Source organism: Aplidium turbinatum, chromosome 13 (assembly GCF_918807975.1).
Source record: "Aplidium turbinatum chromosome 13, kaAplTurb1.1, whole genome shotgun sequence".
NCBI lineage: Eukaryota > Metazoa > Chordata > Ascidiacea > Aplousobranchia > Polyclinidae > Aplidium > Aplidium turbinatum.
Genome location: NC_137484.1, coordinates 13,336,602 through 13,405,071, shown reverse-complemented (window position 1 = coordinate 13,405,071; position 68,470 = coordinate 13,336,602). Strand labels below are relative to the sequence as shown.

General features: G+C 38.3%; 3 protein-coding genes across 3 annotated transcripts; 2 read left to right on the top strand and 1 right to left on the bottom strand.

Annotated features, from left to right (window-relative positions):
* Window positions 1-17,718: 17,718 nt before the first annotated feature.
* On the top strand, window positions 17,719-31,526 carry LOC145781879 (uncharacterized). The gene is made up of 10 exons (XM_082593562.1): window positions 17,719-17,896; window positions 18,181-18,305; window positions 18,594-18,683; window positions 19,529-19,756; window positions 19,978-20,106; window positions 20,637-20,738; window positions 21,513-24,077; window positions 25,836-25,965; window positions 28,492-29,198; window positions 30,164-31,526. Exons 1-10 carry the CDS (start codon window positions 17,812-17,814, stop codon window positions 30,197-30,199), a joined length of 4,197 nt encoding a protein of 1,398 aa, XP_082449688.1. The 5' UTR covers window positions 17,719-17,811; the 3' UTR covers window positions 30,200-31,526.
* Window positions 31,527-34,168: 2,642 nt separating this feature from the next.
* Window positions 34,169-46,670, bottom strand: LOC145782487 (uncharacterized). The gene is made up of 8 exons (XM_082594286.1): window positions 46,563-46,670; window positions 45,817-46,017; window positions 45,507-45,577; window positions 44,311-44,403; window positions 43,714-43,903; window positions 36,185-36,328; window positions 35,524-35,706; window positions 34,169-35,167 (listed from the first exon to the last, which is right to left on the bottom strand). The coding sequence occupies exons 2-8, from the start codon at window positions 45,926-45,928 to the stop codon at window positions 35,040-35,042; spliced, it is 921 nt and encodes a 306-aa protein (XP_082450412.1). The 5' UTR covers window positions 45,929-46,017; window positions 46,563-46,670; the 3' UTR covers window positions 34,169-35,039.
* Window positions 46,671-50,642: 3,972 nt separating this feature from the next.
* LOC145781661 (uncharacterized) lies at window positions 50,643-57,671 on the top strand. Its single transcript, XM_082593336.1, has 6 exons — window positions 50,643-50,870; window positions 52,950-53,064; window positions 54,634-54,812; window positions 56,195-56,299; window positions 56,873-57,032; window positions 57,364-57,671. Exons 1-6 carry the CDS (start codon window positions 50,643-50,645, stop codon window positions 57,669-57,671), a joined length of 1,095 nt encoding a protein of 364 aa, XP_082449462.1.
* Window positions 57,672-68,470: the final 10,799 nt, after the last annotated feature.

The following is a 68,470-nucleotide window of genomic DNA, read 5'->3' as shown; positions in this document are numbered from 1 at the left end:
AAATGAGTGTTCCAAGCAGTAAGAAAAAATGTGTGCCAAGAGATGAGGCTTCTATCGCAAGTGAGGAAAGAAACGAAGATGATGAAAAGATAATGAGTGATGCAAGTCTATCCAAGTGCGATGAAAATGACTTGGAAGTTGGAGCAAGCTCCAACCCTAGCGTTTCTGATGAATAAAACGACAATGTAAAGGAGAACACTGCCGTTGGCACATTCGTCATCATTCAATAGGAAGGTGAAAAGTTTCCAGGAAAAATTATTTCGTTTAATGACGAAGGCGCTTTTGTATCCACACTAAGGGAAGGCAAAAACGTAGGATAGAATTAGCTTAGGCTACGTTCAAAGATGAAATCGATTGTGAATGGAAAGGCGTTTTAAAACGTAACATAGAGGCTATTCCTGTTAGTCCGATTCCGTGACCTTGAAAAAGAATGGGGACAATAAACCTTTAACACTATTGAGGGAATTCCCCTCTAGTCTCAAATAACCCCCAAGATAGGGTTAAATGTCATAAACTGACTGTTGTGTGTACACATTCGTTGACTTGTGTGTTTAAAATACCATTTTCTGTTCAAAGCAGTGTGATACGCAAAACAATATTGAACACAGAAAGGAATTTAGTGCCCGTTCAAAGTAACCCCAAAATCTCGTGAAACTTTGAACACCACATAATTTCAAAAAAGGTAATTTGTGCAAAAATTTTAACATTTCTTGCACATGTCAATAGGGGTATATGTAGCCCCTTCAAGTTTTTATTTTTAACAAATTTGATTCATTGCTTAGCACAAGTTTTCTCAAAAAAATCACACTTTCCAATAGACGGTAAAATTACTTTTCGTTGGAGTCCGAAATTAAATGATTGATTGAATCTTTATCCTCGGACTGGGAAAGCTTCCAGCATAGCAGCAAAAAATACATTTAACATTATATTTAACTTGTTTAACTTTGTAGGCAATAACTGACAGAAACCCTAAATTATCCACTTGTAGCTCATCGTCATCATCGGCCATGCCTGAATAAGGCGTCGGCTACCGTGAGTCTCCACAACGTTCGATTGTCCATAGCCTACTTCTAATTAGGTTTTCAAAATTTTGGTTTGTCCATGTTGAAAGATTTTTGAAGATTTCCAAACGTGGACGCCCCTGGTGTCTCTGACCAGGAAATCGCCCAATCATTGCCGAGTGTTCAATTCCGCGTTTGCGGTAGACATGCCCGATAAATGTCATTTGCCTTTTCTTGATAGTTGCGATGAGGACGCCAGGAGTGCACCCAGAGCGTCTCCACACTTCTTCGTTAGTGATTTTATCCATCCAGTTAATTCCCATCATTCTACGAATGAACCAAGTTTCAGCACTGTTGATCTTCTTCTCTATTTTCGTCATACAGTCCAGGATTCACAGCCATATAGCAGAACTGACCAAATGTAGCCTACACATGTAAAATTCTTATTCTAGTGTTTAGAGAGATTGAATTAGATTTCAGTATTTTGTCCATTTTGATGAAAGCTTGTTTGGATTGTGCAATTCTTGATTTTACGTCGCTCCAGCATCGACCATTCGAAGTGACCATAGAACCCAGATAGTTGAAACTATTTACTTGTGAGACTGTTGTATTTTGTATTTTGATAGTGCATACTGGAGTTATTTCTTTTGATAAGATGGTCATGCAGAAGGTTTTTGTTGCATTCAAATTAAGTCCAAGGTTATCACTTTGCTTAATGACTATGTCGAGTAAATTTTGTAAACTGGAGTTTGATGTGGCGATTAGTAGGTGTCGTCGTCTGCGTATCTGCCTACTGTGTCGTCTGCGTATCTTATGTTGTTGAAGTAATGTCCGCCTACAGAGACGCCTTCTTCGTCATCTAGATGTCGCAAGATCATTTCGCCGTAGAGTGAGAAAAGATCAGGTGAAACTACGCACCCCTGTCTAACACCTCTCTGAATTTGTGTCCACTTGCTCAGCTCGCCATCTATCCGGATTGCTGCTGATTGATCCCAGTAGAGATTTCTGAGAAGTCGGAGGTCTTCACCATCTGTGTCTAAGCTGTCAAGCATCTCCATGAGTGGCTCATGTCTAACGCGGTCGAAAGCTTTGCTGTAGTCCATAAAGCAGAGGTACAGGTCTTCCCTGTGTTCTATCGACCTCTCAGCAAGTGTTTTGATTAGGAATGTGGCGTTTCTAGTTCCTTTGTCTTTCACAAATCCGCATTGCACATCTGAGATTTCGGGATTGATGCATCTGCGTAGTCGATGGAGTAAAACGGTCAGAAAAATTGTAGCTAGAGACTCAGATTTTCTCAATAAGCGAAATCCTGCACTAAAGACAGCTCAACATCAAAAAAACATGGTCACCTCATAATGAACTACTACAGTAGATTTCAATGTGCAGATGCTGCTTGCCGAAAATCTTGAGAACATTTGGCAACGCTGGTAACAGGGAATGGTTTTGCCAATCTCCAATCGTGAAAACTTGGCTTCTGCTCTTGCTGTGATATGAGTTTTGAGAATTGAGATACAGCGTTCATACTTTGCAGTTCGGTTTCACTTTAGTGTTATTTAAAAAAGGTGTCAAGAAGTTAGCCTAGAGTTCAAAATTACATCCGCCTCCAGTCAATATAATAGATTGACAGGATCTGTGTATTAACTGCAAATGCTTCTTCATGAGCTTAACTCTTGCAGTTTTGAATACTTGTAATGTAGAGGCTTTGAACTACTGACGCAGGCCCACTAGCCGAGATTTACAAAGTAAAGTTTTTGGTTGTTGAAGTGTCGTCAGTAATTTTTTTAGAAGTGGCTGCATTTACGGCGCCATAAATACAGCCGTTCCATGCCTTTTTTTTAATCTTTACGTCGCTTTTACTGCGCATGCGAGCTGTTGCTGGAAAAAAAGTGAGTATATAACTTCTAAATTCACCTGTTTTTGCCAAGTGAATCAGAGGCGCGTGCGATCTTTGTCTGGCTCGTATTCGCAAGGATATAAGTTCGATTCCACCGAAAGGTTTTTTTTTTTTTGAACTCAATTCTAACCCGAAGTGACTCAATCGTTAGGCTACGGTACAACAGTGCGCATGTGCAGTAAAAGCGACGTAAAAATTAAACAAAAGGCATGGAATGGCTGTATTTACTGTGCCGTAAATGCAGCCACTTCCAATTTTTTTACGTGCTGTTGCAAGCCTTAAAGCAGCCGGCGGCCATGGCCGCTAAGTAGTGCTTGAATGACCACCGGTGCTACCTCCGCAGTCGGCCAAGTTTGGCCGCCGGTTTCTTCTAGCCAATTGTTTAATTTCGCAATAGAATGATCGTGGATTAAATGTTGAAAATATGTAGTATTAAAGAGTGACGAAGAATTAGGTCAGCGCGTCATAATCACCACTTTTGTATTGCGTGGGAACATTTGCTATTGTATATATATATGGAATATATCCAGCTACGATCACCAGCGCTGTAAGTCTTGTTTGCAATTCCCGACATTTATTTTAACAAAGTGTTTATCCGAAGTGCTAATTTACATTGGCTGGCAATATTGTCTTTTTTATATCGATTCAATGTTGTCGGACATTAAATCGTTGTTAAAAAGGAGAACTAGGTTAGTTGACATCCGAGGGGAAAACACGTGCCTTCATAGTTGAGATTTGAGAAATGTCCCCGCTGTGGGTTAGCAGGGTAGTGGTAGTTCGCTAGCCATAGGCGTCATTTCAGGGGTGCAAACGGTGCTTGAGCACCCCAAAATGAAAGTCTGAGGTAACAACATAAATGCGAGAGCACCCCTGGGCTCTGGTTTGCATACAAAATACACCGATTCAAATTAAAATTTGCATTGCTAAATAACGTTTCTTTTTTCTTTCTTGAAAGTCGTTTCACCAAAGCGCAATATTTTCAGTGTTTTACATTTGTGTGTGGCACACATATCAAGGGCAGACATGATTGTACTATTGCATAACAATTAAGTACAAACACGCTCACTGTGTCAAGAAGTGCCGTTCGAGAGAAAACAATTTGTCTGGCTCGAAGAAAATTGCTGTTTTCTACTCAAACGTCTACAAAAACATTCTGCAAACGGCGTCAGATGCAATCGTTAGCCGTTTCCCTTCTTCATCATACCAAATGGCAGACTTGCTACGAGAGCTGCTAGAGAATCTCACAATAAAAGACGATGAAATTGCTGTTTTCTACTGAAACGTCTACAAAAACATTCTGCAAACAGCGTCAGATGCAATCGTTAGCCGTTTCCCTTCTTCGTCATACCGAATGGCAGACTTGCTACGGGAGCTGCTAGAGAATCCCACAATGAAAGAAGCCGATGTTACGAAAGTAAGCAAATTTTATGATGGTGACTGGGAACGCAAGGATTTGCTGCGTGAACGCAAACAGTGGTTCGCTTGTTGCAAACGTGACGGTGATGTTGTGACAGTGAATACGCTACATCAGAAATTCATTGCACAGCCGTCAATGGTCGATATAATGCCAAATATATATGCAGCTTTGGTAACTTACATTGTTTACATAGCCGAACGTTTCTTTTCGTTATTACGACGCTTGAAGGCCTACCTTCGCAGCACTCAAACGCAATAACGACTGAACAATTTGGCCGTTATAGGTAGTCATCGCGAATTGGCGGAGAAATTAAACATGGAAGAACTTGTCACGGAGTTTGTTTCGCAGACAACGACCCGCAGAAACAAATTTGGATGTGATTAATTTATAGCAAGCCGCATTATAAGGCAGACGTGAACAAATTAAAGTCGAATATATTTCAATATACAATGAAAGATCACTTTCGCCTCACATGTAATACTTGTTTTCATTTCTATCTGATCGTTTGACATACCGCTGCAGTCTATTCGATTACACATACGACAAAATTATCTTCTTTTATGTTGATTTGATGTTTCATGACGTAGGCTAAACATGGTTGAATTTACTATTAGATTGAGTCATTTGTTTTAACATTTTCCATCGGTCAGGTTTTCAATTGATTAGCCTATATTGACAATTTTCATAAGATAACTTAGAGCACCCCTAATTTCGACAAATTTAAAAAAAAAATTACGCCAATGCCGCTAGCCAATGGCTAGTGAAAATTTGCGCGGACTAGTAGAAATGTTGCAGTACTAGTCCGATTGGCTAGTGAAAATATTCGCCGGTGAAAAGTTTTGGTTTACAAAATGGCGAACGGCGACGTCACTCTGAAATACTGCAAAAATTTGCTTGCCAGAGACGAAATTGCACGAAGAAAGCGGCGGCAAAGTCGGTCAACTGAGCACGTGACTACTTTTTTCTCGCATTTTTGCTAGACACGACACGTAGTAGTGAGCACGCCAGCACGGAGAAGTCAGCATCCCAACAAGCAGCAGTTAGCGAAATTAACGTTTTTTTGTTGATATATTGTGATCAAATGCTGATACAACGTTACTGTGTAATATTAATACGTCCCCAAGCTTGAACATTTTTACAAACAATAATTTATTTAAATTTTATTTCGTTTTTTTCCCTCTTTGGATTGCTACCTTGTCGTAGTTAAAGAGCTCGTGTGCCTCCGTGACCTAGAAGGTGTTTTTGTGCGTATTGTTGCTCTCTTGTGCGTACTGAAATCTGAAAGCCTTTAGTTAGTTTCAGTCTAAGCCAAAACACTTATCTTAAAACGTCATCAGACAAGTGAAAAATCAGTAAACTGGTCGGACTAGTGAAAAATCGTGCGGGCTAGTGAAAACGGGGAGCAACTAGTCCGGTGGGCTAGTGAAAAAAAAAGTTAAGATCGACCCCTGGTTAGTAACTTCACACCCTGAATGGTGACATCATAACGGTATAAATGGTCAGGTTTTATGAAAGGCGGCAGTGGCGTAGCCAGGGGTTTTGGGGGTTACAACCCCCCCCCCTTTGGCACGCGTGTGATGTCACGATATCGAGAATGATGCTTTCAGTCTAAAAAAAATTGCTTAGTTTTAAACAAAATTGCATTAAAAGAGCAAGTTTTGCCAATACCAAACATCTCAGCCAGGAATTAGCAACAAGAAAACATAGAGACTTAGCTTTATTTCCGAAAAATGCCGAAGAAAACATGATCTTATCCTTTTGCTATGCCACCAGACGCCACCATTTTACAGGAATATTCATAACTACATTTTTGTTGAAAATGCTCTCAGAATGCACCAAATTCAAAGTAATTTTTCAAAATTTTCTGGGGTAGGCCCCCCAGACCCCCCCGCCGTTGGGTCGTCAAAACCCCCCCTTTCAAAATTCCTGGCTACGCTACTGAAAGGCGGTATGCAGTTGAAACAATTTACTGAGCTGCAAGCAGTTGAAACAATTTAGTGTCGTTAGATGGTCCGTAATACCGGATTTCAATCCCGATAAAGCAGTTATTGCGTGGTACAACGATTCTATTGCAGGACATCGCCCAGACTTCAACAGTGCTAAGTGATCATTTTAGCATTGTTGCAAGTTTAATTTTATTTATGTGTGCTATCGTTATTTGTATTTTGGCCTCCAAGCGCGCAGATTTGGCCGCCGAGAAGGAGCTCTCGGTAGGTCACGATGGCTGCCAGAAAAAAACACGAGTTTTAAGGCCTGTGTTGATCGGGGAGCTGTCCTTAAAACACATGGGGAATTGGGGATCACTAAAAGGCAGAAAATGGCGAATTGTCTGCAGAAATAAGGAATTAATACTGATGTAGAAAAAGCAGAAATCAGATGTAGCCACTGTAGAAAAGGCAGAAATCCGGTCTAAGTGTTTATATTGTGCAAATGTACAACACAGCAATGAAGTCATGTTGAAAAAAAATTAAACATTGTTTTATGGTTGCATAGATTCATTCAGGTTGTACTTTTCTACAGTTGTAAATCACAAGCAAAACGAGGATTTTATTTCCAATACAACAAAAACTGTACCTTCAATTAGGGGTAGGCAGTAGTACTGTGTGAATTTTGGGTCATATTTTCAAAACAAGCTTGCCTGTCTTTTTTTGGGTGTATTTTAGTCCAATTAAGCCAAATGTGAAAAAAAAATTGAAAATTTTTCATTTTTGGCGGTTTGCACCCCAAAAAACTGAAACGAGCCATAATTTCCCCTAAAAATGCACCGCATCACTATATTCCTTAATAAAATCGGCTTTTAGACTTCTTAGAAAGTTGTTTGATGACTCTATTTCTACTAATTACAACCCAAGGATTCCAAATCTAGCATTAGTTTTGTTCTATCTCTGGTAGATTTAGAAATATTTGAGAAAATGTTCAACAGCAACCCATTTTCTCACTAATTACCGGCTAGTTTTTGATCTTTTTGAGAAAATAATCATCCTTCAGCTTAAAAATTCATTACTTGTATGACTGGTGTAAGCTAGTTGCACCTCTAAACATGTTTTTTAGCATTTATACAAGCACAAATTGCAAGTATTACTGGTCATTAGGCATAGCTCTTGGGAAAATAACATACGGATCAGTGTTACTATGTTGTATATAATATCTAATATATACAAAATAATGTTCATAATACTTGTAGAAAAATTGAGTTCATCAAAAACTTTTACTCAACCATTTGAAATGATGCCTTCTCGTTCTCAACTAGGGATGGGCAACATAGAATTTCGAATAGTTGCAATCCGAATATCTAATTATTCGAATTGAAATGACATTTCGAATCGAATTTTCCAAACCGAAATTAATAAATCCCCTTTTCCGACTACCAAAATTTTTTATCGATTTTTCGCTGATCAATTACATTCGGCTCAGCGATAGCTCTTCGCTCTAGCGAAAACGGCTAGCCAGCTCTCTACCAGTGCGGTTTGTGGACGTCGGAAGACCCTTGTGCTGTGGATTTGCATTTATTTTTATCGTACGAAGCATGGAGCACAATTCAACTCTGGATGAGGCTACCGCTACACCTAGTGTCGGAAGTTCCACAACAATGCAGCAATGAAATGGATGATAGCTCCTGCGTTGAAGCGACAAATACTTTAGCATCTAGTAACGACGACAATGAACAGCTTTCAGCTGCCGAGGAAATCCGATCATACCTTAAGGCAAAAGTGCCAAACAGCGATGCAAGACTGCAAGTGAATGATGGAACAAAAATAAAGAAAAGTTCCTGCTGTGGTTTGATCTTGCCAGAAAGTATTTACTATTCAGCCACTCCTGCATCGCAACAAAGACTTACTCTCCTAGGCAGTTACTGTTGTTTTTCGTTTCGTTGCCACTTTTCAATTATGCGTCTTCAATAAATCCACGATAAAAACAAAGCTTTTTGACATTTTCTGAAATTAAAAAAGATTATTCTAGAATAGGTATTCGAAATTTTAAAAATTATTCTAGAACAATTCTAGAATAGTTTATTCTTCTATTTTGCCCATCCCTATTCTCAACCATAGAATTGATGGCATTATGATTTCTTAGGAAAAATGTCATAAATCTGTTGTTTGAAACATCCCATTTACAATCTACATCACAGTCTAGAATAAAAGCTGAGTGCAAATCTAGAGTGTCTGGTTTTCTAGGATGTTTCCATGTCAAATTGTTACCCTTTTTCACTCTTACAAGATGATCCATATGGAATGTGCCCATCATTCCTGTTCTCACAAGAAGCAATATACCTAGTGTTGCATTCACTCTCAGTGATTAGAGTAACATAATAGCCTACTTTCCAATTTCAATATCATCTTCAGTTCCAACTTCTGCCACATTGGATTCAAGAGCTACCTCAGCCCCTCTGTTTGTTGGTAATAGGGCATTCCAGCCAAAAGTGTACAAAGGTTGACTATTGACTAATCTCTCTTCATGCAAGTTCTTGTTGACCTTGAACATAGTTGGATTGTCCAACTCCAAAACGTCAGATTTGTGCGTATCGCGATAGTACAGCAATTCATTTCGTATAATCTTATCCTTCATGTCAGGATATGAGCGGAAAATGTGGTGCAGCTCCTCAACGCTAGTTGCAGGGCCACCCCATCCTTTGCAAGGCTGGAGACCCTTTTGTGTGTACTGACTCTTTTTCTTGCCCTTCTCGATTTTTTCAGATATCCTGATACTAAGAAGCAAGCTGCTTCTGTTCATTGCACCATTTGTTTTCTATATAATATCATTTAGTAGTGTACTTTGACAACATCATTAAAGCCTTTGCCTGTATCTTTACGGAGAGAATTCGATAAGAGAAGAGTACAGTCATTTCTAATTCCTTTGGCAGAGAAATTTTTATTTCTGTATTTGGCAACTGCTGCTCGCTTGCCAAACCCAGCCAAGTTTTCAGCTTCAAGATTATTAGTTGGTAACCCACTTAGTCGTTCTGTAGTCAATAAATTGAGTTCTGCTGCACGAGGTTATTTCTCAAGACGATACTTTCTGAAGCCATATTCTCTACCAGCCTGTCTATCAAATACCTCAGCAGCTTCAGTGTACATCTTTTGCAATACAGTATCTTCTTTGACAAAGCTGATTTTGGTTGACGAGTGGGATATAAGGATAATGAATGACAGTTTTCCTGCAAGAGATGTGTAGGCTATATACTAGTTGAGGGAATGTTTTCAGAAGTTCTTGTTGTGAATTTACTTAAACAAAATAAAGGAATGGCAGCGTTATTTTGTGTGTAAAGTATGCAAGAACTTCCAACTCAGTAAAAATGCTTTCAACATGCTGATTGCTGATCACTCAAATGCTTTTCATTAAGGAGCATTCTCAAATAAAGCAAGCTTTAAATGATAGATCCAGCACAGTACGCAAGTTTAGTGAATCTCCATTCATGATAGGCTACATGGCGATGTGCTTGATCTGATTTTGTCTTTGTAGAATGAAATCAAAGAGATCAGCTTGGTTAGAGCTTTCCGCTGATTTTTCATGACTAACTAGATTCAAAATGGATAAGATGGCACACTCAACGACAGTTGTTTTACCACAAAGAAATGATTTCACAGCTGGGTTGATGCCTTCAAGTTTTACTCTAAACTCAAGATTGTTCTCTATTGCAGCTAGGACAGCTAGATTAGAATCTTAGATCGATCAAATGCTTCAACAGGATGGGATTTGCACAGTAGATGGTTGGGTGAAGAAAGAGTTGATCCCAGAAGTTGTGTAACTTCCTATTCAATATTTAAATTTTTCTCACAGAATCAGTCATGATAGTCAGTTTTCTGCCACAGATCTTTAGGAGAGATGTCCTCAGTTGTAGGTATTGCAGATGGCAATCTTTTGTATGTTTCAATAAATAGTCTGATGATGTTTTCCCAGCCCTCATATGCAAAAAACAACGGTCTTAGAGAAAATCGACGCTTATCTGAGTAAATATCTTTTCAAAATATTGTCAAAAATCGACTCGCCATCGGAACATTTTGCAAATATTTCAAAATCTATAAGAGGTAGGACAAAACTAATGCTAGATTTGGAATCCTTGGGTAGTAATTAGTAGGAATAGAGCCCTCAAGTTACTTTCTAGAAGGTCTACAGCCGATTTTATTAAGGAATAAACTGATGCGGTAAATTTTTAGGTGAAATTATGGCTCGTTTCAGTTTTTTGGGGTGCAAACCGCCAAAAATAAAAAAATTTCAATTTTTTTTTCACATTTGGCTTAATTGGACTAAAATACACCCAAAAAAAGACAGGCAAGCTGGTTTTGAAAATATGACCTAGTACTGCCTACCCCTACTTCAATGTATTTTCTGATTAATTTATTTTTGTTCTGATAAATCATCTTGAATTGCCTAGACGCCAAGATCACATTTACTGCCTTTTGTATATCGGCATTAATTTTTTACTTTTGCAAACAATGTGCCAATTTACACTGGGAAAATTTCCACGCTTTCATTTTTTAGATGTGCTCAAATACCTTGCTCAACCACATGCACCATGAAAGTCGGATTAATGATGCTTGATTTTAAAGCTTTTTCATGCAGAAAGACAAGCACTTATAGAATGAAAAAAATCGAACAATTGCAATGAACTATTCATAACAAAGTTGTTAACAACTGTTTTAATGAGTACTCAGTCTTTTGCTGACATTCAGTAAGAACACTGTTTTTTACACAAAAATATGCCTTATTGGTTAGCCTAATGGTCATGATAATACCAAATGGTTAAGCCATCAGCAAGCTTCAATATTTTATACATGTATGATTGTATGTATGTTAAGAATGCATTTTTTTCTCTTGTTTTAAATCAAATCTTTACTTATTTTTAGAGTTAAATTGGTTTTTATCAACATAAAGAAGGACATATTTTTATCAAATTCATTAACAGCTACCTTAGTTGTACTATAACTTATATACTGTTTGTAGGCTACTTCAAAGACTAGCCTCTAAACAAAAGTACTGAGAACAATGAACACTGTAACTAAATTTTTATGCATTGAAAATTAGTAAAACTGAAGTTTCAACACCAAAAACTCACAAAATTTTTTGGCTGATTTAGTTCATAAATTTTTGGCCATTTTCTTGACAATTTAAAAAAAAATTCTTCAATATCAGGCCTCGAAATTCATGGCGGACACCGCGGACATGTCTGCCGTCACAGCATGTGATGTCCGCGGGAAGTACCATCTAGATCGGTCATATTTGTCCGCCGAAAAATAACACAGGAACGATACAAATCGTCACTGCATAGCCCGAACAGCGAACAATTGTTACGAGAATATAATTTCTCGCGCATTCTAGCGCGCATCTACAAAATGTGAATACTGTATCCCTTAGCTTCCATTGAAGCAGGAAAACTTTCGATTTTTATGTTGCTTTAACAATTGATGACATCGAATCAGCGTAACAAAGGTGAATTCTTCGCTAAGAATTGATGGGAGTACCGGTACTTCTACACCAATCACGCGCAACTTAGTTCAAGTCTTACGTCACACTGTCTGGCTTTGATCTCGAGTAACATTGATAAAGCAAGGTTGGTTACAAAATTAGATTTATGAGTAGGCTATTACAGCAAGATGCAGCCAAATTTGATAAGTTTTGGTATTACATTAAGAAAGAAAAGGCCCAGGGAAAATTTACTTTCGCTCACATGACACGCAAAAATAAACCTAAAGAAAAAAGCCAAGTGAAACTTTACACAGCAGAAAATAGTGGCATAAGTGTAGAAGTTTTCCGACTCCTGCCCAGAGTATTGTGACGTAAGAAGCCACCCGACCTCGTTCGGTGGAAGTTAATCAGTTATGCGGTGTATTAAGCAGCTACACGGTGCTTTGGCTCTTCAAGCGAACGTCGTTGTGCTGATGATAGCCTTTCAGAGTGACTTTGCTGAAATTTCAAAAAGCCTTCTAAACCGTAGCTATAGTTCTCAAATGGCAAAGAATTATCAGGATAGTCTAAAGTGATCAAGCATGACAATCGACGCTAAAATTGGTGTGTCCGCCGTGAGACTTAATTTGTCCACGGAGATAGCTGCTCAGACCGGACACGTTTGTCTGCCGTCAGCAAAAACGAATTTCGAGGCCTGAATATCATAAAAGTGGTTTCACTTAAGTTATCACTAACACTCTGTTCTTTAACCACTGTGATTATCTAGCTGAAAGGCTAAAACAAATATGTGATGAAAAACATCCTCTATATGGAAAAACTGCTGCACAAACCCGGTTGAAATCAAGAAAAAGCTTCCTAACAGACGTTCAGCCACTAACCTCAACAAAAGAAGAAACAAGACTTAAGCAATGGAAACAACAATTCGAAAACGACCCATCATACACTGAAATGAAGATCCCACCATCAGAGTCCCTCCCCCCAAGAGCAAACGCTCCTTGGGCAAAGTGGAAAACATTAAATCGACTCCGAACCGGTGTTGGACGTACTAAGTCTGCAATGGTGGAGTGGGGCTACGACACGGGCCCTGCTGTATGTATCTGTGGCACCGAGCCCCAAACAGCGGACCACCTTCTTGTTTGCCCTCGGCTTGCCACCCGGTGCAGTAGGTGGGACATGTCAGTGTACAACTCCGTTGCGGAAGAATGTGTCAATCTGTGGTGTATCAACAAACTTTAGAAGACTCGATAGAAGAAGAAATCTATATGATTTATCGTTTCTTGTTCATGTATTGAGAGGGTTGGACCCCCACGGATGTCTACTTTGTCTGATCACATTTCTTCATACCAACTGGTCTTAAGGTTCGACTGAGACAAAATTTTCCAATTGTAAAACTATTCAAATGTTGTCGAGCCAACGCTTTTATGACGTTGTCAAGCGTTATTCCCATGGATATCAAAGGACTAGATTTTCTTTGGCTTGCCACTTCTTCCATGTGTTGCACATGCCCGTACCAACAGCCTTCTCCATCTCATGACATCTTCAAGCTGATGGATGCCAAGCCCAGATCTCAGCTCTTTTGTCGTTATCTGACCAGAAAGACACTTAGAACAAATCCATTGTATCATGACATTAAGAAAAATGTTCCCTATTATTTTTAAACTTATTTTTAAACTTTTTAATCTAAATGATTGTGCTAAAATACTACTGCACAACTTTTAAGAGTTTAAAGATTTGGTGACATGAAATATTTAGCTGTTTCTATTTTACCATCTTTCATATTCAATCATTTTGCAATGCACTATGGTACTGCATTTGTTTCAAATTGCTTTTACATATTAACATTGGTTTATTCAAAAATACAAAGTGTCTAGCTGCAATTTTGTTACAAATCAATGTCTCAGAAAAAGAAAAACGTCCCTGTACTGCTTTTAGCTCGCCGCTCCTTCATTGTTAATGGTTTTTTGTCAAATTAATTACGTTAGTGTAAAAATAGCCGTATTAGTGTAAAAATCAGTTCACTCATTCAAGCTATTTTTGCCCAATCTAGGTGGTGCAGATATGCACATGGAAAACATATGTTGCTCTGACTCCTTTTCTCAGTTGAGCGTCTTGGGTTGTTGAATGTTGATGAAGAGCCGGTCAAATTAATTGTGAAAAGTCAGGCTTACACCTAGAGTATGATAGCAGCTTGCTAAACTTAAAACGTGTCTAGAGGTGAGAAATGAAAACTCGGTACCTGTTCAAATTCTGCAATACCTTGAAACAATTTAGCCTTAAGATTGCATATTAATAAAATCAGAAGTCGTGTCATTCTAGTTGAATTCATTACCACGTCTTGTCATTTGGGGTGAATTTATTTGAAACACATCATAAAGACTTACCGTATTGCAAATCTTAATGCATGTTATTGAAACAAAGTTACTGAATATCATTTTACTATGCAAACTGATAAAAAGAAATTTTGTTTTCATAATATTTAGTGGTTATTTTGCAAAAAAATGCTCAACGAGGCAGCATTGTACAATGTACATATGGTTAGTGTTACCACTAATTTTGAAGTCTCTTGTGTATTCTAGAGATGCCTCTCAGAGTGTTATTGATTGTATCATTCGCGATTTTCTTGGTTTCAAAAAGATATGTTTTGTCCTACAGACTTGTTAGTAATAACACTATGTTGCATTCACTAATAATTGTCACATGTTCACAAGCCTTAAAGCAGCCGGCGGCCATCGCGGCCATGGCTGCTAAGTAGTGCTTGAATGACCGCCAGTGCTACCTCCTCCGTCGGCCAAATTTGGCCGCCGGTTTCTTCTAGCCAATTATTTAATTTCGCAATAGAATGATCGTGGATTAAATGTCGAAAACATGTAGTATCAAAAGAGTGACGCAGAATTAGGTCAGCGCATCATAGTCACTACCGTTGTATTGAATATATCCAGCTGCGATCACCAGCGCTGTAAGTCTTGTTTGCAATTCCCGATGTTTATTTTAACGAAGTGTTAATCCGAAGTGCTAATTTACATCGGCTCATGGCAATATTGTCGTTTTTATATCGATTCAATGTTGTCGGACATTGAATCGTTGTTAAAAAGGAGAACTAGGTTAGTTGACATCCGTGGGTAAAACACGTGTCTTCATAGTTGAGAACGCTGTGGGTTAGTGACTTCACACCCTCAATGGTGACATCATAACGGAATAAATGGTCAGGTTTTATGAAAGGCGGTATGCAGTTGAAACAATTTACTGAGCTGCGAGCAGTGAAAACAATTTAGGGTCGTTAGATGGTCCCGCAATACCGGATTACAATCCCGATAAAGCATTTAATGCGTGGTACAACGATTCTATTGCAGGGCGTCGCCCAAACTTCAACAACGCTAAGTGATCATTTTAACATTGTTGCAAGTTTAATGCTATTTACTTGTGCTATCGTTATTGTATTTTGGCCTCCAAGCACGCAGATTTGGCCGCCGAGAAGGAGCTCTCGGTAGGCCACGATGGCTGCCGGAAAAAAACACGAGTTTTAAGGCCTGTGTTCACAAAGGTATTTACTCCTACACCATTTATTACACTGTGGGTGGAGGTGAGTGGTGTTGGTTCTATACCCCCTTTATATAACCAATACCAGCGGATCCTTTGTCATTTACGAAATATTCTGCGTGAAAAAGGTTGTATTTTTGTTTTTTTATCTTTCTTGGCAACATGCAAATTTGCTGTGCAAACAGTTGAGTCTTTGTGATCAATAAAAAGCAATTATGTGCAACATAATTGTTGCTCCACACGATTATCGCTTTTGTCAAGCAAAATTTCTCATAACGTTGTTTGTTTTTTGTCATTGACACATCATCGTATGCAGCACGGCAAGACTCGATGTTTACTGTTGGCAAAGCTTGAACCCTCTTTGTGGTCACTATTAATTTTTAACTAATGTGTTTCGCACCAGGTACTGCAATTTTGTACTGGTTGCTTCCTTATTTTCCTTGTCATAAAAAGTTTAATTGAAGATCAAGATTTTGTGTGCCATGCAAGAAGTGTAGTGATAGGTTGACATACCAAGCAAAACCATCTTGTTTAGGTTGAATTTGTTGTATTGTTTTCACTAATCAGTGAATGTTTATGGTATCGTGCAGCAAAAGTATGTTTTACAGTTGTATCCGTTAAATTGGAATTCGAGTATATACTGGCAAGTAGCAATGTAGCTGCTTGAAAACATAACTGAATGAAAGTGACAGTTCGAGTAGCATGTAGAAAAAATGATACAATTTCAAGCTAACATACAAATATTTCTCACTAAGAAGTAGCATAGTTAAACTTGTAAACATAAGAGATAACTTATATAAGTCACTTATATACAAAATATAAGTGACTTCTATTTGTGACTTCTATCTAATTCTGTTTGAATAAGACTCTTTTGATGATCCGTTAAAGGTGAAACAGGCTGTTAAGGATTCAGATAGTAATAACTATATTTGATTTATATACAAAATATATATATATGAATGTTAAAAAATTATCTTGTTGTTTATGTCTTTTGCTATAGCTAACAGTATCAAAGTTAGACATTGAGTTTAGTGTCAAATCAGGTTATCATTGAGTTTAGTGTCAAATCAGGTATTTGCACGAGAAAATGGCTGTTGCATGAAAATATTTAAAACTTAGCTCATTACAGCTCCATATTTTGCCTAATTTGGTTTATCTTAAATGATGTTGTCAGTTTTTCTCACTTCATTGCAGTTTCTTTAAATGTGACAAGTCAACATGATTGAATATGCAATCATGCTTCGGCTTCTTACTTGAAAATCGTGATTAAGTAATGTCAGAGGGCAGAGGCACATAAGCAATGAAGACAGGAAATTAGTTTTTACAATTACAATTAGAGCCATTTTCACCAGACTTAGGCCTACTCCCAACTGTGGTCTTGAATGGCGCCAACTTGTCGTTGTTATATAATTAATTATATTGCTCTCTTAAACTAATATGATTAAATGATTCTTGAACTAAAAAGTTAATATCTAATCTTTTAGGAAAAAAAAAATGAGCATGGCTTTTTGGAAAAAAAAACTTCTGGTTAGGACATCCCTTGGTTTGCAGGGCTTGACTGAAATGTGAATGCTATATTTGGTTTCTTTGTGAATGTTTTATCATACATAACCTTTGCTATTTATAGTTTTACTACTACGTATTTCATAACATGGTTTTGTTTGCTGCTAACAATTTTGTCTTCATTTTGAGAACAATGTGTAGGTTTTGTGAAATATTTTACAAATGGTAAGTTTTACAGCACAACAAAGTATTGACAAAATTTATCATAATTAGTTGTCAGAGATTTAGTATATAATTATATTCAAGCTTTTTTGACGCTTTAATTTTACAAATTTACGTTTATGAATATGATGTAGTTTCTTTGAATTTTTTTAATACTGATAGCCTGTAAGTCAATTCATCTGTTGAATGGGATATATTCTTCATTGCAAGGATAATTCATTGATTAGCCCAATCAGTTGAGAGTAAGATTTAATTGGTGTCATATTTATGTCAACATATTTAGTTAAATGTTAAAATAAGGTTTTGTGTTATATACAGTAGAAGTTGGAACTGGGAAGTGTGTATTTTGTCTCTAGTGACAAAGAGTAAACTGAATTCTGAAGAAGAGAATAAGGCTATTTTAACATCAGGCTATTAATTGAATACCAGTTGCTGTCTTCTTACTCACCTATGGGATGAATTTATGTTAGATGCTGACAGAATGCTTGAATTGTATACTTTATATTTCACACTGAAGCTTTTGGCAATAATACCAGTTATGTGTTTTGTCACCCAGTTTGTATACATTTCAGTCATGAAAGGAAGGAAAGGGAATAATTTCAACAAACTGCCAAATGTGACTATTGTAAATAATTGAATCATAAAATCTGAATAATTAGGCTAATGGGACTACTGACCTGAAAATGCTAGACCTACTTTGAAGAGTGCAGTACCGTAACATTTTTGTTATTTGCAGATAATGTGAACGGGGACGTTGAAATATTGTTTATATTTTTGTAACAAAGTAGAATACGGTAGTTTTTTTATTAGTTTTTTGATTAGGTGTAGATAAAATGAATTTATCTGAAAGTCAAGCAACTGCAAATCAACCTGTCGCCATGCAGCCTCCTGAAAGTATAATGACACAAACAACACCTGGTAAGCTATGTGTTGTAATTGACTGAAATACTATTTTACAGCCAACTTATATCATCAAGCCCATTTTGGTGAAGCATTTAGAAAACCATATCCCAACTATGAACATTGAACAACATGTTGGCATTTAGTTTACAATAATGTGTTGATAATTTGAAATTTTTCTCTTGTAACTGGATAATCTTCACTTGTCTTGCCTGAACCGGTCAATAAAATAATAATACGACCCTTGCAACTAGTACATCAATATCATGTCAGTATAACATTTTAAGTTTCAAAATACGCAGACAAAGATCCCAGTGCAAGGTTTCGAGGCGAAGGCACCACTTTCAGAGCCAAGATCATTGGCGTTGACGATGTCCCTGAATCCAGAGGGGACAAAATGTGTCAAGATTCTATATTAAAATTAAAAGTATGTCAGTGCATCTCTTCATTAATATATCTTTATATGACTGACAGTGTAAATGTTAGTTGTATAGATGATATATAATAATAATATCTATGATATTAATACTAAATGAAATACATGATTCATAGTGTTGATGAAGTTTATGCACTTCCCACGTAAAGTTGAGTTTGTGGTTTTATTTTGCAACTAAATATGAAAACCACACCAAATAGCCCTGTAGTGCATTTTGAGTCGACGAATTTGATTAGGTAAAATTACAACGTTATAATCTGTGTCTTTTTTCTTTTCTAGGCAATTGTCAAAGCATCTGGACAACACAAGCAAAAAATCGTAATTAATATTTCACTAAATGGCATAAAAATAATAAACCTGATGAATGCAGTAAGTACTTGTTATCTTTTTGTTTATTATACTTTATAACATCACTTCTATCTGATATTTTAAAACAAAATGTCAAAAGTGCCATTTTTCAATGTAAACTCGCCAATTGGCTTTTATCTTTCAGCTATGTGGGCAGAAACCTTTTGAAATGTCAAGTTTTGTAGCCGCTTTATTTCCAGTCGGCAAAAAGTGCTTTTTTTGCATGGTTTCAATGTTCCAAGACCTGAGAACGTTTTACAAAGATATAAAACCACACCTTTTTCTTGATGGGTTACCAGATGTTCAGTGTGGACTAAAACAAAATTGATTCAAAAGATCGTCTGTTACCACACTTGCATTGCTTTAGTTTCTATCAAATACGATTTGATACCGGCCTATAGCTAATGTTCTGATTACAATCTTAAAAAAATTTGTGAAAGGTTATGATTGTGCATATACGTTTGTATTGAAACTCTGGACCCCAGTGTGTGTATTCAGAATAAGTGATCGACTTAAGCGTATTTTAGCACTGCAGCTTCAATTAAAACTCCTTCTCCAAAGATCTCAGGGTTACTTTATAAACGATAATTGAGATTGGTTGCATTGCTATGCTGTGTTTTTCCACTAGTGCAGTTGTTGCATTGTTGGTTCGTGCTTTTCACTCATGCAGAAATATAATGCTACAACGATGTAATAATTTATTGAGGTTTGGTATTGGAAACGTATGTTTGGATTGTCCGGCTGATGTTTGGTGCAAAGTTTCAAAACTTATGGTTTTACTGTACTTGTAATTTGTAAACAAGTTTTAGCTTATAACAAAATTCGTTTTTTCCCTTTACGCAACAATTTCTGGCTTTGTCTTGCAGCAAATCCTGCATGAGCACCGCGTGGATAGAATATCGTTTATTGCCAGGGACTTAACAGACAGGCGGGCGTTTGGTTACATATTTGGAATAGCTGAAGGAAAGCACAAGTTTTTTGCCATAAAAACAGCAAAACCTGCTGAGCACGTGGTCTTGGCTTTACGTGATTTGTTTCAAGTAGTTTATGACATGAAAAAAAAAGAAGTCGAAGTTGCCAAGCAGCAAGTGGAGGTGGGAGTTACTTTAGCGATTTTTTATGTAGTTTGGCTTGTAAATTTCAAACAATTCTATGATTTGGTGAGTAATTTTTGCGAGTTTAAAATTCGTAACTTTATCAAACTGAGCTTGAAAAGAGATCATTTTCTTCTTGAAATGGCCATGTCATCAATCCATTGTATGTTGCGTTTTCCACGTTGTATTGCGTTTATTCAACGTCCTGTTGTTTTCTGAAGGAAACACCAGCTGAGGCTGTCTACGCAGTTCCAAACAACAGACCTGTCCAACCACCAGCAGAAAATCTCATCCAAGAGCGAGGCGAAAATATCACTGCTCTCCAAAAAGAACTCGACAACATCCACAAGGTGATGGCTATTCTGCCTCTTTTCTGCAAAAGAACGATGCAACGCTTCAGGCGTTACGACGTCATGTTTTCTCGATTTAGCTGATTGTTAGCAAATGTAAAAACGCTTGTTCAAAGTATAAATAGCCTAAGGTAGCAGAATGATTTAAGAAGGAAGAACTTTTGAAGTTAGAATTTGGTTGTAATTTTATGTTGGACATCTGGCATTCAAAAGGTGAGTAGTTTTTTAATAAACGTTATTCTAGATGTTGTATTTCCGTTACCGGTATCTCTCGACTGCGGCTTTTTAACTTAACGTGTTCACGGTTTTTACAAGCTTAAGTTTTAAATGAACGCAACGTTCATCGAAGCAAAAAAATTTTAGTTTAGTATTTGTCCTTGTCGCTCGAAAGCATATGTCACCTAAACTGTAAATCAGTCTCTTTTACCTTCAATTATTAAAATAATGGATTTGCCAGCTGTTCCATGTCCTGCAGTGATTGAAGTACTATAAAAAAAGCACACGTTCGTGTCATAATTTTTGTCACTCAGATGTCTGACATGGATGCCTTTAAAAACCCATGGCCGGAAAATACACCAACCTCCCCAGACACGCCCGGAGTAGCCAACGAAAGCGACATGTTTGGCATGGCGGTAAGTTTTGGACATAAGTTGACAATTGCTCAATTTTGCTTGCAACATGGGCAAAATTTAGCAACTGTTTTACTTTTCATGGAAAACATTGCGTTGTACTTTCCAATCAAACTTTGATATGATTTTTCAAGTGTATGTTGTCTCACGGTAGTTGGAACATGTGCGTAGGATAAAGGAATGTATTGAGCATAATCCCTGTTGCAAGTGAGTAGTGGTAATACAGCACACCGATGTGACGTGGCTTTATATTTTCATCCCAGGAAAAGTGTTTATTAATGTGGAACAATCAGATACGGATTATGTATGAGCCGCATCTGAAGTAGCATTGATAGTATGGTATTGCAAATGCGTTGCCGCAAGCTTTTAAAAAGAATTCAAAACTGACACACTTTAGCTTTGCAGCTTTTATAGTGATGTTGCAAGTTAACACGTTGTATAATGTATCTAGCCTACTTGTTAAATGGCAGAAAATGGTCCATTTTGCTTCAAAACTCATCGTTTACTGAGAAGTAAAACGTTGAAATACATTTAGAAAACGACAGCCTACTCAACCGTACCTGCGGCAAATGTGATCTTTTTATGGTCATTATGCAAACAATATGTACCGGTTGCGCAAAGACTCTCATTCTGCGCCAATTTTTACTAGCGTTAGTTAAGCATTTTGGAGAAAAGGCTTATTGTATAGTAATGCGTGTAAAACCTTGTACACATTTATTTCTGTTGCTGAATTAACTTTCTGTGATTATTCTTTGTGATGGATTTTTCTTTGCGTAGAACCTGAGCGACATATCGAGTTTAAGCAGCGATTTTAGTCTGGCAAGCGCATCCAGCTCTGCACCCGATTCCTCCCGCGCACTGGACGGTAAAAATCGCTTGAAAGATGGCCGTTCCGGTCAGCCAGAACATTTTCACCGGACCAGCAGTGGGAAAAGTGCTGTGTCATGGAACGGCACCACGCAGCAGCGAGCCAGCGGAAGAAAAAAGCGTCACGGCTCCCTAACCGCAACCCATATGAAAGAGTTGGCAAAACCTGTTTCCGAATCCGCTCCACAGAATGAACAATCACGTGACTCTTCACCTGTAAACCGTTTACACGAATCTACCGAGTCAGCACCATCTCAAAAAAACAATTTTCCAACAAAACCTCTTCAAACACAAGTTGACAGAAGTAACTCAATGAAAAGTACAGACTCAAAAGCCACCGAGGAAAATGCTTCCAATGTCCAAACCTCTAAAGATGTTAATACGTTTTTCAACGATGTGATGGCTGCCACAGGCTTAACCACACAAATCGCTCCTGCTGTTTCGAGTCCGGATGATAACACAAGCTCAGTTAAAAAAGTATCAGACACAATGGATAGCGTGTCACGGTCGGACTCCTTATCGTCTGTATCAAGCAGCACGAGCAACAAAGCCTCCACACCTCACAAATCAATGTCCATCTCAAACCTTTTCTTTTCTAAATCCGATAAAAATAAATCGTCTTTGAAGCGTAAGCATAAATTCTTGTCCCGGCAATCTTCCGGTTCAAGTGTCGTTTCGGCAACCGACAAAGTTGCAGTGAATCCAACGAACACGTTAAGCAAAGGCAAGTCTAACACTTCACTTGAAAAAACAGCCAGTATAACATCTCTAAATTCGGCACATTCATGCAGAAAGTCCAGCAGTTCCTCTGTCACGAGTAGCGAGCGCGCACCAAACACGAAACTCGCAAAAGGTTTTTCTGTGACATCACTTTCATCTCAACCAGACACGACCAAGTACGAATCTCCCACTGCCCATGAACGCATTCGCCCTACTGCGGCTGTGGCAAGGCCGCGACCCCGGGCTGCTCTTTCGAGAAAAGTTTCTAACGTTGACTCGAAAAATCCGCCTATGTTCAAAACCAAAGATCGTTTAGCAAGTGATTCAGAGGACGAATCTAAGTCTGGACAAAAAGATGCTTTGCCGAGATCGGCAGATAACACTCTAGCAGAATCTACCACCACAACTTCAGCCAAAGACCATGGAACAAAGGAACCAAGTCACTCTTGGGCTTGTTTTAATGATGATAACCGCAACGAATCTGCAAAACCATGTGCAGATGAAGAAGCACCAACATCATGGCAAGCATTCCCTGATGGTGGTTTAGAGAATTTAAAAGAGTCTGAAGACAGTGAAGCTTGGAATGCGTTTACAAAAAATGGTGTCAGTGGGGAACCTATTTCCGAACAAAGTGCTTTGAAAACTTTTGATGCCGCACATCCTTTTTCGAACTTTGCCCAAGATCCCTTTCATCAAGACCCGTTTTCAAATCTTCCAAATGACCCTTTTCAATCCGACCCATTTTCCGCCGACACTGTCGTTCAAGCCACGTTTGACCACTGCGATCCGTTTGAAGAAATAACTTTGGATAACCAGCAAGAAGATCCATTTCAAAACTATGAGGCAGTATTTCACAATATATCGCTTTCTGTTAGTTCAGACAAAACTGAAGTAGCTACGTCATTAAGTGATGAAAATAAAACCCAAAGCAACAGTAGTCCCACCCGCACAATCACTCCAAGCAAAGAAATTGTTTGTGCCAACGACGAATCGAATTCTACAGATAAACTAGAACATAGTTCTTCTTCTAGTAATGCCAGCAGTAGTCGTCCGGTCAGCCCAAGCCCCTCGCCATATCTTGCCGCTACTGAAGCACCGTCTTCCTCAGAAATTCAAGATGCTGAAGTTGATCACTTCCAGGTCTCATGGGAGCAAGACAAGCCAGTGCAGAACTTAGATCTTTTAAGTTCTCTGTCATGTCCAAGTCCACTTAATACTGACAAATCCGATGAAGAAGTTACTACCATACAAAGTGTATCAAAACCTCCTCCAATACCACCAAGACCACCTGTTCGTGACACTTTACCAAATGATGTATTAGAGACACTCCCTCCTGCAATGCCTCCTCCTCCATTGCCTGCAAGAATTGATGTCAATACCGGATCATCTAATGATCAAAATGGTTTGTCACCTTTGGCAGAGTTGCATACCATGCCTCCTAACTGCAAGCCCCCGGATTTGCCTTCAGAAATTACTCATCCACAAGTAGATCTTACATCCACCAATTCTAAGCACAATGAAAATGACTCTTATCTTAGTGACAATGAAGAACGTTTGGTTTTTCCTCCCAACTCGGATCCTCCTGAATTGCCTTCACGTGAAGATACCGTTTCACCTTTCATGTCATTTTTACCACCAAGCACTCAACCGCCCCAAATTCCGGCTAGAAACAAGTCTTGCAGCGGCCCAGTTAGACAAAGTTCAATCACCGATGACTTGTCAATGAGTGATACTGATGTCACCGACGAAGATCAGGTTTTTGTTTAAACTTTCTTGGCATGCTAGTACTTTGCACGAGCTACACTAACATGCCTGGTTTCCATTTTACCCAAACTTTACCAGTTTGCTTATTATTTTTCTAAAAATAATTGTTTTTGAGCATGCTGTTTATGTTATGTGTTGTGTCAGCAGTACATGGTGCAGTTACCATAAAAAAATCGTTTTTGTTGAAGGCTATTATTGTTGTGTTATGAGTTACGATTTCGTTTTTAGTTTGTTTGACTGCTAAGTAAGTATAGAAGTCGATTCTCAACTATGACAAACGTGGGGTGTGCCACGTTAGTGGTTGCTATCATTCGTCCTGTCCCATACCCAGTGGCCGTGTATCTGACTTGCCTGCATTATTGACTTTTAGTGCTGTAGTTACATTTTGTTGTGCTTTCTGCATGCGCTTTTTGTGAAGTCGGAGTTAAGGAAATGATAGTTTGCTTGCAATTTGCTTAAAGGTTTGCTTGTGCCCCTGCACACTATGCTCTTGTAATACTGCGATAGTAGGCTATTCAAAAAGCAACATCCGCATTCCGCAAGGGCCGGTTAATGTAAATTATTCGCTTTCTTTCGTGTTTTAATTTATCAAATGACCACTGCTCGAGTGCTCAGTGCTCACCACGAATAAAAAGTATGAAAATTGTTTAAAAAAATTTGAAACTATTTATCGGAAAACTTTAAGTCACCCTGCACAGCGCAGTCTCTTTAACTCAAGCTTATTTTCGATGGACACTTTGGCGTAACCATTATAACGCTTCCACAAAAATGTAACTAAACCAACTGCTGTAGTAGCCTACTGCCCCAGCCAGAACTCCGGCTCCACAGCGTTGGTATTCCCACGTTAGATAACTTGGTTTATTATTCAACTTGCATGTTCCTTAGTTTGCAATTTATGTTGTTCAAGCTTTTGCAGCATGCTTATATTACTGAACTTGGTAAAGTTTATTCTGAAGTGTTGAAAACTATATGTTACTTTTTGTAAAACATGTGATAAACTTAACCGTCGATATGAAAGACAATACTTGGACCTGACTGTGTTGCCACCAACATAACTTTCTTAAGTCACCTAAAATGAATTTGTAAGAATTGTTGACGTAATAGATTTTGGCTTTTTTCGAATTCTAAGAAACAGTTGTAGTTTAAATAAACGTGGGGTCATTAGTTTCGCTACACATACACACTACACACTATTCTAGTTGTCTGTAGGCTTATGGTAAGCGATTAAAATTCGCACTAAGTACAATGGATAAGCTAGCCGAACTTCAACGAAATTATGACAGTTCCGTTAAAATTAATAACAGCAACTGAAAGCACCTTGGGATCAAAAGGCGAACAACTGACGTTACATTTTTTTCTGAATATGATCTGAAGCTGCACACGCCACACACCCAACCGAGGTTAATTCCTCAAGGCAAATCACAAAATATCACTGCTATCATCCGAAATCGTTCTTTATTACGACAGGTATTCCACAACAGAACCTGTAATGTCACAAAAGAACCAGTTTGATTTCACTTTCTACCAGGGCAGTAAAAATGTTTTCCAAATCGGAACACAAAAAGTTGTGCAATCGTGGAGAATTTGTTTTGGTGGCAGCTTGAAACGTCCCGCGATGTTTCAATCGTCATCTTGTAACATATTAACTTATCCGTTCAAAAAGCTTTTTTGCGTTTTTGCTCTTCGTCAGTGAGTGATGAAAGCACTGCTTAGTGCTTCGAATAAGAATTTGTTCATTTTCTGTTACAGCTTCAATCCAGCAGTGAAAAAAATGATTACAGCAATGATCTTGCCGCGTTGAGCATGAACACTGCGGAACCAGCTGTTGACGGCGGCAACAGACTCACAAAGGACCAGATTCTTTCCGGCTTTGGACAAGGTATAGTGGCTATGTGATCTCTACCTGGTACTTGATTCACCTGAATCGTTTGCGTGGGTGACGTTTTGCCACGTGTTGAGTGCTGTTGCTTGTTTCCTGTACTTGCATACCAGGCGGCTTTCTTTTGAATTACTTCCGCACATGTAGCAATAGAAAACGTTTCTCGCTTGGTTGCCATTTGTGTTTCCATACCAATATACCATGTTCAATTCTTTATCGCCTACACTTCTGATGCCATTTTTATCAGGAATGTGCAAAAACTTATGCTTTCTATCAAAGCGCTTTGTATATGATTTCTAAAGGAACCGATCACTGTCGGCATTGAGCCAATCAGGATTCAGAACAAGTCAAAACATTACTAATTGACGACGTAATATTTTTGTGTCATTTTGAGTGTCAAATTACACAATGCATGACAAAACAGCGACTTTCCGCATTTAATTCTTGCTTTCTTTCTAGCCACAAAAGATATTAATTTCCTTTCACGTTAACGTGTTTTGAGTTACAACTTGTAGTAGCATGCCTGGGTTGTTTTTAGCAACTACCATTACTGTGTCGTCATAAGTTTTTACTGTGTCGTCATAAGTTTTTACTGTGTCGTCATAAGTTTTTTGTTATTCTTCCAAAGAGCGAAACAAAGTAACGCAACACAATGCAGGACGTAGTAAAGTGGTGTAAAGCAAAGTAACATCACGCACAAGCACTCTACCTTTAAATTAAATAGTCTTAAAAAATTTGTTTTTTCTTGACTTCCGTCCCGATAGTTATTTTAGTAAGTTTTAGTTTCGTTTGGCACTTTTACACCTGAAGCTCGTTGTCTTTTTAAGACAGTTTTTAAAAGCGTTTCCGCATTGGTGAACCGTGTTTTAACTACCGTGGGTTGCAGTCTATGAACAGTTTAAAATCAATTATTTTATTTAGTCATTTAAGTTAGCCAGTTTAGGGATTCAGTCAATGCGACCAAGAGACCTTTGTATAGTAGCTTCGCATAAAACCCTTTAAAATACCGCAAAATAAAATTTGCGGACGCACTGATTTTACACCGTGCTTATATGTCTATACTAGGGACTTTACATTACGGGACACGCAACTCCACTTTTCCGGCAACATTAAAAGGGTCAATTGCCAATTTGACAATTTTGTAATGTCTCGCTACATGCTTACTATCAACAAAAATCCTTAAATTACTTAAAAACTAACTTCACTACTCCTAGATAACCCATAAAAGGTACAATATTTTGTAATTCAGAAGAACAAAACGTAACCCTTCTATTACTGTGGTTGATAATAATCCAAAAGCGGATGTAGATTCGCATCCCCATGATCTAACATCCCTAGTTTAAATCAACATGATCATTAGGAAACTCTCATCTATCAATTCTAGCTAACAAATCTTAAGTTGGTTAATTTGTAATCAAAAGGTCGGTTCTTGTTGCGACATAAAAGTTTTCACGTGCGGTCAAAGTTCTTTTGGAGTTTAATGTCCAACAACACATTAACTATTAACCTTTACTAGTATCACGTTATTTTTGCGTCGGTTTTACGTTCATCTGTTGTTGTGCAGCTACAGAAGCCAAGTGTTCTTTGTACATTTATTTCACTTGATGCTGACGTTGAATTTACGTTAAACCCGAGCAAAATTGAATTTACAAGCAAAGTTTGCCAGCTGAGATGATAATGAATCGGTGGTCTTGAACAGATTGAATCCATTCCAAGTCCATTACTTTGATCGCTTTAAAAAGGTTAAATATGCTCGATAATCTTTTAATTTCACTGAAAGCGTTTGCTGTCGATAACTTGAAAGCATATTGCCAGGTAAGCTTTGGCAATGATTGCCCCGCCAACGATTTAGTTGAAATCAACTACATTGTTTGAAAGGTTAATCCTTGGCCAATGGCCAACTGTCATCTGCTGTTAAATCACACCTAATTCCGCAACAAGGTGGCTTTCGACCTAAAAACTGGAACAGCAGGACAATTGCTGTGTCTAACGCAACATTATTGAAGTTGCGTTAGACACAGCAAGGATACCAGAAAGTCTGTCTGTCGCACAAGGATGTGTCGGTCTGTGGTGTATCAACCAAATTTAGAAGACTCGATAGAAACATAACTACATTGAGTGAATAATTTTCACATCAGCAAATTTATTTAAAATAGAAACGGAGCTAGTTGAGGTTATGACACACTAACTAAACTTTTTTTGAATTGTTTTAACGTTAAATTACATTATTTTATTGGAAATGCAGGATCATATGTGGTATTTCATAGATCAAGTTCTTGACCTTTCAGTCAGTCATTTCAATTGCGTGTTGATTATAAGTTGAAGTATCTTGTATTATCCACCATGGTATTGACAGCACGACGCCATTGAGTGCCCGAGCTTTTTCAGTAGCTGCCTTGGCGACGATGAATTTCCGATTACAAATTTAATATCTCTTGAGTTTTTTCCTCTGCTTTAAGTTGTTAAAGTAACTTTCTTTGTTGGCAGTTGATTTGCATTTTATTTGGAAATATTTTGTTTCCGCAGGAGGTATGTATCAACAACAACAGCAGCAGCAAGCCAACTTCTTTCCCGGCCAACAGCAATCACCATTCGTTCAACAACAACAGCAGCAGCAGCAACAACCGACGTACAGTGTGCCTCAAAGACGGGCTCCTCCAGCACCCGCGAATCCCTTCGCTGGATCTTTTGGTGGAGCGCCACAGGCTCAAACAACCACAGGGATGTTCCCTCCTGGTCCAAGTCCAGTTATTCCTGCTCGTCCAGGAGCAATGAATCCCCCAACCGCGGCCCCAGCTCAAAGTGGTGCTGCTCAGAACCCATTTGGTGATGCTTTTGGTGGTGGAGGTTCAGCATCCGATGGTTTACTTGCTCCGGTCAATAACTCACAATCCGGTCTCATCAACGGCTCGGCCAAGGAGAACACGAATGCTTCCGATCCTTTTGCCAGTTTAGTTCCCGGCATGGGCTCCGGTTCTACGAACACAAAGGACATGTTCAAAGATTTTCAAATTGCAAAGCCGCCGCAGCCTCCTCCTAGATCTAATGACAGCGCTTCTGCAAACTTTGACAATTACTTTCGTACTGCAGTCGGCGGTGTTCCACTCGACGAACCCAATAACGAACCCATCGGCCAGAAAGCCGCTCAAAATCCTCCTGCCCAGTCAACAACCGATCCATTCTCCATGTTTGGTTCCAACGATACCGATCAGTCGTTTAATTTTGGCGGACAGGTTAGTTCTTCATTGTTTAAGGTCTAAGTCTCTAATGTGTGAAGTTATAAAATCTCCATTGGTTTTTCTTTGTGATTAAAAGATATTTTTTAATGAAAATTTTATTGTTTACTTCGTTGCATGAAGTCTCCGGTGCTTTCTAGTTTGATAAAGGTCTAAGGTGGTCATAAAGTCTCAATTGCTTTTTCTTTGTATGATTAAAAGATATGCGCTAAAACATTTAATGAAAACTTTCTTGTTTGCTTTTTTCTACCTCCAGAATGCGTCTCTTAATACTGATAATTGAGAAAGATGTCTGTGCGCAGCTTACAGTGAAAATTGGGCCACTAAGCATTTCGATCTACAAACGTTTTAAACCGTAGAAACCCACATACACAGGCTTTGCCAACCTAAAACCTTATTATCGTGTCTGGAGGCTGATATAATTTTGATTTCGAACTCTGGGCTTAATAAATACTTTATATTTCCTCGGAACGATAGTGTTTAGAATCCAAATTGCCAAAGTGTGATCACTAAATAAATGTTAAATCACAACAAATCTTCTGGATTCACTGTAAAGAAATGGAAACTTTTTCCTTGTTGCCAGTCTTACCAAACAATCTTTGGACTTACAGCATAAGTGTCAAAATTTAGTTTATTATTTGCATGGTAACAGTAGCGCAAAATTAGCTCAAAATTGCACAAAATATACACAAACACTATATTTAGCAATTACAACTATCATCTCGTACAAGCGATCCCAACCCAGGTAGCAAAATCCATCCTTTTTATATTGATTCAACGTCTGCAGACGCTGAATCAATGTAAAAAGGACGGATTTTGCTGCTGGAGACTGCTATCAAAAACAAGATCAGCTCTTCGACTTCAAATTTGAAGTTTGTACGTTGACGTAGCCATAGCGATGTATATAAGCCATGGCTGCTGCCAGTACAACATTATCAAATTTTCATGTTCATGTTTCACAGCAACAGTCGAGCAATGTACAATCCCTCTTTGGATGAAAATCAACAAGGTGTGTTGCTGCTTGTATCTGCTCTCTTAAACAGTTTGAAGGAGGTCTGCCGTGTACAACATCTGCTCCGTGAATCGTCATGCGTTAGTCAGTGCAATAACATGTATATTCTGATTTTCTTCCACACGTCAACCTTGTCACAATTAAAACCAATCCACGGAAATTGAAACATCAGTGCTGTAATATCTTCTCACTTTTTTGGTTCTCATGTTTTTTACTTTTTTGATGCCGGCAACCTCAGATAGCAAAATCCGTCATGTTTGCATTGATTTAACGTCTGCAGGCGTTGAATCAATGTAAATATGACGGATTTTACTGTCTGGAATCATTGAATTGACAGTTTCAGGCTGCTGAGGTTATTTTGTATTGGAAAAAATTACTTGCTTCAAATTAAAAATCACAGGTCAATTCAAAGTGAACATAATTGTAAATAAACCGGCGAAGTACTTGCCCTTTCGTGTTCCGCTTGTTTGTTGTGCAATGTGATTTTTCTCAGATAGCAAATCAGTCGTTTTTTTATATTGATTCAACGTCGACATACGTTGAATCAATGTAAAAAAGAACTGATTTGCTGCCTGGTTGTGTGCTGCGATTTCTTTTGATTTTTTTCTATTGCTCTCAGTAAGTGAAGTTTAACTATAAACATTAAACATCTGCGTTAAGTGAGATTGCATGTTTTTTTGCATTTGCATTGACAAGAAGGTGGGAACAATCTCTACCATTACTCATCAGCTGTATTTTGCGTTCATTACAATAAATGGGTGGTAATTTTTTCACCTCTTTATCACCATCAGCAGTGTTCGCTAGAACAACTTATAATTTATTTGAATTTATTGAAGCGTTATAAAACTTATATTGAATAAGTCACGTTTTGCGTTGAAGCGACGTAGAAACATCGCAATTGCAAGCGGTGAAAACTGAATATTAATTTCCCAAGTGCCTGTTTCTTTCCAATTGCCTACACCAGTTTTTTCAAAATGATAGAAGGTAGTTTTGTTGCGTTAAAGATATTTGTAATTTTTGTATTACATGAGAGACTTGATGGTTTAATTTTTTGTGACATATTCAGTTGGTACAACTATTTGTTCAATATTTGCAGTTCAATCGATGCTTTTTTGTTCAAACTGATGATTTACATGTTGCAATTTTTTATTTAAAAATATGAAACAATTTATTTTATTTTCAATTACCTTTTGAATTGTCTGTATGTTCTCTACTAGTAGTAAGTATCCATGTGATCACTAATACAAAGTATTACAATTACAGTGTGACTAGACGGTTGTTTCAACTAAAAAATCACTTCCCTGTTGGTCGTATCTCAACTGTGAATGTAAACATCCAAGGCTGTTACCGTTGAGGATAATTTGGGCCCGGTACCAATGAGATTTTTGGGCCCAAAGTCAAAACACGTCTTCCAAAGAACATGTAATGGTTTTATCAAGTTTCCGGGCGCCTTAAATCATCTCGGGCCCAAAAAGTACCCCCTGAACCTCCCCTGTCAACGCTACTGCTAATTCATATACTGCGGACCTACACTTTTTTGGATAGCTAGAAATAATAACTAGCATTGTTTAAGACGTTTCTTCAGCCAACACGACTGATTTTAAGGGGCTAAAACAGTTAAAACTATGTGCTAGTGTTTACCAATAAAATTGCACACCACAGAAATACCGCAGTTTAAAGAAATTAAAAACGCCCAAAATAAAACTTATTATTTTCAACATCTTGTAGTAGCCTAGCCAGCAATCACCAGAAAAACACAAAGAAAGCGTTTTATGATTTGTATGTAAAAGTTATTGCTTGGTTAAGGATATCTTACATGACAGATGCGTGACCAGCTTTGAGGAGTGGTCCTTAACTTTTCATTCAAGAGTCTTTGTAGGACTTGTACACTCATGATTTCTCTTGATTGGCATCACATAAGTTCCTTTGTTCAGAATTTTTTTTACAAAACCTTGAGAGACATCACCTTGCTTGGTCCTGTTTTCAGTTGCTGTGCTTATAGCGGAACCATTGTTAGTTTTGCTCAATAGTCTTAACGCATAGTGTCTCGTTCAGATTGAGATTTCACTGAAAAATTTGATTTAGGCAGTGACGTAATACAGTGATGTCTTGGACATCGCCATTGCCTTTCGCTGAAAATGCCCTACAAGTTACGCTGTTGGCTTATGGATGTTTGATTGGGAAATCATCCGACCTTTTATTTCATAGACATGATGAAATACCCTCTCTATAGACAACCTGCTACGCAGACCCGGTTGAAATCAAGGAAAACTTTCCTATCACTTTCAGCCACTAATCTCAACAAAAAAGAAACTAGGTTTTAGTAATGGAAACTACAGTTCGAAAATGATTTATCATACGAGGAAATGAAGGTTCCGCCATCCGGGTCCCTTCCCCCAGGAGTAAACGCCCTCTGGGGAAAGTGGAACCCTTCAATCGACTCCGAACCGGAGTTGGCCGCCCGTACTAAATATGCAATGATAAAATGGGGCTGCAACACGGGTCCAGTTACATGTATCTGTGGCACCAAGCCTGAAATAGCGAACCATCTTCTTGTGTGCCCTTAACTTACCACCCAGTGCAGCAAGTGGGACCTTTCAATATACAACTCTGTCGTAAAAGAATGTGTCGATCTATGGTGTATCAACCAAATTTAGAAGACTCGATAGAAGAATTTTCTAGACTCGTCAAAGAAATAATACGATCAAGTAACGATGATTTAATTCTCTAGATGTGCGGTTAAACCTGCTTCAATGGTCGGCTACCTCTTAATTCATCAGTATCTGGTGGCTTTGAACAAGAACAGTTCTACTTTTACCACAACTGCATTACTTGTCTAAACATTTTTTTTTTCAAAACTTTTCCTCGCTTACAAAAATGTCTCAAGGTTTGATTGGTTGCGGCTACGGGAATCTTTATCCTCGGACTGAGAAAGCTTTGAGAGCTCAATCCTGGCAAACTTATTGGATTTTAAAACCATTGACCTGGACTTGGCCAACGAGACTGACAAAGTGAAGTTTTCGCTTGTTTGTGAACAATTCCATCCACTCGGCCCCACTGAATGGAGACCAGAGCACTTATGTATTCTAAACTAAGCCTCGATTCTAAATGTAGGCCTATTGCTTGAGAGCCAAACCAGCGCTACTAGGTCTTGTCGTTTTTTCGGACGCTTAACCAACTGAGCTATCCAGACGGACAAAATCTAAACTAAATTCTAACGTAACAAATCGGTTAAGATTTTAAAAACCCGGCTTTAAATTAGGCTACGTGGCATAATTAGGCCTGGCCCTATAGGGTATCGGTTTTCGCGAGTAGCTTATAGCTATAACTTACTTAGCTGTAGCTTATGGCTTGCAGTTCAGCATATTTTTTACGAATGCGTGTGAGAACTGATGACTTAAAAAAGGGGTGCGGGGATGCCGAATCATTGTAAGGTTAGTTTAAAATGACGTAAGAAGTTATGCTTGTTTGCCGAGCTTCAACAAACATTCTGAATCGGAGGTGATTATTCCTTTTGTTCCATTCTAGAAGGAGGTGAGAGAACTGATTGGAAACTTCACTAATTTCAAGGTGGTGGCAAAAGATTACTAAACACTGACTGAGACGTGGAAAATTTTTTCTCATAAATTTGCATTTTCTACTTTAGCTTCTACCAAAAACCGTTGTAGACAACTGATGGAAAGAAATTCGCGCTGCAAACGAGGCCTCACAATAGGGCAACGAGATTGCCTACAACGATTATCGTAGCTTACAGAGATTACATAGCCTACAAAGATTATCACAGCAGTGGCTATGTTTGCTGTAATTTCTAGCTTTCTAATGACAGTTTGTCAAATTTATGAGCCTCCGTTTCACCTGGGGAGCAGGGACTCCTCTGGTCAGAGTGTACGGTGGAAAGTTCTTCCTGTTCTGCAAATATCTACGTATGTTCATTTTACTACTACGGTTTCCTGACTACGAATTTTATTTTCTGGTTTTGTTTCTTTGAAGTAGTAAAGTCATACTAAATGATAACTTTGATAAGATACCAACAAAGGGAAGCTCCAGAATTTGTGATTTGCTAGCCTTCATATCAAGCTTTTACAGCAGTAGCCTACTTCTATTGTTTGCTTTTCAAATCGCATAACTTAGCCAAATAAGTTATTGTTGGAAAAAATAAAAGTGACTAAGCCTCTAGATGGCAGTGTTCCCTCAGCCGAAAGGTACTGAGAGCGGTTAATACGGCTCTGGACGCGGGCTACATTGCAATGGTGAAAGTTTATACGAAAATTAGTTGTTTCTGACTGCTTTAGAGTATGTCGGAACATGCCCACGTATTTACCTACACTTTATCTACTCCATTTCACTATTGCAACATTTACAGATTAAAATTAAGTAAGTTATAAATTAATTATCAATAGCACTTAAATCATCATCAAAAATTTTACAAATAGCAACAACACGGTAGCGCCACAATACAACAAGAAAAGTAGCCTATATACTAGTATGGGTTGGGATGCTATATTTTTATATCAGAAAATAAACAAAAATATTACTGTATTGTGGTAGACTAATGAAAACCAGAAAAATGTCCGAAAAAAAACAACTGAGCAACACGTCTCTTTTGTGTTTTATGTAAGGTTAGATACAAATAAACTTCTCGCATTGCAGTAGTTCAATCACTCTTTGTATGAAGCTGGAGTATGACAATATATCTTATTCAAACAAAATGCTTATCGGACGTTAAATAGAATTTATAGTGACGTTAACTTTCTCCGATAATAACTTAAACGATTATAAACACTAAACAGTCTATGTTTTTGTGGAAATCGAAGACAAATAAAATATCACTCTGTGTGCTTCAGAATTTTTGTTTCCACTTTTCCGATCATTTTTTGAAGTTTGCTTTTCAGAAGAAATGTTGCAAAACTCGTTGCACTCATGAAAAGGCAAATTTTGTTGTTTCTTGTAAGTCCTGAAAAAAGAATAATCATAGGCTGCAACCAGTCGTTGAAATTATGTAAAAATTACCCCCCAGCCTATATACATAACTACCGGGGATAATTTTTTCAAAAACAGAGAAAATTGGATCATTTTGCTGTGTTTTGGAAGGGCAAGAGGCCCTGGAGCCACCACTAGCTATATTAAGCTATGTCGCAAATCAATTAGAGGCTCAGTTGAAATACTTTGCTTGTCACGGAAAGAGTTTATCTCCACCTACAAGTCATGCTCCTTGTTATAATGTTATTTTAACCTAAATACGATTTCAAATTGTTATGTAACTCAGTAGCCTACTCACCACAAAGGTAGCCTAAAATATTACCTACTTACCAATATCGGGTTGGTAATGAGAAAGAAATGTGCCAAACATGAAAAAGGCAAAGGTTGGGTAAATTGAAGAAACACATTTTGTCTGAGTTGGAAAAAAGTATATGTCCGTCACAGTCCACACAATTTGGGCAAACATTATCGTAAACAGGGAAATCGTTCCGCACATCTCGATGGAGAAAATACCTGCAAGCAATAGAACTTGAAACAAATCAATTCTTTATATTGATAAAATTGATGTTGACGGTTGGTTTGTTTCATGACAACCACTCCATAATTCTCCAGCAACACTTTAAAAATCGGAAACCTTCACTCAGCCAATCTCCATAACCGACCCTGCGTCAGTGGTTCAAAGCCTCTACAAGAATGCTAAACTAGCTGGAGTAATCTATCGAAAACTTTGTCGGTCCGAAGATAAAGATTCAAAACCAACCAAATGTAATATGGATTATAAAATATAGCCTACTAGCCTACTTCATACCAAATTTTTCAAACGCCAGTTATCCTATGTCTATAAACACCACGGTATGGTCTCATCAGTTCACAAAAAGTTTTTTTTTATCCACTTGACTGCAAATTCAGTTGGCTACAAACTATGTATTGCACAAGAGTGTTTTGCTAACGCAAACTCTTGTGATGACGTTGGTGTTAATTTTTTTTATACCATGCAAATGTGCTTCGTTCATTCCTGAAGAGGATCTGTACGCTAGAGCGTACGCGGTTGTGGAGGAAAAAGCGACAGCACTCCAACTTGCACATATTCCGAAATAACCCATCACAACGTTGTGAAACCACCATCGACAAGATACTGCACATATAGAAATGTAGTTAAATGTATCGACCAAATACTCTCGCCTCAGCTGAAGGTAAAAGCTTTAACGTGGTCCTAGATTTAATAAAGAAAAATATGAGGGATAAAGAAAAAACTAATATGGTTTACGAAAACGAGAAAAGAGAAAACTAACATATAAGAAAGTGATTTTTTTATCCTCTTATTTTCGTTATCAACATTAGTTTTTTCTCCTTCCTCTTACGTTTTTTTGTTTTGTTTTGTTAAAGCTATGTAAAAGTTTTTGCCCAGCTGAAAGTGTTATTATTAGACTATTAGGCTATTGTGAAATCGATTTTTTAATAAATTTTACTAAGAGATTACATTGTTGTGCAAACGCCAGTGTTCGATGCATGCAAATTAGAAGTATGTCAACTGCAAATCAAACCTTAAGCACAGGCTACAGGATGTTTCAAGATAATTTAAAATTATTACAGTAGCCTAATTCGTAAATTTTATTTTATATAACATAATTAAATAAAATAAACTCAAACGTTTTCGACACGTACGTGTGTCCTCATCAGGAATTAAATCTGCAATAGCCTACATAAAATGAAAAATCGTAAGATAAATTTGACTATGCACTGTAACTGTAACGACACTCTGGACTGAAAACACAAACTGAACAAATGATACGAGAATAATTGCGAGTAAATTATGCGGTGGGAAACAAATCACGTGAGGTGTAGACTACAGGCATTGGACAAAACAATTAGAGCACACACAAAAGGAACGATGAGCCACAGGCGAATAACAACTAAAAGTGCAATTAAAGAGCACATCGCCTCTTGTGAAACGTGCACTGACAATGTCTCGATCGACCAATTTAAAATCATCTCTCGAGGCAGATCTGATTTTCAGACTAAGATCATGGAAGCCTTAAGAATCAAACGTAACAATCCATCTCTCAACCGGCAGTTATTCGCCTGTGGCTCATCGTTCCTTTTGTGTGTGTTCTAATTGTTTTGTCCAATGCCTGTAGTCTACACCTCACGTGATCTGTTTCCCACCGCATAATTTACTCGCAATCATTCTCGTATCATTTGTTCAGTTTGTGCTTTCAGTCCAGAGTGTCGTTACAGTTACAGTGCATAGTCAAATTTATCTTACGATTTTTCATTTTATGTATTGCAGATTTAATTCCTGATGAGGACACACGTACGTGTCGAAAACGTTTGAGTTTATTTTATTTAATTATGTCATATTTTGTGTGAAATAAAGTATGCTAAACCCGCTAAAGTTACTATGTTTTATTTCTCTATGGTTCAACAAAGCAAACTCTCTACCAAAGCTTTATTTTATATGTTATTCGCTCTGAAAATGCGCATTGCCATGATGCGCAAAACGTCATTGAAGCAATTGATCAACCTGTTTGTTTTTGCTCTTACTTTCACTTTCATCAGATGAACGTTAGAAACGAGACTTAGGCTATAACTTATGTACTGATGGTTAAAGAGTCCAGACAAGATTAATTGAACAGAACACCTTTGGCGCAATTCGATCTCAACATTGTGATCAAGTTGTTCCAAAACATTTGAGATGGTGAGAAGCGTTTTTTGATAACAGTGTTTCTATTCAAAAGAACGATTTTAGTTTCAAATAAGCCATTTGATGAAGTTACAACAACTTGATACTACTTGTTGTATGTATAAAATACAATATTTAATAATAGAAAAAGAAAAAACATAAATAACGTTTTAAACAATGAAAACTATTAATACTACAAAAAGTGCTCAATGCCAAGCAAAAGCTAAGCAGAGCGAATTAATAGTTAGGGCAATACATGTATATGGTTTGACCCCAAAAAAATTGCAACAAAAGGTTTTTCAACTGATTTGATTAGTTTTGGGTGTCAGTATTGACATATTCAAAATCTTAAGCAATCCAACTTCCGGAAAGTGGTTATTTTCAAGATGGACGCCAAACCATCAAAATAACAATAAATTGACCATAACTCGGTCATCATATGACCAAAACATGGAGTTTTGGTGTCTATATCTAGATTTTTATACCCTGTGAAGTCAATGAGACCATTTTCAGAATTGTTGAATTATCTGATAGCCTATAAATTCAATATGGCAATCCAAGATGGCCGCCAAATCAATAAAATAACAGTAAATTGACCATAACTCGGTCATAATATGACCAAAACATGTAGTTTTGGTGTCTATACCTAGGTGTTTGTACCCTGTGAAGTCAATCAGTCCATTCTCAGAATTGTTGAATTATCTGATAGCCTTTAAATTCAATATGGCAATCCAAGATGGCCGCCAAACCGTTAAAATAACAGTAAATTGACCATAACTCGGTCATCATATGACCAAAACATGTAGTTTTGGTGTCTATATCTAGGTTTTTATACCCTGTGAAGTCAATGAGACCATTCTCAGAATTGTTGAATTATCTGATACCCTATAAATTCAATATATAGCAATCCAAGATGGCTGCCAAACCAATAAAATAACAGTAAATTGACCATAACTCGGTCATCACATGTTCAAAACTTGTAGTTTTGGTGTCTATATCTAAATTTTTATACCCTGTGAAGTCAATGAGACCATTCTCAGAATTGTTAAATTATCTGATAGCCTATAAATTCAATATGGCAACCCAAGATGGCTGGCAAAACAATTAAAAATGAACAATAACAATGTATTGGTTATTAAAAACCCGGTGAATTTCTATACATATTTGGGTAAACTAAGCAGGCATAAAGAGTTCATACGATGTGGTCATGTACATCAGTAGACTCTTGACATAATCAGCGTAAATGATGAAGATGAAGGGGAAGATGAAGACAGCCTCTACGTGGCCTTCCCTACAAGTAACTTCGACCAGAGCTAACAAGCACTAGAAGTGAAACCAATGTTTTCACCACGTCACATGACAACCGTGCCTACTCTAACGTCTAGCCAGCCCTTTTTAGGGCTTGCTCTAACGGTGATCTCGGCCAATATCGAAGGGTTTTCTTCAGCAAAATCAGCCATCCTTGCTGAACTCTGCAAGCAACATCAATGCAATATTCTCTGCCTACAGGAAACCCACCGAAGTGCTACACACCACAGGCCAAGAATACCCGGAATGGACCTTGTCAACGAAATCCCTCATGGGAAACATGGCAGTGCTATGTACGTAAGATCTGGATCACGCATTAACTCAGTTTCGTCCGATGATAGCAATAACACCGAATGCCTGACTCTCCACCTCGATGGAATAGACGTAACATCTGTCTATAAGCCCCCAAATGAACCCTTCATACCAAACGATCTGATGGTGCAAAATGGCAGTACGCCTGGCTTGTTTATTGGTGATTTCAACAGCCACAGCTCGAGCTGGGGCTATAGAAACACCACTAAGGATGGAGAAGCTGTTGAAAAATGGGCTGACGATAATAACTTGTAGCTCATACATGACCCCAAGTTACCCCCTTCCTTTAACAGCGGAAGATGGAAACGAGGCTCAAACCCGGACCTCATCTTTGCAAGTGACTCCATCACTATGGGCTGTGTGAAGCACATATTGGATCCAATCCCACATACTCAACATCGCCCAATCCGCCTCCGAATCAAGGCAGTTGTTACTCCAAAGGATGTTCCATATCAACGACGATACAACTTTCGAAAAGCCAACTGGAAGGGATTTACTTCAGATCTGGACTTCCACATCGCCAATTTACACACGTCATCAGATAAATACCCTGACTTCATAGAAGCTGTACGAAGAGCGTCAAGAAAAAACATTCCTAGAGGCTGTAGGACACGTTACATCCCTGGTCTGAATTCAGACTCAGCAGACCTCTATGAAGACTATAAAGAAAAGTTCCAATCAGATCCTTTCTCTCACTCTACAGTTGAAGCTGGAGAAAACGTGATGGCAGCTATCGCCAGCGAAAAGAGAAAAATGTGGCAAGATATGATCGAATCCACAGATCTGTCTCATAGCAGTCGGAAAGCCTGGAAAACAATTAAATTGCTGTCGGCGACTACACTAAACCAGACCACCACTACACTGTATCTGCCAATCAAATTGCCCATCAACTCCTTCTAAATGGCAAAAGCAAAAATAACATGAAAAAGCAGTCTAAACCCCGGTTAATAAGACCTCAAAATGTACGCAACCCTCGTCTAACATCTTTTTACCTCATTGAAGAACCTCACATACAAATCCCATATCGAAAAAGTAAGAGCTAAGGTGGCTTCTAGAAATAATATTTTGCAGAAACTCGGAAACTCTGATTGGGGTGCCCTCCCTGACACAATACGGTCAACTGCTTTAGCCTTATGCTATTCGGTTGCAGAATATGCTTGCCCAGTGTGGGAACGCTCAGCACATGCCAAGAAAATTGACCCCATATTGAACCAAAGCTGCCGTCTGATTACAGGTTGTCTCAAACCAACCAACATCACGTCGCTGCACATTCTGTCTGGAATTGCTCCCCCCAACATCAGAAGAAGCGTGACCAGCAGAAAGGAAAGATCTTGTCAGGACATAGATTTGAGACACCCACTGTATGGCCAAACTCCAGCACACAGGCGTCTGAAGTCAAGAAAAAGTTTCCTTGCTTCAGTTGTCCCATTAGGTCATGACGATGTCGCCGCCAATGTGCGGGTTCAACTATGGCAAGAGAGACTGGCAGCCGGACCGACATTGGCCAATATGGAGCTCACACCCATGGAGAGCCTTCCTCCCGGAAAACGTGAACCGTGGAAGTATTGGCGATGCCTCAACCGCTTAAGAACTGGTATTGGCAGGTGTAAAACCTTGATGAGACACTGGGGGTATTCCATGGGGAGCACAAGTTTCAAATGCGGACAGGAGCAAACGATGCAACATCTACTCGAATGCCCTGACCTAAAAGCAAAATGCTCTGCACAGGATTTGGCCGAGTTCAACGATAGAGCAAGAGCTTGCGTGATGCTCTGGGCTACGGCCGTGTGACACACGATGAAGAAGAAGATCAGCGTAAAGAAAGCACATGGATCAAGTATTACTAAATCTCATCGCTGTCACTCTCGATGTCATCGTCTGTAATTATGTGATTGCTGTATGGGTTGACACATGAACCAGTTTGGCATGGTCCACATTCAGCATGACATGGTAGCCCATATCTCCGGCAACTGCAGTGAGGTGGACACGATTCGCAATTGCAGTGTATCATTTTCAGTAGGTTGTCCGGGGGAAGCTTTCATGTCCGTCATGATTGGAACCATCTGACTATTGTCTACTTTCCATCCCCAGTCTAGAGCATCCATACCATCGTCAGTAGCCTACCCATCCAGACCATAATCTGGTAGTAAACTCTGAGGCAGTGGAATTTGGTAGAGGATGGTGTAGGTGGCAAATGTTCAGGGTGAACAAAGGACTTGGATGTTGTAATTTTCTTGACCAATGTATTGCAGCGCTGTGTTTCCAGGTTACTACTGCCATCGTTGCCAAACATAACGGTCATAGCTTTGTTTCCAAGATCCTTAATCAAACAGGTGATCTCTCCATGCAGGAAGTGGTGAAGCACGAGCTCAGTACATGCCAACCCACCTTGTTTGAAGCTAGACATTTTTTCCGAGAAGCCGATAAGTCTCAAATAGCTCCCGCCATCACAGAACATGCCAGCAGTGTGACGTCAGGCGATTATGAAGTAGTGAAAAAATCTGCCCCGAAAACCGATCACTACGTTCTTGATGGGGGGGGTTCTTGTTGCATCGAGTGCTATGGAAAGCTGGAGACAGTTGTGGGTCTATTGTACAGTCGTATGCAGATTATACCATTCGTCATTATCGCTTAGCAACGGTGGTCTTTGATGGATATGGTGGTCCGTCTATCAAAGACAATACCCATCAAAGACGCGGCATGAACGTCCACCGGGTTGTTCACTTTACTGCAGACACCAAGTTCATTGGAAAGAAGGAGAAGTTCTTGTCTCGAGCTTCCAACAAGGAAGGATTAATTTCTCTAATTTCTGCTCAACTGAGAAATAAAAGCCGCAATGTGATCAACGCACCAGGTGATGCAGATGTTGACATCGTCAAGACGGCAGATGGACAGCGCTCATAGACATGGTACGACTTTAATTGGTGAAGACACGGCTCTTTTAATGTTGTTACTATACTATGCTAACACTGACCCACACATTAAAGACCTTTACTTCCGCTCCGACAAAGCTTACTCAACCAAGATACACGACATCAACAAACTGAAGGCAATCACCAGGCCAGATATAGCCTATGCTCATTGCTCACAGCTCTTCTTCATTCATGCATTCACCGGTTGTGATTCAACGTCAAGGATATTTGGTATCGTGTCCACTTCACTGTAGTTGCCGGAGATATGGGCTACCATGCCATGCTGGATGTGGACCATGCCAAACTGGTTAATGTGTCAACCCATACAGCAATCACATAATTACAGACGATGACATCAAGAGTGACAGCAATGAGCTTTAGTAATACTTGATCCATATGTTTTCTTTACGATGATTATGTCAAGAGTCTACAGTACATAACCACGTCGTATGAACTCTTTATGCTTGCTTAGTTTACTCAAATATATATAGAAATTCACCAGGTTTTTTAATAACCATTACCAATACATTGTTATTGTTTATTATTAATTGTTTTGGTAGCCATCCTGGATTGCCATATTGAATTTATAGGCTATCAGATAATTTAACAATTCTAAGAATGGTCTCATTGACTTCACATGGTATAAAAACCTAGATATAGACACCAAAACTGCATGTTTTGGTCATATGATGACCGAGTTATGGTCAATTTACTGTTATTTTATTGGTTTGGCGGCCATCTTGGATTGCCATATTGAATTTATAGGCTATCAGATAATTCAACAATTCTAAGAATGGTCTCATTGACTTCACAGGGTATAAAAATCTAGATATAGACACCAAAACTACATGTTTTGGTCATATTATGACCGAGTTATGGTCAATTTACTGTTATTTTAACGGTTTGGCGGCCATCTTGGAAGCCATCTTGAAAATAACCACTTTCCGAAAGTTGAATCGCTTAAAATTTTGAATATGTCAATACTGACACCCAATACTAATCAAATCAGTTGAAAAACCTTTTGTTGCAGTTTTTTTGGGGTAAGGTCATATATTGTCATATATTGCCCTAACTATAAATTAAATATAGTTATTACTATCTAAAGCCTTGACAGCTTGTTTCACCTAAAAGGAGGATCATCAGAAGGTCCTTATAGATTCTATTTGAATAAGGACCTTCTGAATTCTGAGGATCCTCCTTTTAGGTGAAACAGGCTGTCAAGGGTTTAGATAGTAGCCTAATAACTATACTTGATTTAAATAACGTTTTAGTAGTTCTACTCTTGACATAACTTTTTGACGACACCTGGAATTGCTTTAAAATTCGAATCTGTGTTCGGGATCGCTGAACGTCGGCACCCTAACATCAATACCGCGCTGGATGACACCAAGCAGGTGAGAACAAGCACCCAAGAAATCACATGGTATTCACGGTCAAAGGAAAACGTCCACAACAAAGTTGCCACCATCACTATGATCCATAAGATATAGACTTTCTGCAAACATTTGAGTGACCACAAAACGTGTAGAATTTTGAACTACTGTGTACGACAAGCCTATTGTATTTGCTTCTTGCAGCGGTATTATTATTATTAATCGATACAGAACATTGTTTTGGTTGTCGTATCCAGGTTTACACCTGGTGGTTGAAGATTTAGATTAAGTGGACAGGAAGGCAAGGAAGCCAATCTTCATGTCCACCTTCAGGCATGCCTTTAAGTGTCTTGCCAAAGACACAGTCGCATGATCATGAGCGGTGTCGAACCGGCGCCCTTTCGATTGCCGTTCCAGTGCTCTCACCACTCGACTATACAGAACATTATAGTTGCTTTACGTAAAAGTTTAGAGTTTTAACAGCTGTTTTGAAACACTTTCTGCATAAAATTTTTGAAGTTGTTCTTACCGAATTAAAGATTTTGAAGTTGAAAGAACCAACAAAGAGAAAAATCGCAGCAAGAACATTGGACAGTAGAATGCTCGGCCAAGCAATCATAGTCTAAATATATTTGTAAATCAGATTTTACCACCAGACTTCGCATTTACGTTCAAGTAGCCTATGTTATCTACAAATAAATCAGAGCTACCCCACCAACTAACCGAATCAAAATCTTTCCAACCCATTTCAAATCAAGCCTAATGCATCAGAAAAATCTTTAAATTTGATGACCATTGACCACTTGTGCATAAATGCACAATGGCGAAGGTTTATTTTAATTCCTGGGTCTCTTAGAAAGATTTCTGGCCCCTATATTTTTCTGCCTGGCTCCAGATGCAGCTTACTCCTCTTTTGTTTTGCTTTGCAAAATTTTGAGACATTGGTCCAAGCTGTGATGAGGCATGCAATAAGTGTTGAAGTGATACCATTCCCTGTATTGAGGAAATAGCCTACTTCATTCACCTTTAAAGTTTCAATATTTGGTCATAGTACTGAAAGAACATTGATTATGATTCTATTGTAATAAGACATCATATGCTAAAAGTAGTTTTGTTTAAAGGTGCAAGATTGAAGCAAGAAATTCGATTTGATGGATTATGTATGGTAATTGGGACACAGACAGGTCTATGAAGGTAGATTAGAGTTAAGTCAGTCTTGTCAATCTCGGTAACCGGCCCTGCGTCAAAAGCCTCTACAAGTATGCGAAACTACCAGGAATAACTTTTCAAGGCTTTGTCAGTCCGAGAATAAAGATTCAAAACCAAACACGTGTTTTTATTGATTGAATTCTGTTTCGAACGTAGCCCGAAACTTTCAATAAAATTGATTTGCCTTTTTTTTTAATTCTAGCGCTACAAGGTGTTTTTTTAGCATTTGAAAACTCCAGCTTTTTTATACTACACAATTATTATACGAACAGTGTTCAGTTCAGTTCAGTTGTTTTTTTTATTTCTGACCATCATATCAAAACAATACACATCAACATAGCAAAGGTCAAGAAAAAGGTAGAAGCGACAAAACGCGAACGTTAAAACGTGCTTGTGATCGAAGTAAGTTATTGAGTTGAAAAAAATTTGGCACGGTCGCAACACCTTCAGAAAAATTTAAGATAATCCTTATACGGCTACAAATCTGTTAATTAAAAGATGACAAAAATTACTTGCCAGTTGAGGAGCAGGACAAATGTCGATTGGATACTTGGCGACAATGGTTTTGATGGAAGAAACGTAATATTCTGCAACGTAAGTATAAATCAAGAACTGAAAAGTAACAATGTTTCCGTGTATACTACAAACACTGATTTGTTTATCTCAAGTGTATTCTACTCTCCAAGTCTATAAGCCTATACTACAAAAATTTCGATTTTTTTTTTTTTAATGAGATGAGATAAACAACTGTTATAGCAGATAATTGTAAGCCTACGAATTGAAAAGTTCCTCGTTTCAAGCCCTGTTTTCAAGTTAGCCTACATACCTGATCCAGGCAAACTTGGAATCTTTGAGTGAGCAGCAAAAACAAAAAACATGTAATCGCATGCCACAGAAATGAAAACACACGCTCCAGATAAAACATTTTCTGAACGCATATTGTCTCTACAAGGAAATGACTTTCCACTTTGAGTTCTCTGCTTTCATCAATATTACACAATAGGAATCAGCAACGCCTTTCAATCACCTGACAGATCTAAGAACATATTTATCTTTGTCGGTTGTGTGGTAATGCATTTATTTTATGTGTTAGGATGGTTTTATTGAGATTTCAAATGCGAATTGGCTGTCTAATGAAATTCTGCCTGCTTAACGGACATTCTAACTAATTTGACTATTCAACTCAATTAAACTATTTCCACACAATTGTTACTCGAATTATAATTTTTAGTTATCAGAAGATGTTCGTATAATATTGTAGGTCTATAACAAAATTAATTTAAACATTACAAAATAAGGAAACAATAAGAGGTTACGAATTGTCACATTTTAACAGCCATTCAATTTTCAAATTATATACAAAAAAATGAAGGGGTATACCAGCAAACATCTATAGGATCGGCCCATGATGCAAATTATATACGTTTTAAATTTTATTCTCTCTCGTGTCGCTGTTCGTCTCTCTCGTCAAAGGGCGAGTGTGAACAGTTTTACTTTCTGTTACGGTACCTTTTTTTCTAATTAGAGCTGCTTATAGGTGGAAAAATACAAAATCTTTAAGAAATGACGTACCTATGGGTTAAAATGGTTCACTTGTTAGGAAGGAAAACGTATTTGGCATGATATTGGATTGTTATAGTTGGAACTAATTAAAAATTGTTCTTTATATTTTGATTGAAAGAAGTAGGCTTATTTAAAATTGCAAAGTCCATGCATTAACTTAGGCCTAACTTTTATACTTAAGTATATTATATAACAGTAAAGTTATAAACTGAGCTGCTTTATACTTTTGTAGCCTACATATTTATTTATAGAAACTGACTACCCTACTTTCATCAGTGCTAAAGGCTTAGAACAATGAGAACCTTATCTTCTCATTTCCCGATGCTTTGATTCAAGCATGCGACTCATTTTTACCTTTTACATAATTATTAATATCAGCAACTTGTAAACGTTAAGGTGGGCACGTTATGCAATATTGACGATACAAATAACCAGTACAAGTAAGCTACAAACCATTTTATAAACTCACAACTGTTTGGTTTTCCAGCTGTATTTTAAATGTAATGTTACAAAGCATAAGGAAACCTATTTAAGTCAACAGCTTCATAAGTTTTTATGCTTTGTAGGCACTACCGTCGGTTGCCACTTCCTATGATGCAACCCGGTTTGATTTTGTAATTGCGCGACACAATCAATAGGAAGTGACAGAGAGGTTACACTAAAATAGATGACCAAATAAACAGTTCATTTTATCACAGGTTCTCAACATGCTTGGTCGAGGAACATTGCGGTAATGTGATAATAAAATACTTCATCGGCTTATAAAAAATCCCATATTGTGGAGGAACATGAAACCGACTGTCCATCTATTGCCAGTTAGGCTATAACTTTTCGAGAAACCGAAACAAGAGTTTTAAAACAAAGAGCTTATCAAGTCTTGTTCTTTGTTTTGTGATTCTTTTACAATTTGCTCAGAAATCCCTATCAGAAATGTAGGCTACATTTTAATATTAATGTAGGTCTATAGACAGACAAAACTTGTCTTTTACGGCTGGCAAGTAGCAGCAACCCAACCTTTTGAGACCTTAAGTTCAAAAAGTTTTTTAACATTTAGGCTACTGATTGTTTTTATAACTGTTAAAAGAAATGTTGAATTTTTTAAGGTCAATGAATAACATATTCAGGCTTTGAAAACATTGCACGAGATTAATGTTGCAGTATCTTTTAATTATCATTTACAAAAAATGGTCTCGATTGCAGCAACTACCGTTCAATCAGTCTACTCAGCCATGTCTATAAACTCTTTTATCACTATTATCGCTACACCAATAAGAATGACTTTTATACATCCTTCCCCCCAACACAAGCAGTTTACCAACCAGGAAGAGGAACAATCGAACAAATCCTAGCTTTGGAAGAAATCATAGAAAAGCCCATAGAATGCAACAACCCAGTTCATATAATCTTCGTTGACTGCAAAAAAGCCTTTGACAGTGTCAAACCATCTTACCTCAGGTAACTTTGAGATAAAACTTTCATCAACATAAGATACAGACACGTCACGTGCTGTCCAGTGTCCAACCTAAGCTATGCAGACGACGTGGCAATAATCAACAACTCTAAGCAGAAAATACAATAATTCCTTGATAATTAATCTGTCACAAACCGCTGCTAAATTCGGCCTTCAAATAAATGTGTCCCAAACCAAATGTACGACAACCGATACAATTGACAACTCACTCAATCTCGCTGAATACGGAAAGCAAATAGAACAAGTATCAGAATGCGCATATCTTGGCCACAAACTATTCTCGACCAACGATGGAGAAACTGCAATACAATACCGAATCGGTCTATAGGCTGGGCAGCATTTGAAAAACATAACAAGATCTTAACCTCTAATAGACTCCCAATCAAACTAAAATCAAAAATTTTCAACGCTTACGTTTTACCAGTCGTGCTGTACAACCTAGAATCAGGCCCGGATTTAGGGGGGGGCAGAGGGGGCAGGTGCCCCGGGCCCCCCGACTTTTGAAGGGCCCCCCTACGAGGAAAAAATGTTGTGTTATGTGTTATTTTTTTCTTCCTTTCAGCCTTTGAAGTTTCTGCAAAATGCTGTGCAGTTCTGGATTGATGCTACTGTAGACGCAGAGGCAGTTTTTCGCGCCGTAGACGCGAAAATTTTTTTTGCAGGGGGGCCCCCCGATCTAAAAGTGCCCCGGGCCCCCCTTCAGCTAAATCCGGCCCTGCCTAGAATGTATAATTTGGACCTCCGTAACAATAAAAAACTCACAACTTTTCAAAATCACATCATGAGACGCATGACCAACAAAAGGCTACTTTGACCACATGAAAAGAGAAGACCTTATTGACTATAACGAAGCTACACCCTGTTGCAGCAACAAAAAAATAAAAAATTCTAAAAGTTTTCGGCCATACTAAAAGGTCAAAATACAGAATCAGCAAAACCTGCATGGAAGGTAAAGTTAACGGAAAAGAGAAAAAGAGGCGGACCACCAAAGCGATGGCATGACAACATGCAGGCATGGATAGAACTCAATTTATCGACACTGGGAGAGCTAGTTAAAAACCGTGACTCATGGAAACAGATAACCCATGTTGATGCGCAATCTGCTGCAAGGGGGAGATGGCGATTGAATATAGGCTACCTTTTAAATCGCCAAAAATATGTTTTTTTATTAAAATCTTTGTGCGGGCTAGTGAAGACTAGATATACTTTATAAATGTATATTTTTGTAGCCAATTCAGATTATCTCAAACTATGAGTTGCAATCCCAAACGGGGTTGTAAATCGTAATTTTAGGATTATTCATTTTTAAATTGTAATTTATTATTTTTAGTTACATCAAAAAGTGCAAAGTATGTAGGCCTACTGTATATTAACTACGTGCAATTGAAAGAAATAAGACTTTTTGTCAAAATATTGCATCTTTTAACACTCATTAAGAAAGTTATTGACAGTAATTAAAGGAACGAAATAGTCTCACACATGAAGATGACAAAGACATGTTACCACAAAACTTGTTTGGTTAAATCCGGTTTTAAATTCAATACAATTAACACTTAACAGTAAAAAGAAATAATGGCAGATGATGACCTGGCATATTGTTTGCCATCCAACCGGTTCTGATAAATGACTGGTACTTTGTTGTGATTAAATCGTCAAATCGTAAGAAAAAGTAATAATTTTTAATTATCAAAGCAAGGAAAGGAATTCGTGAGCTAGTTTAGTTATAATATTTGATTCTATTGAAAAAATAGTTTATAATAAAAAAAGTTTATAAGAAAGCGGTTTTCAAAAGGGAGCTAGTTTTTTGATAGCACGTAGCATATGAGAAAGCAATTAAAGTGAATTAAAATAAATTTACAAAAACCTTTGGTATTTGAAAAAATTAACTTTTTTCTCGACTGTGGAGTTTCTAGGCGCGGTCAAGAGTTTATCATAAAGTTGTTGATTGCGATGCATCACATCGCCTGGATGTCACGTTATTTTGCGTCTATGAAAGTAAGCTCGACTGGTTCGCAGTCTTCGCAGACTTTATATTTAGTATCGACTGGTCTCTATATTGCATAGATATCGCATAGCTTATAGGCTACTTGTTTCAATAAAAAAAAAACATGTTGCAACCAGGTCGATTTTCTTTTAACTTTATTTCTTATTTCGGTCTCAAGCACGTTTTAACGTTCGCTTTTTGACGCTTCTATCGTTTTCTAGATCTTTGCTATGTATTGTTTTCGCTGTGATGGTCAAAATAAAAACAACCGAACTGAACATGGTCGTTAAGAATCAAACTAATTTACGTTGATTCCTTGGTGACTTTTGAAAGCTTTAACATTCCATAATATTATATTAGAATAAGTGGTTTAGTTTTTTCTGATCGACCAAATCAAACACGCTTGCTCAAACGATTAAAAAAGGTGCTTTTTAACAGATTAGAAGCAAAATGTTGTTTGGTTCAGTGAGTGTTTTAATAAACATATGTTAGTGTTACATGTAGCATATAGGCCTACAGAAAGATGCAAGTTTGTGAAAAACATATTATTTTGAATCAGAAGTGATTTATTAACTTCAAACGTTTGGACATAAAGGCTGTTGACCTGAGCTTTCACGACTGAAATTTTCCTATGATGGACGTCACAGGACGGTCGCCTGAGCTTCGCAAATACATTAAGTATCAAGCGCTGGCCACAGTGCTCGTCTTGGCCTCGCTTTGTTCTGCTCAGAAAATATTTCGTTTTGGCTCTGAGGTGGCTGATGTCAGTTTAACTGACGTGGATTTTGACAGAGGTTATACAACGGTTGAGTTGACAACACCATTCTCTGTCTATGGTCGTGCAGAGTTTGAAAAGGTTTACGTAAGTATGCATAAAATGTAGTGTAAATATTTATAGTATGTGCCAAAACTCTAACGTTACTATTCTACCCAGGGCCGGATTAAGGGAGTATGGGGCCCTGGGCTGAGCTGAAAGTGGGGGCCCTTATCAAGTGACATTTTTCGCTAAAAATGAATGGTGGAGTGGGACTACGACACGGGCCCAGTTGCATGTATCTGTGGCACCGAGCCCCAAACAGCGGACCAGTGGCGTAGCCAGAAAAAATTTATGGGGGAGCCAAATATTTGATGAATTGAAGAGAACAACAAAGTGTTTGATTTAAAGCCATCGCCACTTGATGTGCAGTGGCGTATCCTGGTGGGTTGAAGCAATAAAAGTGGTAGGGGGGGTTAGAGCGTGCCGAAGGCACGCGTATTGTAGGGGGGTCCGGGGGCATGCTCCCCCGGAAAATTTTTGAAAAATTACACTCAAATAATGGATTATAGTGCTTTCTGAAAACACTTTTAGAGTAATATTTGTATGAAATTTGTTAGCAGATAAACAGCTATTAACTTATTAAAGATAACTCTTACACACGAACGGGCAAAAGCTGCGGCTAAAATTAGAGAACACTAAAAACTCAGCTACACAAAAATCAATAACTACACAAAAACCCAACAGAGTAAGCCATTGTGAAATTGCTTCCATAAATTAGTTCAAAGAAACGTAAATCGCGTAAATTTTGCGCGATTTACGATTTGCAAAATTTATTGGTGTCTTTCTGTGTGTCTAAAACAAGTCCTTGGGGGTGTTAATAGCCAGATGTCTTGGAAAACGATATAAATTTCTACAAACTTTATTAAATTTTCAACAAAGGGCTCAATTTTGGAATCCAAACTTGGAAAATTTGGGGGGGCATGGCCCCTTTCGCCCTCCCTGGCTACGCCTATGCAGCGGATCACCTTCTTGTTTGCCCTCGGCTTTCAACACGGTGCAGTAGGTGGGACCTGTCAGTGTATAACTCCGTTGCGGAAGAATGTGTCAATCTGTGGTGTATCAACGAACTTTAGAAGACTCGATAGAAGAAGAACTGCATCATATCTAACTGACCATCTTGTATCAGATAATGTCTTCAAAACAGGCAAACCATCTAGGAATTTTCGATGGACTTGCCAATGATGAGTAGACGAGACGAGCCATGAATAAAGGCTTTGCAACAATTCAAAAAGCTCAGCGGCAGAACGGCATGTTTCTACAGGACATTTAAGCTGGCGATTAAAGTAAGTGAATGTGCTGTGCAAGGGACATAATGAGCTACACTACATTTCTCGCGCAGAAGAGCTTGAAGACCGTTATACTTGCCACTCATATTGGCAGCATTATCATAACTTTGACCCGTAATCCGTACCATTTTCGGATATGAAAGTATCAAATAAATATGTTTTTTGTTAAAAAAAAAAGAAGAAAAATTGAATAACTGGGGTTGGGCAGGGGTGCTGCAGCACCGCAGCACATTTGGGTGAGCCACTCTTGCTTGTTTGAGATACGAATTAAAGCAGTACCCTAATCTCCAGCTGTGCAACTAAAAAAATTAGTAGATTTTTTTCTTGGAGGTGGGGGCCCCCAAAAGTGGGGGCCCTAGGCTTCAGCCCAGTCCGCCCCCCCCTTAATCCGGCACTGATTCTACCGTAGTTTAGTAACAGTGAGTTTTAATAGATTTCACTATTGGCATATAAACGTGTTAAGGCAAATAAAGTGTTAGCTATTACTGAAACCCAAGGTAGAGCTGCCAATATTCATTTGAAAAACCATTGGTATACTCAATGACTTTCTTGATTTGCATTATTTTTTGAACCCTGTTCGCAGACAGCCACTTTATCTGGTCCAGATCTTTATCCGATCGGGTACGGTTTTTGATCAGACCTTTACCAGATCTGGACCAGACAAAGTGGCTGTCTGGGTTGTACTCAAAATATCAGCTTTTATGTTTGTTGAGCTTGGTGAAATAAAAATTAAACTATTAGTTGGTGCTTGTATGTAGATCGTCTTCAGTCGGCTACAAATGAATATAAGGCATAGAAATAAAGATGACAGATATTTTTATTTCATTCTAACTTTCAGATTAATGTTGTCGGAGCTGTGTCCATCGGCGAACCTGTCATAACACAAAGCCTAGAAGATATTAGAAATAATGTCATCATTTTTTCTCCATTTCTCGTTTCAAGCACTGGCAATGGTAATATATGATTTTAGTTGATCTTTTTTTGTTTGTCTTACTGTGTTAAGCTACTGTAGCCTACAATTACCAGCTTATTTTCGATTAGGCCAGGCCCTACAATACAAGAACATAAAATATATCCTTTAAATTTAGAAATGTTGCAAATTGACTGTAACTCGTGTTACTGAACTTTTTTAATTTTATTAAGCCTATCTACAATTGTAAAATATTCGTAAAGTGAGAAGCTCTATATCTATAACAAAAGCTCCGCTTATTAAGAAAACCAAGACAAACTACCATTTATGAAAAGTGTGCCGTATAGGAGTGTACAAACAAAAAATTATTAAGCGAAGGAAAGCATTCACTAAGAAATTTACTGCCTTTCGCAAAGCAATAAATACAAAGATATGTTAATCTATTATAAGTAAAATTGCATTGAAAAATTTTCTGTACAAACATCTTTATTACAGCCCACTGGGATTGCAATATAGTTTTTTTTTTATTGTTGGGTGAATTGTTTAAACTAACGTATTATTACAAGAAGAAAATTCATAGACCTAGGCATGCCCTTCCCCCACAGCCAACGCATAAAAATAGGTTGTAAATGTGCAAACAAATTTTGTAGATTGTTATTGGATTTCAACGCTAGCAAAATCTAGCCACGCTAGCAACGAATTTAAACAGCGAATGCAATAATTCCCCCCGCAACAACACTTTAATAATCAGAAACTTCACTCTGTCAATCTCGGTAACCGGCCCTGCGTCAAGAGCCTCTACAAGTATGCGAAACTACCAGGAATAACCTATCAAGGCATAGGCGTAGCCAGGGGGGGGCGAACGGGGCCATGGCCCCCCCAAATTTTCAAAGTTTGGATTCCGAAGTTGAACCCTTTGTTGAAAATATAATATAATACGTATAAATTTATATTGTTTTCCAAGACATCTGGCTATTAACACCCCCCAGGACTTGTTTTAGACACACAGAAAGACACCAATAAATTTTGCAAATCGTAAATCGCGCAAAGTTTACGCGATTTACGCTTCTTTTAACTAATCTGTGGAAGCAATTTCAGAATCGCTTACTCTGTAGGGTTTTTGTGTAGCTGAGCTTTTTGTGTTCTCTAATTTTAGCCGCAGTTTTTGCCCGTTTGTGTGTAGATAAGAGCTACCTTTAATAAGTTAATAGCTGTTTATCTGCTAATAAGTTTCATACACATATTACCCTGAAAGTGTTTCCAGAAAGCGTTATAATCCATTATTTAAGTGTAATTTTGCAAAAATTTTCCGGGGGAGCATGCCCCCGGACCCCCCTAGAATACGCGTGCCTTCGGCACGCTCTAACCCCCACCAGCTTTATTGCTTCCCTTGCTTAACCTACCAGGATGCGCCACTGCACATCAGGTGGCGATGTCTTAAATAAAACATTTTGTCGTTCTCTTCAATTCATCAAATATTTGGCCCCCCCCAAAAAATTTTTCTGGCTACGCCACTGTATCAAGGCTTTGTCAGTCCGAGGATAAAGATTCAAAACCAACCAAACAGCAAAGGGTATTAACTTATTAACTTCTCGACTTATTCATTTTCCAGCATTTTCAAATCGAACAATTTTTTATCGCGTCTCTCAAAATCAAAAAGAGCTTGAAGATCTTCAGCGATTATTTCGCAACTACATCGCAGATGTGTTATTTTCACCCACGCTTGCAGTTATAGTGACCTTTGACTTTTTCATTGCTACCGGTGGCACCATGAATGAACCTAATTACCAGGTATGAATAACTTCTGGCCAGTTTCTTGTTAAATATGAACCCCTGATCACAATAACTTCAGCAAAAATTAAGTGGAAGCTTGCTGTATTTGCATTTCAGTTCATCAGTTTAAGTTACCATAAGAGCAATGCAACAAATTTCTTCAAACACGATTGCTTCAGTTTTTCATTTCAGTTGCAGAAATTTGATTTGTTGCGTTGATAAACACGTCATCTACGGACGCGTTAATGCAAACAAAACCAGTTGCGGTTGCGCAAACGACTATACCACCTGAAAGTTTTGGGAAATCACGTGACCAAAAGCCCCCTGGACCCGCTACTGGATATACATGACAGCTGCTGGAAATTTTAGAGAAATAAATTATCGTAAACAAAACGTGCTAGACTTAATCATCCAAGAAAAACGTTTAGCATAATTATGATAATAATCAAAATACGAAAAAATAAAACAAAAAAAAACGATTGAAAACGCTGATGATAGTCTGTCAGTTATAATGATAGTCTGTTGTGATTCACTTTTGATTTTTTTTATTGTTGTCTTCTTTCGTTGCCCAAATAATCGAGATTTAAAGTAGCCTACATGCAGCCAACACCAAAACACTTACACGTAACCCGGAGCGGTCCACGGAGCCCCGAGCAAAACACGGAGCCCCAAGCGGTCCACAAACCCCAGGTTGGGAAGCTGTGCCATAGACAGTAGCGTTGACAGGGAGGTCGAGGGAATACTTTTGGACCTGGCCCCGGATGGTTTTAGGGCCCAATAACCTTTCAAAAAGGCCACAGAAACTTAAGAAAACCAAAGCGTGATTCTTTAGGTATTCAGTGAGTTTTTCTTTGATGTTTCTTGACTTGGGACCCGAAAATTTATTTGGTACCGGCCCAAATTATTCTCTCAACGGCTTTGGCAATAGATGAAGCACTATCAAAATACAACTTAAATGTTTCTAGGCTGCTGTTGATTCGATGTGGTAGGCTGACCAGTGATCATATCTTTTCCAAATATAGCCTAGTAACGTTTTCACTGTTATTTTACACAAGAAAAACTTAAATTAATTTTTCACGTGATGAATAGTTATGAGACTATCCATACAATCACGTAGTTTTTGTGTTTTGTTGGCCCAAAAAGTGTTGTTTCCAGGCAAATTTAGCTAGTTGCTTACAATGCAGTCTGATCTGATTTCAGATTTAAAGGGCTTTTTGCCCTAAACTGGTGTAGGATACTTTAGGCTACATTTAAATTGTGATTTGAACACCTACTGGAAAAACAACGCAATTTAACCAATCCACAATACAAAGCTTTATTATCTTCACTTTTAAGTGTAAGTGTAGGGTTATTTTTTGTTTAGTTTTTGCAACACTAACCTTTGCTTAATTTTTTCGCAGAGGAACCACTTTCAATTTATTTTTGTGTCTGATGGCGATAAAACATTTATCAGATACTTTTACAAATACCTTCAATACATTCAACATGATGGAGAATACGCCAAGGTTGGTGGACTTTCTGGATGTTTTTACGATACCGTACTTCACTTTGAAAGTTCATGTAATTTTTTTTTAATAATGTTTAAAAAAAACGACTGATGCGAAGCATAGGCTACAGAATTATCTTCAGCAGCAGTGGTTTGTTAATTCAATGTGTAGATCAGTTAGGCTATTTATTTTGTAAATTTTTTTTATATTTTGTAAATTAGAATTGAAAAACGGCATGCATTTCGTTTTTCAATTCATTGTGTAGATCAGTTATTTGTTTTCAATGTAGATGTAAAATCAGTTATTTTTCGTTACTTGAAAAGGGCTAACATGTGTATGGCCGAAAACGTTCGTAGTTTATGTTCAGTTTGATGTATTATGTTAAGTGCCGTGTGGTTGCTTGGTTTTATCTGTCTATTAAGTTATTGGTTACTGTTATCGACCTTCTGAAGCAGATTGTTTTCTTTTTGAAACAGTAAAAAAAACATTAAACAGACTAAAGTGATTGAGCCCCTGGCCTAAACAGCCGTGAGGCTCCCCGGCCGGGGGGGGAGGTTAACACGGCCCTGACCAGTACTAATTTACTTGCAGGTCGGTCAGTTTGTATTTGCGGAAAGCGCTTTGACTTGCTTGGATGAAGTAAAAGGGAGTGGAACTAGCGACGTTGGGAACTTATTTCGTCATTCGAATACTGGATCTCGTGGAAATTATTTTTGGAGAATCGATCTTCCTCTTCGTTGCTCCAACTTCAGTGAGCTGTTAGGTTCATTTGTTGGGTGTTAATCCTAGCTAGTAAAATCTAATCTTTTTATAATGATTCATCCTCTGCATACGGTGAATTATTGTAAAAAGGATGTTTAAAATGATTAAGTAGGCTAGCCTTTCAATGTAGTCCGGGAACATTGATTGATTTAAACCTGAGGTGGGAAAATGATAAAAGATCCTCGGCCCCAATGGCTCAAACAATTTTTTTTTAAAGTAGAGTTTGCCAGCTGTTAAACTGACGTTTTTTCGACTACCTTGCAAGCATTCTCAGTGTGACTACTGATAGACTCAGTGATGACATTTTTTTGTAATTACAGAATCCGATTGCTCGAAGGCAGAAGAACCAATACAAAGCTTTAATTTATCTCCGGTTGGATATTTTATTGAAACAGTTTCGCGTGATATGTGGAGATTCTATAGACTTTATTTTTGCAAAGCAGGCACTAAAACTACAGCGGGAGATATATCATTCAAACAGGATTGCAGTTATGACAGTGATTATTATATGTATGAATGGAAAAGTCTCACTTCGTCAAATCAGTGCAACGAATCGACGAATGACAAGACGATGGAAATGAGTTACCGAAATTGCTTTAAAAACAAATCTATCGGCAATCACCCTTAAAAAAGTATTTTCATAGCCCAATAGCCGATAACCCAGTAACAAGGATGCGTGTCTTTTGCCAAAGCTCAATATTTTTGAAACTTTTAGTTTTAGTTAAATAAAGACAAGAACTTCTCAAGTTTTGTCCTGTTATTGCGCTTTTTAGACAAAGATGTATCAGAAATTCGTATGGTTTTCCATTCAGCAGCTCACTTAGGTAATGGAGTAATTCACACTGTAGGCTACCACAGCCAAGTGCCAACTACACTGGAAACTTCACTCCCTCAATCGCGGCGACCGGTCCTGCGTCAACGGTTCAAAGCCGCTATGTCTGCTAGCATGCGAAACTACCAGGATTCAGCTCGCAAGGAAACTTTTTTTCATCCGAAGATAAAGATTCTCACATTTAATAATGAAAAAACGCAAATACATTTGATTCGGCAAAAATCTGTCTTCGTGTGAAACGTTCGCGAATGTCTAACAATGCATACCACAAACTTGTAATACAAATGGTCTGACTTGAACATGACTTCCAGAGATTTAAACAATTTTGATAGAGAGGTCATTTCATTGATCACACATGCTTTTACATGCACAATGCCGAATCCTTCTCGAAAAGTATCAGCTTTATTTCTTTTGAATTGCACCAAAAATTTCAGCGATATAACGCAGCCAAGGTCAAGCATGAAAGACACATAGCTGAAGGATAACATGCTCTACAGATTTATAGTTATAGAAATAACTCTCGGAGTCTCGGTGCTTGTGATTTAAAATTATGAATGGAAAATAGAAAGCGTCAGGAAAAAGTAGAATTCAATTTAATAATCGTTTCAAGGTGCATGGTAAACTTTGCAATCATTCCATATTGGCATGACAAATATAACTTTCAAACTTTAGGCTATGGGCTACTAAATACTCAACTTTTAAACTTTGCATATTAAACAAGACCAACTTCTTTACTGTCGCGTCAGAAACTTGCATGTACACATTTACTGTACTTACAATCAGCATCAGTCGTGTGAAAAATAACTTGGTTACAATACTTTAGAAAAAAAGTAGTTGCAAACTTGCGTCTGTTGGAAATTTGACTACAACCACTTCATTGTCCAATGCCAAAAACATCAGAATCTTTAGACTATAAAAGTTTATTAAAGATTCTTCATAAGCTTGACATCAAGAAATATCTTATTTCAAAAAGTGAATTTTCTTTGGCCTTTCCCCCAAAAGGCATGTAAAGAAATTAGATTGTAGTCAAAAGCCCAAACAAATACTGTCTTCAAAATTTTACATAATTATAATATCAAACAAACTAAAAATATACAAACATAACTGCAAGCAGACATTTTCTTTTTACATAAGTATACAACAACGAGCAATCACAAAATGGCATGTTCAGTTCTAATGTAGCTATAGTGTTCACTGTTCACCACAGCTGTAATTTATGATCATATACGCATTTAATAATTGAAACATAAAAAAATAGTTATTAGCAACACAGATGCATTAACTAAATCAGTGAAAAAATTGGAATCACCAAACCAGACATAGCCTACAGAAAACACGCAAGACCAATTTTAAAGTATACATAATTTACAAAGTGCAAAAAAATTGATTTTACCATGATAAAATCAGTAAACATCCTGCTATTTTTATTATTATAAAGAATATTTTACTTCAAATGTGTGCAGTCCAGTGTCTATTTTGCAGAAATCTTGTCTAAAAGTTGGCAACAAAAATAACTGCATTAGTTCATCAGTTTTGTCTTCAGGAATTCTTCTACACTGTCTGTGTCCCATTTATTGATGCTCAGTGTTTCTTTGACTGCATTATTTTTATCCATTAGCTTAATGATAGGTTCTTGACCACGAAGATATTTTATTTTCAAGTTTTTAAAAGTTTTAGACTTGTCTCCTTTGACGAATGCTTGGACTTGGGGGTATCGTCCAATTTTTCATCCACACACTTCTAGGGTTGCAAAGGGAAATTTTTCACTTTCTTCATCGTCAGCTTCACTTTGGCAGCACTGTAAACAATCCTGTTCAAGTGCAGACAGTTTATGTTCGGAGAGAAGAGCACAAGAACTACACATCAACTGGGAACCGAATCCTAAACTGGAACAGTCTTGGGCAGAAAGACTCCCATTTGCTTCACTTTGTACTATTCCAATCAACAGAATTTGAAACACCCCGGCAAGAAAACCTGGTTTAAAGGTTTTCTTTTTCATTGTTACATTAATTTAATGTAACCAACATTAAAACTATCACCTAAAGAGAACAATAAGATAGGTTACCTATAAACTCTTCATTTCAAAATCAATAATTGACATATACTATAAGTTTAGAAAATCTGGAAAGTGCATGGCCAAGATACAATTTAACAGCCTTTTGCTTTGCTTTTTAAGGCTCAAAAATTGTCAGATTAATACACATGATCGCTAACTGATGACGAAAAATAAACTTAATATGGTACAAATAATACCCAAACCCACACAATAATCATTTTCTAAAAAATTTTACTAATAAAATACACCTCTCCAATTAATCACTCATGAAATTAACAGCTAATTGAAAGTTAAAAGCATGAAGAACTATACTATTATATATATAGGCATAAGCGCCGACTTTTATTTTTGCACGGGGTGGCGAATAGCACAATATGGCAACCTAAACACTTTCAAACTGCATGTTTTCGTTTGATTTTTACTAAGCGTGTTTCGTAGATGCAATTGTCTTTTCACACCTGATTTGTAGCTCGATAATTTACAAAGCAACTTTAAAACAAAGCACAGGAGGTATGTCGTGAATTTGATTGTTACGTTGCTGCTCTGACACTTCACATTTGGCAAAAGTATTTTTGCGAACAGCAGCTCTGTCAATCCAACTGTTAATCAACTGGTCAAGTTGTAACCGTGAAGCTTCAGCTTGATAAACATTTAAAATTAGGACGTGGTTCAATCGCTGTTGCGTCATGGTAGATCGCAAGTAGGTTAAAAATTAAAAAAAAAGATTTTTGAGGGAGGCAATGGAAAGATCGTATTTTATTGATTAATAAATCCCATTGTAAACCTAACAAATGTAACAATGACTTATGACAAGTAACAAATAAAACGATCGCAACAAGGAAAAAACTCGTAGCCTCGTGTTGCGTAATCTTCACGTAGCTTGCTTGTTACGCGAGTATCATGCTTGTGACAAAAACAATCATTTTCTTCGCAATACTGCATTGGTTCACCTCTTGCTTTACGTTGACTTGAAGCGAAAACCAATGATCAAAAAAAGATTTAAACGTCCGTTCAAATTACATTTATTTGCAGTAAGTAATGTAACCAAAACGGGGTGGCTGCCACCCCGCCACAACGGTTACGGGGTGGCGTGGCCACCCCGTAACCCGGCGCCAGTGTATATAGGCCTAGTTGACCAGTTTGAGGTGAACAAATATTGAAACTTTTCTTTTAATTCATAGACGCTACTAGCCTTGTAGGGTAGGTTTTAAGCCGCCAGCTTATTTATGAAAGAGAAATATAGGAGAGACGCTGTCAACCATCAGGCGAAGGTAGCTTAAAACCTACAAGCGCCGACGCTATAACAGTTAATAGTTTTTAAGAGCATATTCCAAAGCATTTGATCATAAAAAACGGGTGCAACCTAATTCGTACCATGAACAATTCGTACCATCAATTTGTACGGTACCATGAAAAGATCGAGAGAAAAAATAGCACAAAGCCGAAGTCGGTGATCGCAACAAAGCCAAAGTCGCTAATCGATCAATTCGTACCATGAAAAGATCGAGAGCAGAAGTCGCTAATCGGAGTTTCCGCAAACATTTTAAAGTTAGGGTTAAGCGGAAACTCCGATCCGTGTGCTATTTTGGCTTTTTTTAACTTAATTTTTCAATTTTTGCAGGGTACGAGTTTATGTTACGAATTGACTGTACGAATTGTTCATGGTACGAATTAGGTTGCATCCATAAAAAACATATTCTATGGAGGATCAATCAGGTTCTGTGTGTGAAACTACTGAGCACTTGTATAGCATATCAAACCTAGCCTTCTATTAAAGAACAAACTGGTAAGGTAATTTGCAGGTTTAAGTGTGAAATAGTTTGAAAATTAATATCCTTTTAAAACATATGGAGCTCGACTTCAGCTCTTTGCCATGAGAGTTATCCCAGTCGTTCATGCTGTTAAGTAAATACCGTACCAGTACACACAAATTTAACAGATCGAAATTAGTTTTCTTGGTAAACATATTAAAATTCGAAGCAGTTCATTTTATGACTTTGCTGATTTCAAAGGTTTAGAAACTGGTAATGCTATTGTTAAAAACTTTCTTTCTAGAAATGCGGAAGAGGTACCAGAAAAAATATCAATTGGAACTAATTGAACTACAAGTACAACAGTGTTTTTTAAAATAAATTTGGATATATTGATATCAACACCTTTTATCATTATCAGTACAGTACGGTACTTTGTATAGGCTATCAGCCTATCACCCCCTAAAAAAAATTGACCATCGCACCTGAAATACCGTACCAAATTTGCATAGCGGTTATACCTATGCTTTTTGGTTAGTTTTCACTTTGCATAATACACTGTACCAGCCACAGTCCCAAGCAACAAACTAATCTAAAAGCTCACTTGATAGCAAGGTATGAAATTATTTTCAATTGGAAATTGAAGAAAGTGTTTTTGGCCGTGGCCGTGCAATTTTTTGGCCGTGCTAACTACTGATATATAGCCTACTACATAATTTTTCATTCAGGCACGTTTTAAACCTTTCAAGGTTTTGCCACCTTTTCCCGTTCGTTAACGTGCTGGTAGGTTTATATCGATTTTTGTAGTTAGTATCTTTTTCGTCCCGGACGCGTTAAAGACGAAAAATAAAATGATTGATTGATTGATTGAAGTGTAATATGAAGCTTTCATTTGAATCTAGGTGCAGAATTTCTGTATTTTTTAGCTACATAGCGAGCAAAACTTTTTTTCAAATTATTTTCCTCATTTTTGGTCAAGCGGAAGCACTGAGAACCATCACAAATTCACAACTCACAACCAAAGCCTGGCATTGCTGCCTTGTCGGCAAATGGCACTTGGCAGCTCTGGCCTCTAGCTGAATGCTGATGTGTTGGATATTTTGTCACAAGGTGGCGCTCACGACAAAAAAATCGGAAAAAATTCAGCCATTGCCAAGAGGCTACCGTCCAATTGTGACCTTTCCAGCACTCAGCCAGGGAGTTAATCTTTGTTTTGAGGTTTATTTAGTAGTTACAGAAGAAAAAAGAGTAGCCTAATGGCAGGGGTGGTGATCGAACCCATGTCATGAAAATGATTACTTTCTAACCCTAACCCTCAATAAGCGAACCAGCTGACAGAGAATCAAACACTTAATTTGCTTTGCATCATTTTCTTTGCGCTCTTTTTTACGTCACGGAAAATGTAGCTTATGATTGGTTGTTTGGTTCGAGGTTTCAGTGGCAATGGCTGAACTGTTTCTTGCTAAAGTGGTTACCGGTACCAAAAAAATCATTAGATAAAAAAAATATATTTCGTTTGAATTTTCAATTTTTTTTATCTAATTTTCCACTTGAATTCTTGCTAGCTGTTGAATTCTTGATACTTGTAAATATTTCGTTTGAATTTTTAATTGTTTTTTTTTATCTAGTTTTAACCTTGAATTCTTACGTTTCTAATTTGGAACATTTTTCAGAAAAATTTGGCATATTTAGGGCTTTAAAATCTGGCAACCCAACTTGCAGCTTGCTTGCCTGTTGTTATAAAATAACTTGGCAACGCTAGCATGCAGCCTGCCTAGTGCCTGAGCCACGATGAAAACTGAGTTTAATGGAGACTTGGAGTAGCACTAGTGCCTAGTGGAGTTCCATGGTTTTCTCGTGGAATTAGGCTAGTTTTATTTCCTGTTGGTTGCTGCAACATGGATTAGTTTACGCAGTCTTGTTAGTTGGATCATAAAGTGTGTGATCCCAAACAAAGGGCCATGATGGAATTAATGTTGATTTTGTGTGGGAGCATTGTGTTCAACGATAGACATTACACACTGCGTTAAGAGCAAGTAGATCCTCCATCTGTACATGTCGTGGTTTTAACCTGTTGGCGTAGCCTAGTTCATCGGTTCACCTAATTTGTGACTTTTTTTAATTGCCTTGAGGTGACAAACTGGGCAAACTTTGTACATATTTGTCCATCTAAAAAATGCCAAAGAAGGCCTCTGCTTGATAGGCTAACCTTTCGTTTATTTTTCAAAGCCACCTGGTGCAATATCTTGTATGTGTATATGTTTTTGCTTGTCTGTTGTTGTGTCTACATTACTGTTCTTGTGCACCAAAATGGTGCTGGTTAAGCATTGGCCGCCTTGGTCAGTAACGTCATGAAAATGTGTGACGTCATGCAAAAAAACGCAACTAATCCATTCGGGTAGATGAGGCATCATGCTTTCCAACGATAGGAAAATTGTTAAAATCCGAGCAGAAATGAGAAAGCTACAGCATATTTGGTGGAGGCACTATTCACCGATCACAGCAAACGGGTGGCGGCTTATGATGAACAATGATCGAATCGCCTTGGCAATTAATTCATTCGGGTAGATGAAGCATCATGCTTTCCAACGATCTAAGCAGAAATGAGAAAGCTGGAGGCACTATAAGCAGAAATGAGAAATCTGGAGGCACTATTCCCTACAAATATTTAAAAATCAATAGCCATTCCGCTTTTTCTTCTATTCCGCGTTTTTGCACCCTTCCTAAAAGTAGTTGCGTTTTTTTGCATGACGTCACACATTTTCATGACGTCACTGACCAAGGCGGCCGATGCTTAACCTGCACCAAATTTGGATTGTACATTAATTTGGCAATGTGAACCTTATTCTAAAGCAAATCAAATATTGGCTAGTCAAATGCAAAGTGAATCCATTTTTTTATCGGGGCTTTTACAGAGATAACCAGCAGCGACTTGATCTTTCTATAAGGGTAGGCCATAGAAAAGATATATTAAGTTGGTTGCGCATCTTTATTCTTTAATGCATCCAAGCTTAGACCATATAATTGGGTACCTCTAAATACCCATTGTCAGGCATTGTCAGGCATTGTCAGGCATTGTCGGGCATTGTCGGGCATTGTCAGGCATTGTCAGGCATTGTCAGGCATTGTCAGGCATTGTCGGGCATTGTCGGCTTCTCGGGGGGTTGTGGAGCATTTCTAGGGGTTGTCGAGCATTTTCAGGGGTTGTCAGGCATTGTAGAGTAGCTACTTTCAGGCATTGTTTGGAATTTCCAGGCATTGTTTAGGATTTCCAGGCATTGTCGATCATGATCAGTGGTTGACGGGTTTGTTAGGCATTATAGAACATTTTCAGGCATTGTCGAACATTTTCAGGGGTTGTCGAGCATTTGCAGGGGTTGTCAGGCATTGTAGAGTAGCTACTTTCAGGCATTGTTTGGAATTTCCAGGCATTGTCTAGGATTTCCTGGCATTGTCTAGGATTTCTAGGCATTGTCGATCATTATCAGTGGTTGACGGGTTTGTTAGGCATTATAGAACATTTTCAGGCATTGTCGAACATTTTCAGGGGTTGTCGAGCATTTGCAGGGGTTGTCAGGCATTGTAGAATAGCTACTTTCAGGCATTGTTGTGAATTTCCAAGCATTGTCTATAGGATTTCCAGGCATTGTCGATCATTATCAGTGGTTGACGGGTTTGTTAGGCATTATAGAACATTTTCAGGCATTGTCGAACATTTTCAGGCATTGTCGAGCATTTTCAGGGATTGTCAGGCATTGTAGAGTAGCTACTTTCAGGCATTGTTGTAAATTTTCAGGCATTGTCTAGGATTTCCAGGCATTGTCCATCATTATCAGTGGTTGACGGGTTTGTTAGGCATTATAGAACATTTTTAGGCATTGTCGAGCATTTTCAGGGGTTGTCAGGCATTGTAGAGTAGCTACTTTCAGGCATTGTTGGGAATTTCCAAGCATTTCCAAGCATTGTCCAGGCATTGTCTGAATACGCCAGGTTCCGACTCCAAAGCCATTTTTCACACTGCGCATCCACGATTATCGTGTTTTTTATTTCCATTATCTTGAATCGTCATATAATCATAAAAAGCTCTGCATTTTACTTGGTGTTTTGACTAAACATGGGCCAACTCGAGATGCGATTTTTTCAAATTGCGAACTGCAAAATTGGAATAAGAAAGACGTTAGCTTATAAAAGTTAGACTTTCCACTCTATCTTCATTGTGAGATTCAGTTTGTTTTTATTTCTTCGATGCAGCTTGAAATATGAAGATCGCGGGTAGGCTATGCTGTACAGTAGGCCAGGGGTTCCCAATAACCGGGGCGCGACCCAGTATGTCCTTAGCCATAGAATAAACTAATTACAGTTAAACAAGATCAAGCGGCGCTGGTTCGGCTTTCGGGGTGTGTATTTGACTGAGCAACGCATTTCAGTTTAGCTCTCCATTTAGTGGCACCAAGTAGATGGAAGAATTCACCAAGAAGAACACAAGAGCAAATACCACTCCGTCAATTTCAGTGACCGGCTGGTTCAAAGCCTCTACAAGTACGCGAAACTGTCAGGATTAAGCTCTCAAAGAAGCTTTCCCAGTCCGAGGATAAAGATCAATCAATCAACTACCCAACAATAAAATTGAAGTATAAGGTGAAATGTGCATTGTATAAGCTTTATATGTAAGGTGGGGGCACCTGAAATGGATTTTCGAAATTTTACTTTAAGCTCATACAATATACTACTATACAAACTTTTAACAAATAAATTATTGAAATCCTTCTGTAGTCGAGAAAGAAAATATATTTAAAAAGTAACTTTAATTTTAAATCAAAATTTGTCACTCAAACTTCTAAAAATCTATTTTTAATTTGATGATGTTGATCAATTACGAGGTGTGCGACTTCATAAATAAATCATTATTGGGCCTAAAAGTGCATCAAAATGCGATCAAAGCAACGTAAATTTAGTCAAAATTTTCTGGGGAGCAATCCTCACAGACTCCCTGCTAAAACTAGCTTCATTTTCCGACCTCAACTGTTACATTGTCTATTATATTTTACAAATCTTGCTCAAAGTGTGTTTAAACCGCAATAAAAAATTGGACCTGGGCTATAGGCCTACGTAGATGTCAAACTTTGTTTTTCCTATCGCCGGTCCGCAAGGCAATTTTTATTTAAAAACGGTTCGTGAGAGCAAAAAGGTTGGGGACCGCTGCAGTAGGCTATTTCGATTATCATGCGTATGGTGCTGATACCATACTCAAGTCCTACTTTGGATGGGGGTGAAATACCACAGGGTGAAAAAAGTCAGCTTCTATCGTAGCCTATAACCAGAAAATACAGTATGGCAGCTCATCTTCGACTATTTAGGGTAGGCCTATAACAATGTAATAATGAAGTAGCCTATGGCAATTCATTAAAACCAATCAATTGAGAATTAAAACAAAGTTCCTCCAACCCAGCCTCTATGCTGGCGATTTTAATTGCCACCACGTTCACTGGGGCTACAACACCACCAACACAGACGGAGAAAGCCTGGCCTCATGGTCAGCCAATAATAACCTCACCCTACTGCACGATCCCAAGGGTGCAGCGAGCTTCTTCTCCGGGCGCTGGAACACTGGTACAAACCCCGACCTGGCTTCGTGAGTGATGACCCCGATAATGGCCAACCGGACAAACGTGTGCTAGAGAAGTTCCCCAAGTCCCAACACCGACCCTCGCTTATCACGGCTCCAACGCTCACAATGCCTGTCCCGAGCAAGCCTGTTAAGCGATGGAACTTCAGAATGGCTAACTGGGAGTACTATAGCCTCCTCACCAACGAAGCCAGGCAGTATCTTCCATCACCACACACCAAGAACGTGGAAGAAGCTTACTAGGACTTTTGTGATGCAATAACATCAGCGGCAAAACACTCTATCCCCCGCGGCCGACGAAAGAACTACATGCCGTGCTGGGACAAGGAGTGCGAAAGCCTCTTCTCCGACTTCCTCCACGCCCCTCAGGGCAATGACACCAACAGTTCAGCCACAGCTCTGTTGGCAAAGCTGGACTCAAAGAGGAAGGAGCGCTGAACAGAAGCCGTTGAATCAATCAACTTCACGCACTCCAGTCGCATAGCATGGAGTACATTGAACAACCTAACTGGCAGATCACATGCCTCTCGTCAACAACGTCCCGTTTCAGCAAATTCCATCGCCTCACAACTTGTGGAGAACGGGAAATACAAACCGAGAGACCGTGAATCAGACAGATTCGTCTTACAAGAAATGACGGACCTCTGGAAGGTAACAACCCCAGACGGAGACAACATCTCGGGTGAGTTCACCACGGACGAATTTTCCGCCGCCCTCCAGCACATAAAGCCAGGTAAAGCCCCGGACCCTGACCACCTATGCCCGGAGTTGATACTCCATGCTGCTGCCTCCTCAAAGTCCTGGTTAAAAGACTTCCTTTCCTGCTGTTTGCGCCGCCTGAGAATTCCCAGGATCTGGAGAAGAGCCCTTGTGGTTGCGGTTCCTAAGCCAAAGAAGCCCCCAGGGGACTCGAAGAGCTACCGCCCAATGTCACTGCTCTGCATCCCCTTCAAGATCCTCGAGAGACTCATCTACGCCCGTGTCGAACCAATAAAAGATCCGCAGCTCCCCCGTGAACAAGCTGGTTTCCGACACGGACGATCAACCGTAGATCAGGTCACACTTATGACCCAAGACATTGAGGACAGCTTCTCGGCTAAGAAGAAGGCTGGCGCCGTGTTGTCAATCTCACGGCTGCCTAATGCCTATGATACTGTATGGC

Coding starts and splice junctions, on each gene's coding strand:
- LOC145781879 (XM_082593562.1), top strand. CDS start 17,812: ATGAATTTATCTGAAAGTCAAGCAACTGCAAATCAACCTGTCGCCATG. Junction 17,897..18,180: donor AATGACACAAACAACACCTG/GTAAGCTATGTG, acceptor CAAAATACGCAG/ACAAAGATCCCAGTGCAAGG. Junction 18,684..19,528: donor TAATAAACCTGATGAATGCA/GTAAGTACTTGT, acceptor TTTGTCTTGCAG/CAAATCCTGCATGAGCACCG.
- LOC145782487 (XM_082594286.1), bottom strand. CDS start 45,928: ATGCGTTCAGAAAATGTTTTATCTGGAGCGTGTGTTTTCATTTCTGTG. Junction 44,404..45,506: donor TTTGTCCTGCTCCTCAACTG/GCAAGTAATTTT, acceptor AAATATATTTAG/ACTATGATTGCTTGGCCGAG. Junction 35,168..35,523: donor TCATTACCAACCCGATATTG/GTAAGTAGGTAA, acceptor TTCTTTTTTCAG/GACTTACAAGAAACAACAAA.
- LOC145781661 (XM_082593336.1), top strand. CDS start 50,643: ATGGACGTCACAGGACGGTCGCCTGAGCTTCGCAAATACATTAAGTAT. Junction 53,065..54,633: donor CGTTTCAAGCACTGGCAATG/GTAATATATGAT, acceptor TTCATTTTCCAG/CATTTTCAAATCGAACAATT. Junction 57,033..57,363: donor TCTTCGTTGCTCCAACTTCA/GTGAGCTGTTAG, acceptor TTGTAATTACAG/AATCCGATTGCTCGAAGGCA.